Source organism: Chrysemys picta, chromosome 17 (genome assembly GCF_011386835.1).
Source record: "Chrysemys picta bellii isolate R12L10 chromosome 17, ASM1138683v2, whole genome shotgun sequence".
NCBI classification, from domain to species: Eukaryota; Metazoa; Chordata; order Testudines; family Emydidae; genus Chrysemys; species Chrysemys picta.
The window spans coordinates 5,415,290-5,468,103 of record NC_088807.1 but is presented as its reverse complement, the minus strand read 5'-3'; the positions used below and the strand labels follow the sequence as shown (position 1 = coordinate 5,468,103).

At 58.5% G+C, this 52,814-nt stretch overlaps 2 protein-coding genes across 2 annotated transcripts; one reads left to right on the top strand and one right to left on the bottom strand.

Annotated features, from left to right (window-relative positions):
* Positions 1-3,538: 3,538 nt before the first annotated feature.
* On the top strand, positions 3,539-15,283 carry CALM3 (calmodulin 3). Its single transcript, XM_005283733.4, has 6 exons — positions 3,539-3,787; positions 10,057-10,087; positions 11,298-11,441; positions 11,931-12,037; positions 12,187-12,322; positions 13,947-15,283. The coding sequence occupies exons 1-6, from the start codon at positions 3,785-3,787 to the stop codon at positions 13,973-13,975; spliced, it is 450 nt and encodes a 149-aa protein (XP_005283790.1). The 5' UTR covers positions 3,539-3,784; the 3' UTR covers positions 13,976-15,283.
* Positions 15,284-32,699: 17,416 nt separating this feature from the next.
* On the bottom strand, positions 32,700-47,920 carry PTGIR (prostaglandin I2 receptor). Its single transcript, XM_065571806.1, has 3 exons — positions 47,780-47,920; positions 45,957-46,831; positions 32,700-33,577 (listed from the first exon to the last, which is right to left on the bottom strand). The coding sequence occupies exons 2-3, from the start codon at positions 46,800-46,802 to the stop codon at positions 33,347-33,349; spliced, it is 1,077 nt and encodes a 358-aa protein (XP_065427878.1). The 5' UTR covers positions 46,803-46,831; positions 47,780-47,920; the 3' UTR covers positions 32,700-33,346.
* Between the last annotated feature and the right edge of the window lie 4,894 nt (positions 47,921-52,814).

Below are 52,814 nucleotides of genomic sequence, written 5' to 3'. Positions count from 1 at the left end.
TGGTACAGCAGGAGAGTCAGGGAACCCCGAGGGTAAAGGGTGAGAGGAGGGAGCAGAGATGAGGACAGGGGGAACAGAGGCACAGGGGAAAGGCAGGGCGGCAGCAGGAGGAGAGCGGAGCCTGTGTCGTGTCCCTGCTTGTCAGAGGGATGCGTTTGGGGCTAGCAAGGCAGCTGGGCCTTGCTCCTCTCCATGCCCTTCCCATTTAAACCCCACTGGAGCGTTAGTGGTAAGAGGGGGAAGGGAGAACTGCGGGCCTCCTCCTCTGAAACTACGTGGACTGATGGAGAATCTCCACTAGCTACCCGCAGTATGGGGGCTATGACACGCAGCTAGGTAGTACTGATTGCAGCCAGCAGAGGGCAGCGGCGGCCACACACATTCTGTGCTCTCCTTGCCCACATCCCCGACCCTGGGGAATTCAGGTTGGCGGTGCTGTGTTTCCTGCTGATTCACAGCGAAACTCCTGCAGGGTTTCATGGACGCGAGGCCGTAGGGCGGCGGCACCGCCCTTGGCAGCCGTTCCCTGTTCTAACGCCCCCGGCCCCACCCAGCTGCAGCTGGAGGAGCGGCTGGTGTCCAGCCAACTGAAGCACCGGCACCTGGACCAGATCCCTGGCTGCCGGCAGGATGAGACCTGCCCTGCCTGCAGCACCGGCACGAGGGGGAAGGTGCCAGGGGTCCTAGCGGAGGCAGGATCTATAGGGAAGCAACGGCTGGGGAATCGGAGATCAGTCACAAGTCACCGCTGTCTGGTTCCCCGCATGGCTAATAAGCCGGGGGAGGGGGGTTTGATCCCGATCCCACCTGGCCAGGTGTCTACATTCCAGAAACCAGCAGCCCAGCTGGCCCCTTCCCTGGGTTGGCAATTTCAACAGATGCCAGGACCTCAAGTCCCTGGTTCGATCCCCAGTATTGGCCAAGGCGGTGGCCGAGCTATTGCCCAGGGCTTGTTTTAGGGGCCGCGGCCCCGCCAGGCGAACGGGATGAAGGAAGTGACCACCGGTGCTGCTGAGAGGGACGAGCCCCCAGAGCTACCTGTGACATTCGGGATGTGGATGGGGCCGGTATGGTGGTGGGAGGGGGAAGTGCTGGAGAGAGAAAAGCTGGGTTAGAAAGATAGTAGAGGGATCAGGGAGTGGGTGGATGGATAGATATGGGGGAAGGAAGGATGGACGGAGAGAGAGAGATACTGGGGAGGGAGGGAGGGATGGGTGGATAGATAAATAGATATACTGGGGTAGGGTGACCAGACAGCAAATGTGAAAAATCGGGACGGGGTGGGGGGTAATAGGAGCCTATGTAAGAAAAAGACCCCAAAATCGGGACTATCCCTATAAAATTAGGACATCTGGTCACCCTATACTGGGGCAGGAAGGATGGATGGATACAGCAGAGAGAAGGAAGGATGGCAGATAGATATGGAGGGAAGGATGGATAGATTGGCTGCAGAGGACAGGAAGAACAAACAGATAGAGAGTAGACAAATAAAGGAGCAGATGAGATACATACTGCAAAGGGGCAGATAGATCCCGTGGATGGGGGGAAGGGAGAGAGAGAGGTAGACAGATCCTGTGGATGGAAAGGTGGAGGGGGAGGCAGGGGAGCTCTTACCCGGCACCCCCATATTAGGTTGCAGGTTTGGGAAGTCAATGCAGGCCCCACAGGCTTTGCCTGCCACCTAGCGGCCGAGAAGGGGATGCAGAGAAGCAGGGAGACTAAGCAGGGGTTTGGGAAGGGGTTTGGGGGTAGGGGGTGGGGTGGGGGATACTAGTGGCGCCGGGGATGGTGGAGTGGGGGCTGTCAGAAACGGGGGGTGAAGGGAGCACAAGTGGGGCGTTGGGTTGCAGTCAGCGGCTGGCTGCTGGGTGGAAGGGTGCCATGGGGAGGTGGCGGTGTTTGGGGGCGCTGGGGATGTTGAGGAGGGAGAGTCAGGGTGGGGGACGGAGTGGATCCTTAGATATTTCAGAGGGAGTCCCGATATTTGGGGCTTTTTTTTTATATGGGCTCCTATTCCTCCCCACCCCCATCCCGATTTTTCACACTTGCTGTCTGGTCACCCTACTGCGGGCGCAATGCTCTGGGTGTCCGGGCAGCGCAGCTGCAGACCCGTGGCCTGACCTGCTGCTCTGTGCTGCACGGTGGCGTGGCTGGCTCCAGCCGGGCGGCACGGTTGCCTATCCTGGTGCCCGCGCCGCCAGCCACCAGTGCTCCAGGCAGCACGGTAAGGGGGCAGGGAGCGGGGGGGTTGGATAGAGGTCAGGGGAGTTTGGGGTGGAGGTCAGGGGGCAGGGGTGTGGATAGGGGCGGGATGGTCAGAGGGCGGGGAACAGGGGGGCCGTCAGGAAGGAGAGGAGGGTTTGATGGGGTGGTGGGGGGCAGTCAGGGGCAGGGGTTCCGGGGGTGGTCAGGGGACAGGGAGAAGGGGTGGTTGGATGGGGCAGGGGTCCCAGGGGGGGCAGTCAGTAATGAGAGGAGGGGTTGGATGGGGCAGCGGGGTGACCGGGGACGGTCAGGGGACAGGGAACGGGGGAGTTGGATGGGGAAGGAGTCCCGGGGGGGCCGTCAGGGGGCGAGAAGCAGGGGGGTCGGAGAGTGGGTGGGGGCTGGGCCACACCAAGCTGTTTGGGGAGGCACAGCTTCCCCTATCCGGCCCTCCATACAATTTTGGAAACCCGATGTGGCCCTCAGGCCAAAAAGTTTGCCCGCCCCTGTGTAGACGCGCCACCCTGGTGCTGGGGCAGACCCAGGAACCCAGGCGACTGGGGACAAAGCCACGTCTTGTGACCTGAGCACAGGGGGTGGGGCCCACAAAATAGTTCAATGATAATACACACACGGTATTAGCATAGGGGCGTGGCCAGACACGATGGAGGCGTGACCCTGAGAATAGGAGATTTGGTCAATGACAATATGGGCGTGGCATTAGGAGTGGGGGCGTGGTCAGAATTGATGGGGCGTGGTCCTGGGAGCTGGGGGCGTGGCCGATGATGCTATAGACGTACTAAGAGGAGGCGTGGCCAGAGCTGATTGATTCGCGGCCCCAGCCATAAGGGGCGTGAGCTAATATAATAGAGATGAATGGGCGTGGCCAAAAGATGCAGGGGCGTGGCCAAATGGGAGGGCCTATTGCTTTGCTAATAAGGGCGTGGCTTTATGTTAGGGGCAGGGTCTAGTGTATCACGTGATCTACAGGGCTCCGCCCACTCCCCTGGGTTGGTCCATCTGTCTGCTGGGGTGGGCTGCTCCGGACCGTTCCATTCCGGGAAAGGGAGTGTCCATGCCCCTCTCCTCCCCCCCAGCTACCCTGGTCTGGCTGTGCCAGTCCCGTGATCCCCCTCCCGCGCTTGGTTGCATCCCCGTCCCCCCGCCCTCCCCCTAACATGGCCCGGTCCAATTTTTACGCATTGCAGGTGAGCAGCGTCCAATCAGCGCCGCGCTCTCATCCCGCCGCCGCCTCCGGGCCAATGGGAAGGCGCTACACATGGGTAACGCGACCATACCGTGTGTTCCTGCGCGGAGAGAGAAAATAGTCCCCGGGACGGGGCGTGACGGCTACGTCCGGCTTCCACTGGAGGCGCCTCCCGCTCCCCGTTCTGCTGCGGCGGGCCCGGGGGCGGGGCCAGAGCAGCGAGTGGCTGGCGGAGGGGTCTCGGAGGGGGGGTGACTGTGAAGCGGTTAGCGAGTCCCGGCTGGTGCTGGTGCTGCCTCCCTCCCCCACCCGCTGCTGCTGCCGCCGCCGCCGCCGCCTGGAGCCTCCTGCCGCCGCGAGCCGGACCCCGCCATGGTGAGGGGAGGGGGCAGGGAGCGGGGGTGGGGGGCGCCCGGAAGGGGGAGTGGGGGGGCAGGGCTCAGGGGGTGGGGGGTGCAGGGGGGTGCCAGGAAGGGGGGTGCAGGGATCAGGGGGTGGGGGCACCAGGAAGGGGGAGTGGGGGTACAGGGGGCGCCAGGAAGGGGGGTGCAGGGATCAGGGGGTGGGGGCACCAGGAAGGGGGAGTGGGGGTGCAGGGGGCGCCAGGAAGGGGGGTGCAGGGATCAGGGGGTGGGGGCACCAGGAAGGGGAAGTGGGGGAGCAGGGGGGTGCCAGGAAGGGGGGTGCAGGGATCAGGGGGTGGGGGCAGCAGGAAGGGGGAGTGGGGGTGCAGGGGGTGCCAGGAAGGGGGGTGCAGGGCTCAGGGGGTGGGGGCACCGGGGAGTGGGGGTGCAGGGGGGTGCCAGGAAGGGGGGTGCAGGGATCAGGGGGTGGGGGCACCAGGAAGGGGGAGTGGGGGTGCAGGGGGTGCCAGGAAGGGGGGTGCAGGGCTCAGGGGGTGGGGGCACCAGGAAGGGGGAGGGGGGTGCAGGGGGTGCTAGGAGGGGGGTGCAGGGCTCAGGGCATGGAGGGGTTTGGGGGCTCTGGGGGTGGGAGGGGTTTGGGCTCTGGGTTGAGTTGGGGGGTGTTAGGAAGGGGGTTGGGAGTGGGAGCTGTCTGCTGGGGGGAGTTCTGGATTTGGAGGGATCTGGGGGTGTCGGGCGAGGTGCGGGCTGTCTGCTGGGGGGTGGGAGGGGTTTGGGAGCTTGGTTGAGTGGGGGGTGTTAGGAAGGGGGCTAGTCCTAGGGTTGGAGGGGCTGCGGGGGTTGTAAGGAGGGGGGTGGGGGAGGGAGTGGGTGTCTGATGGGTGTGGGGGTGCAGGTGGGGGGGGTCTACGGTGGTGTGTATGGCTTGGGGGGCTGGGGGTGTCGGAGAGGTGGGCTGGCAGTTTCAGGCTGTGTCTGGAGGGGGGGGGGGGGCTGGAGGCAGGTGGGGGGGGAGGGTGTCTTGGGGGTGGGCCAGTTGAGCTAGGGGTTGGATGGTACAGTGAGAGGGGTTGGGGTGTGAGGAGGAGGGGCTGGGGTGGGTTAGGTGTTGGTGGGTGGGGTGGGAAGGGGGTGGGCAGGCTGGGCTGTGTGTTAGAGGGTACATGGAGAGAGATTGGGGATGTTAGGGGGTGTGGAGAGTCTGGCAGATGAGTTGGGGCGTGGGAGGGTTGGTGGGTTGGCGGGCAGCACTTAAGGGGTGTCACAAGGAGACTGAAGGAGTTGTAGTGTGGGTGGGGGTGTGGAGGGGGAAGATCTGGGGGTTTAGCAGGGTTTGTACAGGGTGGGTTGGTGGCTGGGCTGCTGATAGGCAAGTGTGGGTGACAAGCTTAGGGGTCTGGATCTGTGCAGCTTGGGGATATAGTGGGGGTGCAGTGACCTGGTGGAAGCTCTCTGGCTCAAGGGGGAAAGGTTTGGAGGTTTTGGGGAGATTAGCCGGAGAGTGTGAGGCTAGGATGGCTTGAGGTTATGGTCGGCGAGGGGGGAGTGAAGGGCCTGGAGTAATTGGAGCTCTGAGGGTTTGGAGGTAAGTGGGGGGTGGGAAGGAGCTCAGAGGGAATGGGGTTAGGGATCTAGGAACTAGAGGTTATGTGTGTTTACGGGGGAGATGGGACTTTAGGGTGTGTGGATTGGGACCATCTTGGTGTGGGTTAGATGCGCTAGGGGGTTGGTGGAGGAACTCCCAGAGCTGATGGGAGGAGGATCGTGGGGTTGGCAATGAAGTCTGAGTGGGAGACGACTTTGGGGAGTTCTGTGATGGCTAGGGAGAGGGATTGGCTGGGAGTGCGAGGGGGGTGGGGTGGCTGGTGTGGTTGGATGGAGATGGCCTGGAGGATGGCTGGTATGAGGGTGCAGGAGGACCTTGCTGGGGTTTTCAAGGTTGGGGGAGGGTGCCTCGTGAAGGGGAGGGGCGAGAATCACTGAGGTTGGGAGCTGGTGCGACAGTTACAGTGAGCAGCTGATCAGGATTTTGGTTGAAGCGCCCTGGAACTCTGTCCTGAGGGAATGTGACCTTGGCGTGTGCTGGAGAACGCGCTTAGGACCTTGGTAACCTAGGGCTCGCCAGGCTGGATCAGACCAGGGGCTCCAGTATCCTGTCCCTGATAGTGGCCAGAGCAGGGTAGAAGAAATGAAGTGGGTAGTCCCTAAAAGAGGGGTTGGCCGTGGGAGTGCTGAGTGGAGAACAGGAAGCTGCAATGGGTGATTCAGCATGAGTAAGGAGTGGAGCTAGGCTGCAGAGGAGAGAGTGTCCTACCTGAACAGGATCTTGGAAGGGAAACCCACTGAGCAAGCACCCAGATGGGCATGCCAGGAGGAAGTTAAACTTCATGTCCAAGGGATGGAGGCTCCTCTTTGGGGAGGAGTATGGATAGGATGCTGAGCTCCTGCTGGGTGGCAGATCCTTGTGCCACATTGAGCTTTGGTCTTTTGCCTTGTGAGGTTACAGGCCCTGCCAGGATCAGAACAGTGAAAAGAACGGCCATACTGGGTCAGAGGAATAGTCCATCTAGCCCAGTATCCTGTCTGACAGTGGCCGGTGCCAGGTGCTTCAGAGGGAATGAACAGAACCACTGAGTGATCCATCCCGTCATCCAGTCCCAGCGTCTGGCAGTCAGAGACTTAAGGCCCCCCCCGGAGATGTGGTGGTGTCCTGGAGCATCCTGGCTAACGGCCTTAATGGGACTATCTTCCATTAACTCATCTCATTCTTTTTTGAACTCAGTTATACTTTTGGCCTTCACAACGTCCCAAGACGACAAGTTCCACAGGTTGACTGTGCTTTGTGTGAAGTACTTCCTTTTGTTTGTTTTTAAACCTGATGCCTATTGATTTCATTGGGTGACGCCTAGTTCTTGTTATGTGAAAGGGTAAATAACACTTCCCTTGTCACTTTCTCCACGCCAGTTGTTTTATATATCTGTATCGTGTCCCCCCTTGGTTGTCTCTTTTCCAAGCTGAACGGTCCCAGTCGTATTAATCTCTCCTCATATGGAAGCTGTTCCATACACGTAATCATTTTTGTTGCCCATCTCTGTATCTTTTCCAATTGTATCTCTTTTTTGAGATGGGGCGACCAGAACTGCACATAGCGTTCAAGGTGTGGGCGTACCATGGCTTTATATTGTGATGTTTACTGTCTCATCCGTCCCGTTCCTAACATTGTTTGCTTTTGTGACTGCTGCTGCACACTGAGTGGATGTTTTTAGAGAACTAGCCACAATGACTCCAAGATCTTTCTCGAGTGATGATAGCTAATTTAGATCCCCATCATTTTGTACGCAATGTTGGAATTATGTGCATTTATATGCCCTACTTTGCATTAATCAGCATTGCATTTATCTGCCATTTTGTTACCCAGTTTGGTGAGATCCCTTTGTCTCGTTGTCGTCTGCTTTGGACTTAACTGTCTTGAGTAATTTTGTATCACCTGCAAACTTTGCCACCTCACTGTTCATCCCATTTTCCAGATCATTCATGACTATGTTGAACAGCACAGGTCCTAGTACAGACCCCTCTGGGGAACGCCACTAATTCCCTCTCTCCACTGTGAAAACAGACCATTTTTCCTACCCTTTGTTTCATGTCTTTTAACCAGTTACTGATCCACGAGAGGCCCTTCCCTCTTATCCCATGACGGCTTGCTTTGCTTAAGAGTCTTTGGTGAGGGACCTTGTCAAAGACTTTCTGAAAGTCCACATGGACTCTATCTACCGGATCACTCTTGTCTACCTGTTTGTTGACCCCCTCAAAGAATTCTAATAGATTGGGGAGGCGTGATTTCCCTTTACAGAAGTAGTGTTGACTGATCAGCCCTTTCTTATTTCTGATGGGGCGATGCAGGGTCTCTTCCTTTCCCCGAAGCCCTCCAAATTCTCCAATCTCTCCCTGCTGCAGCAGGACAGAATGCTGCTTCCAATACTGGGGAGCTGTGTAATGACCTTCCACCTCTGTGGATGGAGTCACCTCATTCACACCAAGCCATGCGGAGGGAGTTTTCTCCCCCACAAACTGCTATCAGGTGTGGCTGCCTTTCCCCTTTCTCCGTTGACTGGTAGATCTTCCTGCCTAACGAATTAATCTTTGCTCACTGCTCTATCCTTATCAACCTATGTTTCTGGAGCGCTTTTCAACTGAGCTGTGTCTTACAAGATGTGCCTGTCTCATCACTGTCTTAGCAATGCTTACGCAGTAGGTCAGGCTAGAAAGATGAGAACTCTCTCCTACTGAAACTGCAGGGGAGTTTAGGGAGGCTGAATGGATCTGCCTGGTTGGAATTGGGCCAGGATGTTGGGGCTAACGTGCAGATCTCTTGTGGAAAGTGCCTTGGGATTTTTAGTGACTGTATGGGCATTGGTTTCACCCCGCAGTTGAAGATACCTTTGCCACCTCGATGCCCGCCTGATGTCGGAAATCTCCATTGCTGCTCTGTATCTTCCCTGGGGGGTTCTCACGGCCTGATCCGGCTTTCGGCTCGAGCTTGGGTGGCTGCAGAATTCGATCTAGCTTTGGGGAGCGACAGTCCCCAAGCTAACGAGCAAAGATGAAAATGTCCAATGCCCCTTGCCATTCCCCTGGCGTGCGCTCATGCCAGTGCCGGAAGCAGATGGAATTGGATAGCGATTGGAGCAGCTTGGTCCTGTAGTTGATTGTCTCTGCCTCAAGCATGAATGCCCTCATTTGACCCACTGTGGGGAGCTGACCCCACCCCCGTCACCCCCTATAGCTGGGAAAACTACTGGTTCGCACCCTCCTGTCACTCAATTTTAGAATTGCTCTATTGTCTTGATTCCCGCCCTGGCTGGCTGCGAGCCCGCTGCATTTCTAGCGGGTGCTGCTCCCCAAACACTACCCTGAAGCTTTCTGCGGTGAGCCGTTCTCTGGAGCAGGGCATCGCTGTCCCAAAGGGCGCAAGGCAACTAGGGACCTCGCTCTGGCTGTTGATTTGACACGTAAGGCTATGGTGATAGGCTGCAGTATGAAACCTTCATTTCTGCTCTGCCCCAGCCTTGGTGCTGAAAGCCCCCAGGCACTGCACCGTTCTCCCTTCCTTGGTGCCAGGGATTAGATCGCATTTCACAATGGAGCCTCGTTAATTTCACCGTTTCTAGTCGGTTTCATGTGGTTGCCTCCGGGTGCTGCAGTTTCCAAAACTGCAGACAAAGGCCTGTGTGCTGAAATCCTATTCCCCCCAGCCTGATGTCAGGAGCTTTTTTTACAAACTCTACGTTTCGGGGCTCCAGCAACTTTGGAGTTCTCCTTAATCCGGATGCGGGCACACGTGGATCAGCAAAGGGCTGTGCCGCTGGCGTTACTGCCACGGTGTGGTTGTCTCTGGCGGAGAGCTCATGGGTGCTTGGGAGTGATGGCATCCTGCCAGGCTCGGGAAGCTTGGCTAGACTGTCTGTTAATACGCTGCCCTTCCCTGAGGTCTCGACTCAGTGCTCCGTATAAACTCCGGGGTAGGCAACCTATGGCACGCGTGCTGATTTTCAGTGGCACTTTCACTGCCTGGGTCCTGGCCACCGGTCCGGGGGGCTCTGCATTTGAATTTAATTTTAAATGAAGCTGCTTAAACATTTTAAAAACCTTATTTACTTTACATACAACAATAGTTTAGTTAACATATTATAGACTTTTAGAAAGAGACCTTCTAAAAACTTTAAAATGTATGACTGGCATGCGAAACCTTAAACCAGAGTGAATAAATGAAGACTCGGCACAGCACTTCTGAAAGGTTTGCCGACCCCTGGTATAAACCCTAGTGAACTAAGGCCCCTGTGAGGCAGATCTTGGCTCCATCTCACACATGGGGCCAGAGGCTCGTGTGGTCTGTAGTGGAACTGGAAATACACTGGCGGTATTGGCTGTGACAGTGGCTGGGGGTTCAGCTACCACCCTCGAGTGGCACCTGCCCCCTTGACTTCCATGCTGAGGGGTTGGGGCAGTGTATGTGGGCCCTGGGAGGCAGCAGCCTGTCAGGAACGGCCCTGGTGATCCGTTTCCGGTACGGAGATCAAGGAGTGGCTGGGCTGTGGGGAGCTAGTGCTATCCTTATCCTAGAGGTGGTGAGGGTGGTTTTGTTGCCACCGCCTGAATCCGAGCAGAGGGCACCGGTCAGGCCTGTCAATCCAGCCCCCTTTGCCAAGAGCTGCCTTCTCGATGTAGTAACAACCGACTGTTTCCATGCCCTGGTGACTAACTTCTCTCTGCTCCTTCTAGGCCGACCAACTGACTGAGGAGCAGATAGCAGGTGAGTCCTAAACCCCCCTTCCACCTAGCTGAGTGTCTGCTATAACCGTGTCGTGTTGTGGTGATCGCCCCCAGGGCTCAGAAGAACGCGGCGGGAACCCAGTGCCCACAACGTCCCCAGGTGCAGCTCTCGTCTGTCGTACCCACTGGGGACACGGGCGTGTAGGGCCGGAAGAACCGATCCAGGGTTTTAGCTGTTCAGTCTAAATACGGGGGAGCCCACGTAGAATGAAGTGGGGTGATCGTCTCCCAGATCACCACTTCAGTGCAAAATCAATGTCGCTGTAGTGACCCCTTTTCCCCTCTCCCTCCACCTGTGCCCTGGGTGAGCAGGGGAAAGGGAGGAGTCTCTGGTCTTGCTGCAGATGCTGCCCAGTGGGGCGTGAAGATGACTTTTAGGGGAGTGGGGTGGGCCCCGTGACTGGCCATGCTCCCCACAATGCAGGACGGAGCATGCTTCAGGGCAGAGGCTAGGTTCTCCGCTGTGTGTAGGACTTGCAGGTGTAGCGATGCTATGTAACTCTGCCAAGTCTTCACGCTCATGGCTGCAGTGTTTACAGCCCCACTCCTGGAGCTCACCTTGTGACAAGGAGCTAAGGAATCACTGATGGTAGGCACAAGGGGGTTCTGCTGCTGGAGCCGGGGCACGAATAGGCAAGACAGTAGATGAGATTTTCCACCAAGCGCTACCTGGAGGACTGTGTCCCCGGCTAGCTGGAAACCCATTAAACGCTTAGACAGTCAGCTTAAAAATCTGATTTAAAATACTGTCCCTGCTATGAGCAGCACAGAAGGTTGGTTCTAGTCTTTCGTTAATGACAGTCTGTTTCCCTGGGCTCGGTGCGTAGCCGGCTTTGCGGTTCCCCCTCTTTGTGGCGGTCACGGAGAGAAGCACGTCTTAGGGTTTTTGTCAGCCTGCAGACTGGGATCGGAGACCGCTCAGCTCTTGCAATGGGCCACGTTTCTGATTGCTGGCCTATGCCCGGGGCGACGCAGATTCACCCTAGGGTCAGACTTGGCGTGGAAAGCAGTGGTGAGGGGATGGGGGTGGGGAATTCAGGATTAAGGTGCGCTGGGGATGTTGCCTCTGAACAGCCGCTCTGCTGGGCCTGTCTCGTGAGCTGCTCGGCTTCTCCTCGCTAGCCACCTCTGCTGTGGAGAAGCCTTGTTAACCGAAGCACTGATGGGCGGCAGCTCTCTCCCTCCCGCAGAGTTCAAGGAGGCTTTCTCCCTGTTCGACAAGGATGGGGACGGCACCATCACCACCAAGGAGCTGGGGACGGTGATGAGGTCCCTGGGCCAGAACCCCACCGAAGCAGAGCTGCAGGACATGATTAACGAGGTGGATGCGGACGGTGAGCTGGAAGGGCGTTGAACGGCCGAGGGCGGTCTGCCTGGCGGGGAGCGGAACGGGAGGGGGCGGTGGCCAGGAGCAATCCCATCCCACCACCTGAGATGCTGGACGAGGCATCCTGGCTTGTCCCAGTGGGGCTCTGTGGGCAGCTGTTCTCGGGTGCCCGTTGCCCTGGCAGGCTTCCAGAGGTAGCTTGTCCCAAGGCCGGTGCCTGCTGCTCGCAGCCGTTCCTTGGCACCTCAGTCTGGTTCCACAGCGATTGGTGCCACCACGCTGGTCGCTTCAGCTGAGAGGCCCCGGCTTGAACAGCCCATGGGCCTAGAACTCCTGTCCCACCAGAGCATGTCGCCTGTGCTGCCCGCTCTGCAGACAAACAGGCCTTCAGGCTCCAAGCCGGGCCTGGCACTGCCTCTCCCTTATCCCCTGGCCCAGCTCAGCAAATTGGCCCCCGGCTAGTCCCCTTCACTCAACGGCAGCACTTCCTTTCCAGGGAACGGCACCATCGACTTCCCAGAATTCCTGACTATGATGGCGAGGAAGATGAAGGATACGGACAGCGAGGAAGAGATCAGGGAGGCATTCCGGGTCTTTGATAAGGTGAGCACCCGTCTGGGAGGTGAGGGGCAGGGTGTTGTGGGTGCCAGGCTCACTGGGCTGCCACGTCTGTGGTACGTGTATATGGGCGGGGAGGGAAGGGGAGCAGCTGTACTGAGCTAAATCCTTGCTCCGTTGCCCCCGCCTCGCAGGATGGGAATGGCTACATTAGTGCGGCAGAGCTGCGCCACGTGATGACGAACCTGGGAGAGAAGCTGACCGACGAGGAGGTAGACGAGATGATCCGAGAGGCTGACATCGACGGAGACGGGCAGGTCAATTATGAAGGTGAGTCGGTGAGGGATGCTGAGACACCCGACCCTTTACGCCTCACCTGTCCTGTGTAACCAGCCACCAGGCTATTGTCCTCAAGGGGCCGGCAACCCAACGGTCCCCTGCAGTTGAGCACCATTGACCTGACCTGGCCCTGGATGGTACGGTCCTGCTGCCCGAAAAATGCCCCAAGAGGTCTGCGATCCCAAACTTACCATGCAAATGCAGGTCCAGAATGGGAGGACTCTTGTAGCTCTCAGCTGCTGGCACTGCTGTACAACTGTTCCAGCTGCTGAGTTCCACCCCAGAGGTGGCTGCATTTCTGCATTGGGTGAAGGTGCCAGAGAACCTGAGCACTGAACTGGAACTTGGGAGAGCTGGGTGCTAGTCCCAGCTCAGCCACTGGCCTGCTGGGTGACCTTGGGCATGTCACTTCTCCTCCTTATGCCCCCACCCCCATGATGGGGCCGAGGTTGACCTTTTTGAAGTGCTGTGTAAGAGCTGTGAGATCTGACTGGCCGAGAGGGGTACCTCATTCCCCTCGTACCTGGGGGGGTGCTTAGCTGTCCGTCCCCCACTTTCAGACCACTCTGAGCACGGGGTCTCCCCGGGCCCTTTGGGGAACAAGGCTAATGGGCTGTTCCGGTAGCTGAGAGTCCACCCTTTCCTCCCCATTCATAGAGTCCAGGACTGGAAGGGACCTCGAGAGGTCATCAAGTCCAGTCCCCTGCCCGCATGGCAGGACCAAATACTGTCTAGACCAGGGGTAGGCAACCTATGGCACGCGTGCCAAAGGTGGCGCACAAGCTGATTTTCAGTGGCACTCACACTGCCCAGGTCCTGGCCACCGGTCCGGGGGGCTCTGCATTTTAATTTAATTTTAAATGAAGCTTCTTACACATTTTAAAAACCTTATTTACTTTACACACAATAATAGTTTAGTTCTATATTAAAGACTTATAGAAAGAGACCTTCTAAAAACGTTCACATGTATGACTGGCACGTGAAAATGAAGACTCGGCTCACCACTTCTGAAAGGTTGCCGACCCCTGGTCTAGACCATCCCTGATAGACATTTATCTAACCTACTCTTAAATCTCTCCAGAGATGGAGATTCCACAACCTCCCTAGGCAATTTGTTCCAGTGTTTAACCACCCTGACAGTTAGGAACCTTTTCCTAATGTCCAACCTAAACCTCCCTTGTTGCAGTTTAAGCCCATTGCTTCTTGTTCTATCCTTAGAGGCTAAGATGAACAAGTTTTCTCCCTCCTCCTTATGACACCCTTTTAGATACCTGAAAACTCCTATCATGTCCCCTCTCAGTCTTCTCTTTTCCAAACTAAACAAACCCAATTCTTTCAGCCTTCCTTCATAGGTCATGTTCTCTAGACCTTTAATCATTCTTGTTGCTCTTCTCTGGATCCTCTCCAATTTCTCCACATCTTTCGTGAAATGTGGTGCCTAGAACTGGACACAGTACTCCAGTTGAGGCCTAACCAGCGCAGAGTACAGCGGAAGAATGACTTCTCGTGTTTTGTTCACAACACACCCTGGAGAAGGGCGGAGTGGGGATGCGATCCTGGCTCGCTGATCCTGTACCCTTGCATCTCTCTCTCTCTCTCTCTCTCTCTCTCACAGAGTTCGTGCAGATGATGACCGCAAAGTGAAGGCTCCGGGACGGGCGGCTGGCGATGCCCATTCTCCTTCAATACTTTTCTCCAACACTCTCTCTCTACTTAAGTAACCTGGTTCTTTCAGCAAACTCCAATCGGCTGTGGAAGAAAACTGACTAAGCAACAAAAAATGTACTTGCCCCAAACTGCATGATTGTGCCCTGTCCCTCCTACCCCTTTCCTCTTCTTCCCTTTCTCTCCTCCCCCACCCAGCCCATCCCTCTGGCCCTAATCCAACCTCCCCTCCCAGCCCCCTCCCCCCCCCCCCCGCCGGAAATCTCAGCCTTGCAGATGTCTTTAGTTCCTTTGGGGGGGTTCTTTGTTCTGCGGACGGAGCTGGCCGGTGTCCCAGCACGCCGTGGAGAGAGCAAACTTAAACCGTGTTGCATGCGTCTGGCACTGTGGGTCTGTGCATTCACCCCGCGGCCTCAGAGCGTCTCGCCCCTGGAAACGACAGGGGGTCGGCAGGAAGGGAAGCCTCTTGTCTCGTTTTTTTTTTTTTTTTTTAGAAAGGGGGCGGCGAACGATCCCAGAGACTGGAGTGTGGGTTCCAGAGACCTTGTCACGCCATCCGGGGGAAAAGGGGGTGGGGGGGGTTGAACAGCCCAAAAAAAAAAAAACTTTAAAAGAAATTGGCTCTTGACACGTGATCCTAAAACCAGGACTAGTTTCTCCTTGCTCGTAGCCCTGTACAAACTGTAAATGTCCATGCGATGATTCTTAAGCACTGTCCACCTCTCAGAGCTGCTGTGTAAATACTGGTGCTAACCCATCCAGTCCCCGCCCTGCGCAAGGCATGGCTGCTTTTTGACGGGCAAGCGCTAGCGGGCGGGAGGGGATTGGCGAAGACCCGCGGCGAGCATCAGCTGCCATTGGCTGGGTGGGCATCACCGGCGCGGCCCCTGTTCTACCTAGTGACCTGCCTTTGCTTTCTTGATGTCTGTGCTCCTGTTGCTAAGCCCCCCCCTTGCCTGGCCAACCCGCCGCGGAGAGCATGAGCCGTCAACTTGCTTCTCTTTATTTTTAATTTTGTAAAAGTTGGGGGCGGGGGCTGGGCGCTCAGAAAAAAGATTTTTTTTTCCCGCCGCCCCAGAAAGCAGGCGCTTGAGCGTGCCCCGTGGCGGAACCGCCAGCGCCCCTGGGCTGTGAGCGGAACCGGGGAGAGGGGAAGCCTGTTTTGAGAGCCGGGGCGCGGGGCTGGTGGGAGCGAGGCTGTCTGAAAGCGGGCGATGTTGTGTTCAGTTCAAGCTGTGAAAATAAAACTAGATCAATGTTTTCCAATAAAATACAGTGACTACCTGATGCTGCTGAATCGTCTCTCCCCCAACCCTGTCTTCATCTTGCCTCAGCCAGACGGCCTGGGTTTAATTCAGCTTCTCTCCTGCCCGCAGAAATTCCCTTCCTAGCTGCCTGTGCTTCCCGGCAGACTCCCTGGCCGCCTGGAGAGCTAGGAAAGCAGATATCAAGCGTACAACCGCTGAGGCCTGACAGGAGCGACTCTTTGCTCCCTTTTTTTATGCCTATAACTCTCATGCTTTGAGCCTGGGGGGAGAGAAACTCTTGGTGAGAAGTTTCGGTGAAGCCGTGAGGGCTGTTGGACCACAGGTCCCTCTCTTCTCTAAGGCTGGGCATGTCAACTCTGACTTCGCCAGAGGTGATGTGGGGGGAGGGGGGTACAATCCCCGCATGTGCCCCCCCCAGATTTGTCTTCCATTTAGCAACGGCTTCTAGAGGTTTGCAAATGGTGGGAGGTACCCCTCCAGGAGGCCGTGGAGGAATGTTTGCAGAGGTGAGCTAAGCATGTCCCTTTGAGTTACAATTTTTGGTGGCACCTCACCAACCCAGCCACGCCACGTAGCCCCCTGAGGTGAGTCAGGGGGGTGGACTGGCTGCTCCCGGCCTGAGCCCACCTGGCATTGCTGCTTTCTCTCTCCCCCCCCAAAAAAAAATTATTAATCTATGCCCCCCATTTTGATAACTTGTGCAGTACATGAAATGTGTTGTCTGCCGCCTCAGGATTTTTCTTGCGTACCCCCCCTGCCGCGAGCTCGCCTCCCCCAGTTAGAAAACTGCTGCTCTGGTGTGTGTCACTGTGTAGGAAGTCCTCACGTGAGGCAGGCAGCGGGGGCCTCTGGACTGGGGCTCAAAGCCCAGCTCCCCCTGAGCTGCTAGGTGACCTGTGTCCGTTTCCCTCTAGCTCCCCTTTGCAGATGCGTGCGTGGGGCTGTTCTGTACCCTGTGTCTGCTGCACCTGCGCTCTGAGTGCTGGGGGGACTGGGAGCGCCTGGCCCTGGGACGGCCTCTGCTCGCTGCGGGGCCTCTCAGTGCTACTGTCACATCGAGGGTTTTTTCTAACCTCGATGCTGCAAGGTCTGTGCCACAGCCTACCAGCCCCCTGCATTCCTTGGTGGGATCCCCGCTTTCCCCTATCGATCACCTGTAACCGGACCCAAGCTCAGCGCCCACAGCTTCCTGCTTCATCTCCCCGGCATCCAACCCAGGGGCAGACCCAAAACAGCACCTGGGCAGGGCCTCGTTCTGTTGCCTTTGTCGTGTGCTAAGATCCCAGCTGCCTTGAAAAACCCACTGCACCTTCCAGCCATGCGGGAGAGGCCAACAAGGGGACTTGGACCAGGTCTGTCCCCTTTAGCTTGGCAAGCGAGTACTGGCTTTAAACCCTGAGGTGAGGACACCGGTAACTCAGCCAGAGCTTAGGGGAGTGGGTGGGTGAGGTTCTGTGGCCTGTGTGTGTGAGGTGAGACTAGATCATCACCCTGGTCCCTTCTGGCTTGGAAGTCTCCGAGTCCCGGTGCTGGGCAGGGAACTTGCCCAGGGCGAAGAGCCGGCTTTGTCCCCAGGTGCCGGCAAAAGTAAAAACGTGCCGCTAGGAGCTTGTTTGAAAGGGACAAATCTCTGCCAAGCTGCAGTTCGGGGCCTAGTCTCCCCAGGTGGCCCCAACGCTGCCTTGCTGCCGGATCTGGCCTCCAGGCTGTTCGGGCCTGCGGGGTTGGAATCGGCAGGTACTAGGGCTGGGCTTACGTTTAAAAAAACAAAACAAAACTGCATCCCAATTCCTAGGCCCCAAGCTGCGGGCAGGGCGATGCCCAGGAGTCAGTCTTGGCAAGCAGCCCCAGCTCTTAGGGGGTGCAGAGGGAGGTAAAGGCCCTAGAGCAGGGACGGGGGGGAACTGGCCTGTTAGTGGGCTCTGCTAGGCCCTGGGAGCTGGCCTGAGTTTGGGGACTTGGAAAATCTCCCCTGGGAATCTCCCTGCACTGGGGAAGGGCTGGATCTAGCAGCTAGTTGCTATGATGCTGGGAAAGAGGCCCCCGGGGCTGCAGTTGCAAGGGGAGGACGCTGGAGGGAGGCAGTCACCACAGAAAGGGACCCAGCTGGCTAAGGGAGACCAGCAAGGTGGGTGGGTCAGGGAAGGCAGGTGCCCTCTGCTGCTGGAGTGGGTATGGGGGAGTTGGAGGCCACCCCCTGAGCCAGCCGGTCCCCCTGCTCTGGGGCCGGATCAGAGTTAGTGCCCTTGGCAGAGGAAAGGCCCTGGGTTCCCCTCTCCCCTGACCTGCGCTGGGTTGTGTGATGCTGGGATCAGCCCCCCCCCCGGCTCCCGTTGCTCCTGATTTACCCCGTGGTAACTGCAGGCCGGTGCTGGCCCACGGTTTTTGTTCTGGCTGGTGGGTCACAGGGGGCGAGGCAGGTCCAAAGGCCAGTGTGCCAGGGGGAAGATGTGAATCTGTAGCCGTCCGCAAGCTGCCCCTGCCCCAAGTGCTGGCTCTGCAGCTCCCATTGGCCAGGAATCACGGCTAATGGGAGCTACGGGGGCGGTGCCTGTGGGCGGAGGCAGTGCGCAGAGCCACCTGGCCACGCCTCCACCTAGGAGCCGGTGGGACATGTCACCAATTGTGGGGAGCCGCCTGAGGTAAGCGCTGCCCAGAGCCTGCCCCCCAAAACCCCTCCCCAGCCCTGAGCCCCCTCCTGCTCCCAAACTCCCTCCTGGAGCACGCACCCCAAATCCCCTCTGACACCCCAGCCCCCTTCCCCAGCTCAGAACCCCCTCCCCAAACCCCTCATCCCCGGCCCCACCCCAGAGTTTGTACCCCCAGCTGAAGTCCTCACTCCCACTCCACCACACCCCAACCTCTTGCCCCAACCTGCCTCTCCCTCCCACACCCTGAACCCCTCATTTCTGGCCCCACCCTGGAGCCCACACCGCTAGCCCAGAGCCTGTATCCCCTCCTGCACCCCAACCGCCTGCTTCAGCCCAGAGCCCCCTCCCACACTCTGAACCCTTCAGCCCCAGCCCAGAGCCCCCTCCTGCACCCGAAACCCTCATCCCTGGCCCCAGGCCAGAGCCCTCACCCCCAACCGATGCCCTCACCCATCTGCCCCCCAATCCCCGTCCCAGCCCAGTGAAAATGAGCGAGTGAGTGAGGGGTGGGGGAGAGCGAGCGACAGAGGGAGAGGGGCTGGAGTGAGCGGGGGTGGAGCCTCAGAGAAGAGGTGGAGCAGGGGGCGGGGGCTCGGGGAGGTGGGCGGGGCAAGGGTGTTCGGTTTTGTGCCATTAGAAAGTTGGTAACTCTAGGTGACCCTGATTCTGTGGGGGAGTGGGGTTTTTTTTGTTCCCATCCATGCTGCACCGAGGGGCTCAAGCACAACTCAGACTCGAGCCCTGCCCCACCCCCCGTGTGGAGTCAGGCTCCCCTCAGCAGCAGAGCCCCATCAAACGTAGGCCCCCGGGAAAGTCTTCGAGGACGTTCCCAGCGTCCCCATTCCCGGGGCAGGCAGGGCTGCTGGGCTGGAATGGGGAGCCCATGAGGGGCAGACACCCTGATCAGTTTGGGAGCTGGGCCAGCTGATGGGGTGGAAGGAAAAGGGCCAGTGTCTCTTTAAGCCCCAGTGCCCGGCGGGTGCCAAGACACCTGGCGGAATGGAAAATGTGCCTGCGGCGACCTGGCTCTGCCTGCATAAACACAGTCAAGGGAGCGTTCTGCGCCTCGTCAAGCCGGGGCGACCCGTCGGTGCACCCGGGGATCAGACGCCACTTCCCTGCCTTTTCAGGCCAGCGGCCAGCCCCTTCCCACAAGGCAGCACGGCCCCCGGGGGGATCCCAGGACTGAGATCGCAGGGGGCTGTGGGTCGGGATTGAGGGGCACTGGCAGGGAGAGGGGGAGGGGGAAGCCCAGGGCTGGGATCGCAGGGGGCTGTGGGTCGGGATTGAGGGGCACTGGCAGGGGGCGGGGGGGTGGGGAGCCCAGGGCTGGGATCGCAGGGGGCAGCGGGTCGGGATTGAGGGGCACTGGCAGGGAGAGGGGGAGGGGGAAGCCCAGGGCTGGGATCGCAGGGGGCTGTGGGTCGGGATTGAGGGGCACTGGCAGGAGGAGGGGGAAGCCCAGGGCTGGGATCGCAGGGGGCTGTGGGTCGGGATTGAGGGGCACTGGCAGGAGGAGGGGGAAGCCCAGGGCTGGGATCGCAGGGGGCTGTGGGTCGGGATTGAGGGGCACTGGCAGGGAGAGGGGGAGGGGGAAGCCCAGGGCTGGGATCGCAGGGGGCTGCGGGTCGGGATTGAGGGGCACTGGCAGGAGGAGGGGGAGGGGGAAGCCCAGGACTGGGATCGCAGGGGGCTGCGGGTCGGGATTGAGGGGCACTGGCAGGAGGAGGGGGAGGGGGAAGCCCAGGGCTGGGATCGCAGGGGGCTGCGGGTCGGGATTGAGGGGCACTGGCAGGGAGAGGGGGAGGGGGAAGCCCAGGGCTGGGATCGCAGGGGGCTGTGGGTCGGGATTGAGGGGCACTGGCAGGGAGAGGGGGAGGGGGAAGCCCAGGGCTGGGATCGCAGGGGGCTGTGGGTCGGGATTGAGGGGCACTGGCAGGGGGCGGGGGGGTGGGGAGCCCAGGGCTGGGATCGCAGGGGGCAGCGGGTCGGGATTGAGGGGCACTGGCAGGGAGAGGGGGAGGGGGAAGCCCAGGGCTGGGATTGCAGGGGGCTGTGGGTCGGGATTGAGGGGCACTGGCAGGGAGAGGGGGAGGGGGAAGCCCAGGGCTGGGATCGCAGGGGGCAGCGGGTCGGGATTGAGGGGCACTGGCAGGGAGAGGGGGAGGGGGAAGCCCAGGGCTGGGATCGCAGGGGGCTGTGGGTCGGGATTGAGGGGCACTGGCAGGGAGAGGGGGAGGGGGAAGCCCAGGGCTGGGATCGCAGGGGGCTGTGGGTCGGGATTGAGGGGCACTGGCAGGGGGCGGGGGGGTGGGGAGCCCAGGGCTGGGATCGCAGGGGGCTGCGGGTCGGGATTGAGGGGCACTGGCAGGGGGCGGGGGGGGGGGAGCCCAGGGCTGGGATCGCAGGGGGCTGCGGGTCGGGATTGTGGGGCACTGGCAGGGGGCGGGGGGGGGGGGAGCCCAGGGCTGGGATCGCAGGGGGCAGCGGGTCCGGACTGAGGGGCATCAGCAGCGCCGCTACGTGAAGCTTCCAGTCACTACCTGCCCTGTGCCTGGCTCTCGTCTGCCGGCTCGTACATTTCTGCCATACCAGGCTCGACGGCTGTTTATGTTTTCTGGTACAGGACGGCTGAGCAACGTGCAGAACATGATATGGGGCAGGCGCTCCCCTCCCCCGCCCCAGGCAGGGTGACCCTGAGCCACCCTGTCCCTTAATAGAAAACACCCAGCCTTGTCACTGACAGTGTGGGACAAACCTCTACAATCACATGGGGAAACTGAGGCCCGGGGCGGCAAGGTGATTTGAGAGTGGGAACAGCCAGGCGTCCTGACACCCCCCACCCCCACACTCTAACCACTAGATCCCACTTCCCTCAGAGCCAGGGATAGAACCCAGGAGTCCTGGTGCCGCTTGCTCTAACAGCTGACCCCTAACCTCTTGCCCAGCCAAACATTTGGAGGAGACAAACCCAGCAGGTGGAGTAGTGGGGCGGGCTGGAGACAAGGCAACCTGCCTGGGGCTGGAGGGTGGACGGTCTATATACTTGGTGTCCTGCCAATTGCAGGGATGTTCCACCCCTGCCACAGCTGCTCTCGGCTGGGCCTACCAGGTGCGCAGGGAAGGGCCCGTAGCGCCAGCCCCACGGCGCAGCCCGGGGTTAGGGGAGGGGCTGCGAGTAGGGGGCGTGCGAGGGCTCGTTCTCTGCTGTGCATCGAAATGGGGACGGGGGCTGGAATCATGTGTCTTTGCTTGATGGATTCTGGGGGGGGGGGACAGGACTCCTGGGTTCTATCCCCAGCTCTGGGAGGGGAATTGGATCTAGTGGGTAGTGGGGGCTGGGAGCTAGGGCTCCTGGCTTCCATTCCCAGCTTTGCCACAGACTTGCTGTGGGACCCTGGGGCTCACTCAGTTCCCCAGTCCATGCCTCAGTTTCCCCATCTCTGTGCTGGGGTGTTCAGCTCCTCCCCTTCCCCCGCCGCACAGCGATGGGAATCATTTTGTTTGAAACATCAGTTTTCTCTTCCCCCCCTGCCAGCCCCGCGTTCGCTTTGCCGCCACTTCCTGCCCCGAAACGTGCCTGTATCTGTAGCCCACAAAGCAGGACGGGGCCACAGACTGGCTGGTCTCCGCCGGGCTGAGGGGGTGGGGCATGGGTCTGGCTCAGGGGGGTGGATTCTGCCCTGTGCATAGGCAGGCTCCTGTCCACCTGCAAAGGGGCCAGGGAGCTAATCAACGGACCCTCCCCCCTCGCCTCCCCGCCCCAGTGTGAACTGCTGCAAGGAGTCAGAAAAAGAACCCAGGAGTCCTGGCTCTCCATCCCTTTGGTCTCATTTCAGCTCATGTGCGGGCAGCCTGCGATCAACAGGAGATCAGACTGGATGCGCCGGGGGGGTTCTTCCGGCCTTAGACTTTGGAACCACCAGACCCCTTCCCACCCTCATTCCCGCTCCAGGTCTTGAACCCAGGAGTCCAGCCTCTCATTCCCCCCTTACTCCAAACCATTGGACCCCACTCCCCTCCCAGAGCTGGGGATAGAACCCAGGCGTCCTGACTCCCAGCCCCCTGCTCTAACCACTGGACCCCACTCCCCTCCCAGAGCTGGGGATAGAACCCAGGCGTCCTGACTCCCAGCCCCCTGCTCTAACCATTGGACCCCACTCCCCTCCCAGAGCTGGGGATAGAACCCAGGAGTCCTGGCTCCCCTGATCTAACCATTGGACCCCACTCCCCTCTCATAGTTGGAAATAGAACCCAGGAGTCCTGGCTCCCAGCCCCCTCCCCGGCTCTCACTACTAGACCTCACTCCCCAACCCAGAGCTGGGGAGAGAACCCAGGAGTCCTGAGTCCCAGCCCCACGTCCAGTTTTCAATGGCTGCAGTGACCCTCGATGGGGGCACCGTCCCCTAATCACGGCGGGCCTGACTGTAAAGGACCTTGCGTCCTTCTGGTGGCCCACCGTGGTGAGTAGCCCCCGCTGGCTGGGCAGCATTTAACTGCCCCCTCTGCCCCCTCCCCAGAACCCCCAGGCCTGTGCCCCCCCCTCAAACTCCCCTTCCTGCGTGTGGCTGCCAGGGCCCTGCCTATCTCCCTCAGCTGTCCCAACCCCTCCCCGGGACCCAGCCCCTATATCTCCCCCCAGGCGGTTCTTCTCCAAACTCCCCTGCTGCTGGGGACACCTGGAGCCGATTGGGGTCCACAGGCCTTCTGCCTCCCGCCTCCCCCGGCTGGAGGAGTCGAGCTGTGACCCACCACACGAGCTATTGGCCTTCCGTGGGGCATGCTGGCTGCTTCCCGGGAGCCGTGTGAGCTGGGTAGGGAGCCTGCCAGCCCCGCGCCAACCGGACTTTTAACGGCCCAGTCAAAAACCGGACACCTGGCAACCCTCACCCCATGCAGGGGCCTGCCCAGCCAGTGCGGAGCTGGCTTAAAGGTCCTGCCCCCAGCCCCAGGCATGGGGGCAGATCAGGGGCGTGGCCGGAGAACACCGTGCTGTGGCTTTTCTCTGCCCCCCCCCAGGGCCCATAGGGGGCAACATGTGTATTTGCCTGGGGGCCAGGCAGGGCCCAGAATACCTGGAGGACTAAGGGGGTTTAAATCCCTCGGCTGGGGGAGCTGGGCATTAGGCCCCAAGGTGTGTCTAGCATGAAATGTGAACTGGTTCCCTCCTTGCTGAGATCTCCCCCACAGCTACATGGCTGCTGGGGGCGGCGATCAGGTAGCTAGAAGATCTGGGGGCTCTGTCCCCCATGCTTCCTCCACACACACTTCCTATGGTCCCTCTCCCCTCGTCGCAGCCTGCCCCCCTTTTAGGGTGACCAGATGTCCCGATTTTATAGGGACAGTCCCGAATTTGGGGTCTTTTTCTTATATAGGCTCCTATTTCCCCCCACCCCCTCTCCTGATTTTTCACATTTGCTGTCTGGTCACCCTACCCCCTTTGCTGATGGCCCCCTAGCCAGCGCTGACGTCTCCCCTTTGCTGATGGCCCCCTAGCCAGCGCTGACGTCTCCCCTTTGATATCAGAGCCGGTGGCAATGGATTGGGGGAGTGAGATTCCCCACGACACTGTATTGAATGGTTCAAACGCAGCCCGCACCAGCATCAAGGCCCAGACAGCCACCAGTTTTCTGCTGAGATCTTACAAGCTACTTTTTGGATAAATATTATGACAGCAGCGTGTTAGGTGTGATGAGTGTGTCAGGCCTGACAGGGGTTAGAGGGCAGCGTGCCCTCTGGCTGTTGCCATGAGGGGCTCTTAGGGGCATGGTCCCGCTGGCTGTTTGGGGTGGACATGCTTTGGGGCAGGGGCTGTCTCTCCTGTGTCTGTGCAGCGCCCGGCACAATGGGGCCCCAGTCTTGGTTACTGTGTGTCCACATGGTGCCCAGCACAACAGGGCCCTGATCTCAGCCAGGGTCTGCGCAGCACCCGGCATGATGGGGCCCTGATCTCGGCCGGGGTCTGTGCAGCGCCCGGCACGACGGGGCCCTGATCTCGGCCGGGGTCTGTGCAGCGCCCGGCATGACGGGGCCCTGATCTCGGCCGGGGTCTGTGCAGCGCCCGGCACGACGGGGCCCTGATCTCGGCCGGGGTCTGTGCAGCGCCCGGCACGACGGGGTCCTGATCTCGGCCGGGGTCTGTGCAGTGCCCGGCACGACGGGGCCCTGATTTTGGCTGGGGTCTGTGCAGTGCCCAGCAAAATGTGAGGCCCGATCTCAGCTGGGACCGCTAGACTCTGCCGTTATAGTAACAAAGGAAACGTAAACAGGAAGGAGTTATGCAACCGGTTATGAAAGGAGCATTCAGCTCCACGCTGCTGTGGAAGCAACATCCGGGCCTCACACAGCCCAGTTACTGCATCATCATTTCCCCTGGGCTTCCCGGCCTGGGGATCACACACGTCTGGTTTGGGCTGCTGCTTCCTGCAGAAAATAACAAAGCCTGTGTGTGCACCCAAGGGTCCCGGCTGGTGTCAATGGGCGTCCCTCCACTGGAGTCAATGGGGCCAGATCTCAGCTGGGGTCAATGGGCGTCGCTCCACTGGAGTCAATGGGCCAGATCCCAGCTGGGGTCAATGGGCGTAGCTCCATTGGAGTCAATGGGCCAGATCCCAGCTGGGGTCAATGGGCATCGCTCCACTGGAGTCAATGGGGCAGATCCCAGCTGGGGTCAATGGGCGTCACTCCATTGGAGTCAATGGGGCAGATCCCAGTTGTGGTCAATGGGCATTGCCCCGCTGGAGCTGAGGGTGCCGCGCCGATTCCCCCAGCTGACAATCTTCCCCCCGCTGCTGGGGTTTTTGGCTCTTTCACAAACGTTTTGCCCTGGTTGGATTCGTGGCTCCTGGCTGCAAAAGACAAAGGAGCCCCCAGGAAGCATTTTCTGGTACCTGCTTGGGGCTTGGCTTGCAGCTCGGCTGGTCCCTGGGCCTCCAGCATCTGGTCCCTGCGGCCGGAGGGGGCAGGTGGAAACGGCAGCTGGGGGAGGGTGTCACTGGGAAGCACCTGGCACAGGGCTATGTTACTGCTGGGGGGGGGGGGGTGGCGGGTGTGTGTGTGTGTGCACCGATACCAGTCAGATCTGTGTTTATGGGGAACCAGGGCGCAGTGTCTGGCCTGTCTGACTCATGAGGGACACACCCCCACGCAGGTCTCTGCTTGAACCAAGCCGGATCAGAGAAAAGACTTGCAGAGAGCAGTGAAGGGCGTTGGGAGACACACCTAGACCCCTCCTGACAAGGGTGACAAGATGAAGACATCTCCATTTGCGTACAGAATGGAGACCAGAGACAACTCCCCTCGCCTCAGCTGCCTGAAAGATGGGACAGGGATTAGCACACAGAATGGAGAACAGAGAACCGCACTGAACTCTGGGACCAGAAAAGCAGGGACGCACTGCATCCTGGGAATCTCTGCTCCAGGTGCTAATGAACCTACACCTGCACACACCCAGCTCAGCAGTTATCAGACCAATTCTAGTAATGAATCCTTGATTGATATCCAAATACTGAAGCAGCCCAGTTGCATTGTGAGCTCCCTGGAAGAAAACCCCACCCATAGCCCAGAGTGATCAGCTCCTATTGTCTAGTCTAAAGAAAACCCTCGAGTCATCAGTTTACCTATAAACAAATCTAGTGTTCTCCCTTCAACCAGTGTAATTTCTCTACAAAAATCCCTACTCACCCTCCAGCCAGTGTTCTGATGCTTAGATCCAAACTATGCATCAGTTCCACTGGGACTCCATCTTCTCCTGACTGACCGTGCTGGGGGCTCTGCCTGTCTCCTGCCCTCACGACCCTCCGCTACCACCATCACCTGGGAACCCCGACCAGTTCAAGCCTCATGGAGTGAGTGAGATCCTCCTTCTTTCTCTCTCTCTGTTTTCCTTTCTACCTTAGGTATTAACCTTTAATCATGTCTGTTATGTTGGTTTAGCTCCTTGTGTAGTGATCACTAGTATTCAATAAATAACTTCTATGGTTAAGTTGGTTGCTTCTCTCTCTCGCTGAACTTTACTCGTTTGTGTTTTAACTTCCCCCATTCACTCTACAGCGACGCTTCTTGTACCTAAGCTAAAGATCCCTGCAGCGCCCAAAATACTGTGGGGTTTGCTCATCGAGTAGGTTACTGCCAGTACAATTGTGATGTGACAGTGGGGATAGAGACGTGCTGAATCTGGGACACATAAGGTGGGGGCAGCTTGAAAGTGCTGATTGACCCGGTCTGCTCAGACTTGCTGTGTGTGTGGGGGGGGGGGGTGTTCATCCAGTTTTGGGGTTGGAGAAACCCAGCCCTAGAGAACCTAGGTCCTGCAGGATAGCTCCACTGGGAGGGGACTTGCAGAAGGGAGAAGTGGAGCTCCATACGAAAACACACGTGACACAATCAGTACATTGATAGAATTACAGAACCCCTCCTCCTCCCCCCGCCAGAAGAGTAACTCGAATAAATGCGCATACCCCAAAGTAACGGGCAGATCTGGTAACAGCACGTGTGTGTGTGGACATAGGGGTGTGTGCGGACATAGGGGTGTGTGCACACGTGTGTGTGCATGTATGTGCGCACGTACGTGTGTGTGCGAGTGTGAGTAGTGTGTGTGCATGTGCGTGTGTGTGCATGCGCACGTATGTGTGTGCACGTGTGTGTGCACACAATGCAGAATGCATGGTGCCTTTTCTCTCTCCCTCTCCGTGCCCTCTGGGATCTGTACCAGTCCATCCCTTCCCACTCACTCCCCGCTCTTGAAGGGGGAGGGACAGCAGCCCCTCCCCACCTCCCTGTCATTCCCACCTGGCCTTTCCCTGAAGCAGGCATCGCCGGGGGCACGGCCGGGATCGCAGAGCCCCTGCACTTTGGGGAACCCATCTGCCTTCTAGGGGTGAGGCAGGAACACTCCAGCACAAAGCCCCTTTGAGCCAGGGCTTGACACCCCCTTGGGCCCAGCTGAGAGACGGAAGGTGCCAGGCGCAGGGGGCTGGGTTTTTCCCCTCCTCCCCGCCAGACCTGATGTCGTGCACAGTGCAGGTGTGCTGGGGGGTGGGGGTGGAGGGTTATTCTCCAGAGCAAACCTTTCCTGTCCCTCCTGCCTGCCCCAGCCCCCAGACACCGCCGATACCCACAGTCTGTTCCCCCCATGCTGCCCCTTCTAGATGCCTCCCGGGGTGGCATTTGCTCCCCGACACGAGAGCCCAGCTGGGTTTAGTGACACAGGACCCTCCCTGGGCAGACTCCAGTGGCCCTGAGAGGCTACGCACGTCGCCCGGTTTAGAGTAACTCGGGGGCAGCAGGGAGCCTTGTGCTACACTCGCTGAGCCGGGAGAGGAGCTCTGATCAGCTGCCTTTGTCAATGGGTAGAGGCAGAGCTCAGACCCCCTCCCCCTGCTCCAAAAATCCACCAGCACCTGAGCTAAAGGAAAATCCCCACCCGCTATTAGCATTATAGGGCATATGACACACAGTTCTGAGTCCCTCTAGTAGAGGGCAATGGTATATATATAAAGAGAGAGAGATATTCTCTGCTCCCCTGGGACACTGCATCCGCTCCTGGGTCACCATGTCTGATGCCTCCTCTCCCTCCCTGGAAGTCTGGCTCATCCCTCTCGGGAGTGAGGATTGAACAGCCCGGGGCTATTGGAATGAGCGGGGCTGGGAAGCAGCATGACCCCCGTCTCAACCCAGCGGCGTGGAAAGGATTAAACCCTTCCCGGGGAGAAGCCCCGGGTTAGGATGCCAGGGAACAGTTCCCAAACCCCAGTCAGGCCCGGTCGGTCCCGTTCCAGGGGCTGCGATCGGTGTTAAAGCTACGTGGCCGACGTCTTTATCTGCCTTCCTAATAATAGCTCCTTCGATTATTAACTCGGAAAGAATGTCAGGTCCCGTGTACAATCTCACCCTGCATCCCCTTGGACTGGATTTGTGTCTGCGCTCGGCTCCAGCCGCTTAGCAGCCCTGGTCAATTTCACTGTCTCCCTCCGATCAGCTTGCCTTTAAGGGAGCGGAATTCGGGCACCCCCAATCACTAGCCATTTGTGAAAACAGTGGCCCAGGGCCTGCTGCACGCTCGGATGGTGCTGGTGCAAGGCAGGCTGGCTCGCCGCACCTGTTCCCTGCCTGATCGGGGGGCTGGGGCACATGACTTACGAGGAGAGGCTGAGGGAACTGGGGTTATTTAGTCTGCAGAAGAGAAGAGTGAGGGGGGATTTGATAGTTGCTTTCAACTACCTGAAGGGGGGCTCCAAAGAGGATGGAGCTCGGCTGTTCTCAGTGGTGGCAGATGACAGAACAAGGAGTAATGGTCTCAAGTTGCAGTGGGGGAGGTCTAGGTTGGATATTAGGAAACACAATTTCACTAGGAGGGTGGTGAAGCACTGGAATGGGTTCCCTAGGGCGGTGGTGGAATCTCCATCCTTAGAGGTTTTTAAGGCCCAGCTTGGCAAAGCCCTGGCTGGGATGATTTAGTTGGGGTTGGTCCTGCTTTGAGCAGAGGGTTGGACTAGAACCTCCTGAGGTCTCTTCTAACCCTCATCTTCTATGATTCTACGCCACACAGCCAACCGGGACTGAAAAACTGTCCGTGCTGGAGAATCTATCATGACCCTTGGTCAATTGTTCCAACAGTTAAGACTCTCGCCACTAAATATTTCCGGTCTGAGTTTGTCCAGCTTCCACTTCCAGCCATCGGATCGTATTCGACCTTCCTCTGGTAGGCTGAAGAGCCCGTTATTCAATACTTGTTCCCTGTGGCGGTACTGACAGATGAGGATCCAGTCACCCCTGACTTGACTCTTTGTGGCACTTCTCTGACCCCTCTTCAATTGATCAACGCCCTTCCTGAATGGTGGGCACCAGAACTGGACACAGGATTCCAGCAACGGTCACACCAGTGACAAGCACAAGGGGGAAATAACCTCTCTGCTCCTACTTGAGAGTCCCCTCTTTATACATCCCAGGAGCACATAGGCTCATTTGGCCCCACCATTGCACTGGGAGCTTACGTTCAGCTGATTATCCACCACGACCCCCCAAACGTTTTTCAGCCTCACTGCTTCTCAGGAGACAGTCCCCCGTCCACTAAGTACAGCCTGTGTTCTTTGTTCCTAGATGTCTACATTTAGCGACATTAAACACACATTGTTGGCTTGCGCCCGGCTTCGCCAGCGATCCGGATCCCTCTGTATCCGTGACCTGTCCTCTTCATTGTTTGCCACGTCCACGATTTGTGTGTCATCCTCAAACTTTATCGGTGGTCGGCTTTGGGCTCAAACGATTTTGGATTTTGAGCGTTTTTTTTACAAAAATAGTTTTCGTTACAGTTTCTAACTAAAACGAACGGCCATTCGGAACCAAAATGTCATTTAAAAGCAACATTTTTAAAAAAAAAGGCAACCGCCAAACAGTTTGATTTTTTTCCGCTGTGCTCATTTGGGCTAAAGAGTTTTTTTCGCCCGGAACAATTCAGCCAAACAACACAACTTGGCACGAAAGAAAGAAAGAACTGACTCTTTCAGCCAACCTACATCTGCAGGTGTTTTGCTGGGGGGGGAAACAATGAGCCAGACTGTCTACTGAATAATGTAACAGGCACATCCACACCCACACGGCCGCTCTAGCTAGCCTCTGGCGGCTTCGGCAGCATGCAAGCCGGTGAGCGCCACCGGAAGGCTCACACACTATTTAAAAAGGATCCCACCTAATTTCTATGTGCCCACTCCTATACATGGCCCTTGGCAACCAGATCTAACTCCGTTAAACTGGAAACCTTTTAACCAGCCTTCACCTGTTCACAGAGCCCAGCGTCCACCTCGGCCTCTGTCTGTGGCCTGGATCCGCGGAGGTATTCAGAGGCGGCGGCTTTCTATGGCTCTGAGGACTGAAACGTTTTGCTCTAACGAAAGTGGTTGGGTTTGATATTTGGGTGGCATTTCATGCCCTTGTACGCACCCAACAATCAGTGGTCACTCCTGGCCTTCAACACTATGACCCTCAACTCCATCATGATCGGACCACCCCTGTTCTGGTTTCATAGAACCAGGATTAGAAGGGACCTCAGAACTCACAACCCTGGGTTTAGCAGGCCAATGCTCAAACCACTGAGCTATCCCTCCCAGGAGCTTCTACCACCAAGAGTGAGGGTTTTTAAGCTACCAGTGTGGGGGGGCAAGTCGATTGGGTGGAGCCACTTCAATGTCAGGGATACAATGAGCCCTTCCAGCCTTGGGAAATGTACTCCGGCTGTCACAGGCTTTAGAGACATTTTTATTCTTATTATTTATAGTTTTAATTCATTTTTCCAAATACAACACAAGCCAAAAACCAGAGTCCTCGTAAATTTATAGACTTGATATTTGAAGCATCTGATACCATGCCTTTAATTCATTTTATTTATTTATTTATTTATTACAGTCAGAAAAAAAGGCGCTGATTTGTGCCGGGCACTGCAGAGACACAAATGGACTGAGATTAGGGCTCCGTTGCACCGGGCGCTGCCCAGACACACAGAGACTGAGATCGGGGTCCCGTCACGCCGGGCACCGTCCAGACACACAACGACCGAGATCGAGGTCCCGTCGCGCCAGGTGCTGCCCAGATACACAGCAACCGAGATCAGGGCCCTGTCGCGCCGGGTGCCGCCCAGACACACAGCAACCGAGATCAGGGTCTCGTCGGGCCGGGCGCTGCCCAGACACACAGTGACCGAGATCAGGGCCCCGTCGGGCCGGGCGCCGCCCAGACACACAGAGACTGAGATCGGGGTCCCGTCGGGCCGGGTGCTGCCCAGACACACAGCGACTGAGATCGGGGCCCCGTGGCACCGGGCGCTGCCCAGACACACAGCAACTGAGATTGGGGTCCCGTCGCGCCGGGCGCCACCCAGACACACAACGACCGAGATCGGGGTCCTGTCGCGCCAGGTGCTGCGTGGTAACTGAGGCAGAGCAAGTGGGAGGTGGGGAGGGAAGGTGTTAATTGGCCATGTGTTATTATTTCCTTTATTGATTACTGCAGTGTATTGGGGGTGGTTGCATGTGTGCCTCTGCCCTCTCCAGGACACAGTCAGAACTGCTCCTGTGTGTCACAGACCCCTCTACTGCTTTCTGTTAACAGAGATTCCCCTTTGCCTCCAGGGGGGCGGAAGCGGGGCAGAGGCTGGGTTCTGGCCATGCTGAGTGATGCAGTGACCCAGCCGAATTCCTAGGCAGTGATTTGCTCCATCCGGTGACCTCACATTTGCACGGCTCTTGTTCAAACACGGATAAAAGCACGGCCCCCTCCATCCCACTCCTGAACAAGTGACTTGAGCTCTCAGTGAGACAAGCCAAGCCGCAGGCCAGGGGCGGGTTGGGGGGGAAGGAAGCCGCTGGCGCAGGGGATGAGCAGCCCAGAAGAGGCGAGGTGGGCAGTGTCTGGGCGTGGCAGATCTTTGCACCAGCCTGAGCCCACCGCCCAGGGGAAAGGGGGAGGCTGATGGGTTCTGCGTTCTCCGGGGGGGGGGGCCCCCAAAAGGCACAGGTGCCACAGGGCAGTTCCCTGTGACCACACTCAGTAAGTCAGCCCCCCAGCCCAAGGATCAGCCCCCCCACCAGCCCTGGGGACAGCCTCCGCCACAGGGAGTGGGAGGGGGCCATGGGCTAGTAGGTTTTGGGACTCTGCCCGCCGTAGGACAGCGCTGCAAATATTTAGACAGGGGGGATTAGCCGGCGGCTGCGTGGGGGAGGTTAGAGGGGGGTTAATTTGGCAAAGGAAATATTTACATTGGGCTCGGTGCTGGCTGCGGCATCAGCTCCGGCACCGGGATCCCAGCGGCGGGCAGAGCCGCTCAGAACAGGGACATGCCGGGGCATCGCGGCACCAGCTGGAGGGCAGAGTGGGCACTGGAGGCAGAGGAAGGGAAGGATCTGGGCAGGGAGACTGAGGCAATTGGGGGCACAAACAACCCCCAGGCCACCTCATGGCATCCAGGTACCAGCTCTGCCGACGCCCCTCACTCCTGACCTGCAACCCCCCCCCCATGTTATCCCAGCCCTGTGTCCCCCCTACAGCTCTGCCGATGCCCCTCACTCCCGACCCGCAGCCCCCCCATGTTATCCCAGCCCTGGGTCCCCCCTACAGCTCTGCCGATGCCCCTCGCTCCAGACCCACAGCCCCCCCATGTTATCCCAGCCCTGGGCTCCCCCCCCCCACAGCTCTGCCAACGCCCCTCACTCCCGACCCACAGCCCCCCCATGTTATCCCAGCCCTGGGCTCCCCCCCCCACAGCTCTGCCAACGCCCCTCACTCCTGACCTGCAACCCCCCCCATGTTATCCCAGCCCTGGGTCCCCCCTACAGCTCTGCCGATGCCCCTCGCTCCAGACCCGCAGCCCCCCCATGTTATCCCAGCCCTGGGCTCCCCACTACAGCTCTGCCGATGCCCCTCACTCCTGACCCGCAGCCCCCCCCATGTTATCCCAGCCCTGGGCTCCCCCCCGCCACAGCTCTGCCAATGCCCCTCACTCCCGACCCGCAGCCCCCCCATGTTATCCCAGCCCTGGGCTCCCCCCCCCAGCTCTGCCAACGCCCCTCACTCCCGACCCACAGCCCCCCCATGTTATCCCAGCCCTGGGCTCCCCCTCCCGCCACAGCTCTGCCAACGCCCCTCACTCCCGACCCGCAGCCCCCCCATGTTATCCCAGCCCTGGGCTTCCCCCCCCCCAGCTCTGCCAACGCCCCTCACTCCCAACCCGCAGCCCTCTGCTCTCCCCCCACACACACACTCTAATACAAATCGATGACTGGGAAGTGACTCTGTTAAATTATCTTTAATAAGGAGGACGGAGGCATTTAATTGCAAGTTCCATTAACGAGCCAGAGGCCGGACTGTGCCATGTGCACAAGTCGGGGGGTGCATATAGCCCAGTCACGTAATCCCTATGCCCCTCTCCACCCCCCAGGGTATGGGGGCAAATCAGTGTTGGGACCAAAGTTGCCCCTTTTCCCCTTGACCTGGTGTCCCCCTGCCTTTCCCCCCTCCCCCAGGGTGCTCGGCCTCCGGCACCAGCTTCCACCTTCTAGCCGCTGGGGAGTGGGGGGGTATGAAACGTCCCTTATACCCCACCTGGGGGGCATCCACGCCCCTCCCCCCCAGGTCCCTCTGGCCCACACGGGGAGGGGCGTCTCCCCTGCTTGGCCCCCTTAGCTCATGCTCTGTCCAGGCTCGCACTGTCACCCCCACCCAGCCATGAGCCCTGGGTCTCTTCTTCAGCCTCTGTAGCCGGTGGGTGGGGTTGGGAGCGGAGAGTCCCAGGTGCCCAATTGGGCCCCGTGCCCGGAGATGTCGTAGTGCCCATGGCAGGGCTCCTGGAGATGTCCGTGGTGCCCACGGCGGGGCCCGTGGCTGGTGCTCAGTGCCCGTGGTTCCTGCAGCAGGGCCTGGCGGTGCCCGGGCCCCCCGTCTCAGCAGGAGAAGTTGGCCTGGAAGGGGACACTGTCCAGCCTGCAGGGCTCCGGGCTCCGGCGCCCGGCCCAGGGCCAGCAGAGCAGCGTGCGCAGGCTGCGGAAGACGGCTTTCCGGAACAGGATGAAGATCCAGGGGTCTAGGATGGGGTTGAAGGCGCTGAAGCGAAAGGCTACCATGTCATACTTCTCAGAATTGTCCGGGGCCAGGCCGCCGATGTAGGCACGGATCTGGGGGGAGAGGGGAGTTTACAGCCACTGCCCGGGGCGGGGGGTGATGTTAGAAGAGGCTACAAGGAGGGATGGAGCTGGGGAGGGGATGCAGAGCGGGAGGGGTCAGGTGGGGGTGTTCAGCTCTGGGACCTTTTAAACCACCCCCCCCGAAGGTTCTACTTATTGATCCCACCCCACAAGCTCTTACACACAGCGGCTGCCCCCAGTGCTGGGAAAAACCCATAGAGTGTTGGGAACCCACCTACCTGGGATGCCCCCGTATGAGCCAAACTCTGGAGCTGGGGACAGAACCCAGGAATCCTGGCTCCCAGCTCCCCAGCTCTAACCACTAGACCCCACTCCCCTCCCTGAGCCAGGGACAGAACCCAGGAGTCCTGGCTCCCAGCTCCCCAGCTCTAACCACTAGACCCCACTCCCCTCCCTGAGCCAGGGACAGAACCCAGGAGTCCTGGCTCCCAGCTCCCCAGCTCTAACCACTAGACCCCACTCCCCTCCCTGAGCCAGGGACAGAACCCAGGAGTCCTGGCTCCCAGCTCCCCAGCTCTAACCACTAGACCCCACTCCCCTCCCTGAGCCAGGGACAGAACCCAGGAGTCCTGGCTCCCAGCCCCCCAGCTCTAACCAGTAGCCCCCACTCTTCCCAGAGCCATCAGGGGCCAGTGTCAGGAGGGTGCCCAGCTGCTGCCCCCCCCCATGGGTGCCTATGTGCTTAGGGTCTCTGTTCTCTAGCTGTGTGTGACGGGGGGTTACAACCGCTCTCCCAAAAAACTGGGGCCATGTCACCCTCCAATGACTGGTCTGCCTGAGGAAAAGAGTCTGCTACTGCTGCTTGCTGGGGGAGCTGCTCCTTTATCTCAAGTAGCAGAGCATCTGTTGAAAGCCCCAGGCTCCAACAAGACTGGTTTTACCCCCAGCCCAAGGCTCCGCCTTCTGGCTCCTCCTGGCAGAGGCAGGGGGGCTCCCCACCCCTCCCAGTGCTCACCCCAGCAGCTGGGGTGTCTCTGCTTGCAGGGAGAGGGGGCTGGGCCCAGTGCGCGCCTCTCCTCCTGCCCCACACAGAGCAGTGGGGCTGGGAATTAGCACCCGGGCTGCACAGGGCAGCTACCCCTCGGAGCAATCGGCTCAGGCTCTCTGCAAACCCCGGCAGCGTCGCGGCACCGGTTACACCCGCGTCGCGTTGCAGAGCTTTTCTCGCCAACCCCCACGGGCTGGAAACACCTGTTTAAATATTTGTATTGGCGCTGGGATCAGGAGCATCGAGGAGCTGGGGCCCCGGGCATAGCCTTATCTGGCCCTGGCTTCAAACCCCCCAGAGACCCAAGCCAGGCTCACTGGCCAATCTCAAGGAGGGATTCATAGATTCCAAGGCCAGAAGGGACCATTGTGATTATCTAGCACAACCCCCTGTATGACACAGGCCAGGGAACGGCCAAACTATAATCCCTAGAGCAGATCTCGTCGACATCCAGCCCACCTTGATTTAAATCTTGCCAGCATTGGAGAATCCACCACAACCCTCAGCAACCTGTTCCCAGGGTTAATGACGCTCACCATTGAAAACTGACCCCGTATTTCCCGTCTGAATTTGTCCCACTTCAACTTCCAACCATCGGATCGTGTTTGACCTTCCTCTGCTAGACTGAAGAGCTCGTTATGCAATGTTATTCCCTATGTTGGTACTGTTAGATGGGGACCAAGTCCCCCCTCTTCGCCTTCTCATTGTTAAACTAAATACATCGAGCTCCTTGAGTCTCTCGCTACCAGGCAGGTTTTCTCACCCTCTGATCATTCTCGTGGCTCTTCTCTGACCCCTCTCCAATTTATCAACATCCTTCTTGAATTGTGGCCACCAGAACTGGACACAGGATCCCAGCAGTGGTCACACCAGGGCCAAACACAGAGGGAAAATAACCTCTCTGCTCCTACCCACGACATCCCAGGATCGCATTAGCTCTTTTGGCTCCAACATCGCACTGGGGGTTCCTGTTCCGCTGATTATCCACCACGACCCCCAAATGTTGTTCAGAGTCGCTGCTTCCCAGGAGAGAGGCTCCCTCCCCGCCCCCCGTAAGTGCCGCCGACAATCTCCGTTTTCAGATCGATACATTCACATTTAGCCGGGTTAAAACACGTATTGGCCTGCGCTCAGTTTACCCAGCGACCCAGATCGCTCTGTGCCAGTGATCCCCATCTGGGTGTCCCTCTGCAAACTTTATCAGGGAGGATTTCATGGTTTCGTTCAGGCCATCGATAACAAAGTTAAGCAGCGAGGGGCCAGGAACTGATCCCTGTGGGACCTCACTGGAAACGGCCCATCTGGACACCCGTCTGCCGGCTTTGAATCCGTTGAACGTGGGCCTGTGTGTCGTGTGGCACCAAGTCACAGACGGGGGTCTGCTGTTTTGGGTCTGTCCATGATCAGAGCCAGGGTCCAATGAGCCCACTATCCTGCCCCCCACCCTTGTGCCCGGGGCTTGGCTGCTGTTAACCGGGCCTTGCTGGGCTGTGATACCCCACCCCTACGCTGGAGGCTATTTCTGGCCCTTCCCAGCCTCCCGGTGCTGGAGTACACGCAGGCTCCTCACCCACGGGGCCCCCCAGAGCAGGGTCCAGCCTCAGGGGGCCCATTCAGCCCTCAGCCCAGCTCCCTACATTATCTTCCTTCCAGCAGATGCGAAGGGGGGACGACCTGTCGGGCTCTGCCCTTGGAGGGGGGCCAGGAGACCTGGGCTCTGTCTGGATAACCCCATGTGGGGGAGGTCTAGGTTGGATATTAGGAAACACTATTTCACTAGGAGGGTGGTGGAGCACTGGAATGGGTTCCCTAGGGAGGTGGGGGAATCTCCATCCTTAGAAGTTTTTAAGGCCTGGCTTGACAAAGCCCTGGCTGGGATGATTTAGTTGGGGTTGGTCCTGCTTGGAGCAGGGGGTTGCACTAGATGACCTCCTGAGGTCCCTTCCAACCCTGATATTCTGTGATTCTATGATAAACACCCCCCCCGCACACACACACACACACACACACACACTGGGCGACAGCTGCCCTCGATGGTGGTGGATAGATCCTCACGTGTGACCCGGTCAGGGGGGCCTTGGGCGGCTGTTAGCAGATAACAGTGATGAACATTCTGGGTTAGCCAGGATTAATGGCAACAGGGTGAGCTGAGGGGGGGGGGGGCTGGGGCCCGGGGGCCCCCAAGAGCGGAAGCAGATAAGGTCAGTGAGGGGGACAGATGTGGGCAGCATCTGTGTCCACAAAGCACCAGCGAGACCATCCAGGCTCAACAGAGCTCAGTCTAAATTAGACAAGGCAGGCAGGGAAACTGAGGCACGGGGAGCTGTAACACACACACGCACCCCCCGCCCAGGCCAGTGGTGAGGCTGCCTCCCGAGGCTACACACTTTTGTGCTCCCCCCGCTAGCTGGATCAGGCCAGGGGCTCACGGAACTCAGTATCCCATCCCCGACACGAGCTACTTTGGGGGGGAAGACGGGGTGCAGACAGCCCCCTAGCAGGCAACAATGGGATAACCTAAGCCCAGGGGAAGTTACCCCTCGTCCCCTTGCACCTTCCCCTCTCCCCTCTTTATTCATGGCCTCTCCCAGGTGCGTATTAATTCAGCTGGACTGCTGGTGGTGGGGTGCAGGGGACAGAAGGATGGAAAGCAGCATCCCCCCACCTCCTCCCCAGAGCCAGGCGCATCTCCCAGGTGTGCTGGCAGCCATGCCCCCGGCGCTGGGCGAGAGCCCCCATGAGAGTGCCCAGGGCTGCTCCCCCACTGGGGCAGCCAGCACCCAGCAAGAAGGGGAGGCACACGCTGGGGACCCTCTGCGCCCCTGTGCTGTCAGTGCCCCCCCCAGCCTTGGCAGGATCACCCCCTGCTGGGCCCCTCCACTCCACCATGAGGACTTGTTCCCAGGCCCAGCCCCCTGGGTGCCGGCCCAGATCTCCCACACAAACTGGGGCTGTGCCATGCCGTGGTTCCCCAGCGCCTGCCCGGCTGCGCCACGCTCCCCCCAGACCCATCCAGGGAGTGCCCCAAAGACTCTACCGTCTCCTCCTATCGATCGGGGCCCTCCCCAGTGACAAGGACCCGGCCACTGGAGGCGAGGGGGTAGCCGGGGTCGCTATGGGGCTGGTGGCTATCACCAGGGGAAATCTAGAACCTACAGCTGACGCAAGTGGAAACAATCCCCGGCACTTGTTAACGACACTTTGTGAATCAAAGGGCGCCTTTGAAAATCATCCCTTTTACAGGCCCTGGTTATTGTCAGACTGCCCGGGAAGGCCGACCCAGCTGCAGAGAGACCCTCTCGCCCACCCTGGTGTGAATCCGGAGTCACTCCATGGAGCGGCATCGGGGTGGACGCAGGATACATTCGATCCCGGGCAGCCCGGGCGTGTTCCCCGGAGAGGTAACTGACTAGTCTTCAAAAAATGCTGCCCGACTCAAAGGGGGGGGGAGGGGGTTGAGTGGGTGGCGGGGGGGCAGTCCCAGATCCCGGCCCGCTGGGAACAGCCCTGAGCACCAAACAGCTAGCAGACGCAAGCCCTGAGTGATACGGATGCAACATCCTAGGAGAGGAAACAGCCTCATCAAAGGGGCGAGAGGGGCCGGGGCATGGGAGGAAGGAGATTACTGCCCTTTAATCATAAACCTTAATGGAGAGCTCAGCCCTTATCTACAGGCCCTTTCACACACACTCCCAGAATGGCAGCAGCTTCCCCCGCTCGCGGGGAAGAGAGACAGAAAGGCTTCCGGGGGGGGTTCACCACCAGGGTGCCTTGCTTTACCCCAGTTGGGGATCTGGCCCATTGATTCCAGATTTACACCATAATCTACAAATAATGCTGGAGACACCAGGCGGAGCCAGACAGAGGAGGGAGCAGAAGGACACAACGGATACATAAGAGGAGCTCAGTCTATTTAGCTCGGCAAAGAGAAGGTTGAGAGAGGAACAGGAGTACTTGTGGCACCTTAGAGACTAACAAATTTATTAGAGCATAAGCTTTCATGGACTACAGCCCACTTCTGATTACAGGCTATAAATGCCTCCACGGGGAGGAGATTTCTTTAGTCGAACACCCTGAACAAAGTGAGGTGGCTGGAGCCGAAGCGAGACAAATTCAGACTGGAGATAAGATGTGCCTCCACAACAAGGGAGGGGAATCATCTCCAAGGGACAGGGCAGCGTCTCCATCACTTGGAGTCGTGCCCTCGAGATCAGCGGACTCCGGCTAAAAGCTCCGCTCTAGCTCAACCACCAGATATGGGCTGCCTGGAAGAAAGGACTGAGCAGGACTCGCAGGCGATGGGAGTCTGAATGGGATTTTCATAGCATTCAAGTCCAGAAGAGACCCTAGATCTTCTAGTCACAGTCCCTTCTGGCCTTGAACTCTAGGACTCCACTGCCCCAACATATACCCCCTCGCCTGCTGCCTCCTCCCTAATAACGCAGCCTTGTTAAATTTAATGCCAGACGCCTCGTTAAATTCAATGCCGCACGGCCACTAGCTGGGCGGACAGCTCCCATCAGTCCCCAGCCAAGTTCCCTTCTTAAGCAGGAGCCGATTGTAAATAAACATTCCCTTCTTTGAAAGGAGAGCAGAGGGCCCAGCGGGTGTGAAATGAAACTGGCCAGAAATGGGACTCGAGAGACCCGAAACTGACCGATTCTCATGGCACTGGCTGAGGAAAAACGAGAAGAAAATCCATCAAGGAAAGAGCAGAAGTGGTGAGAACAGGGCGGTTGGTCAGGGAGGCGGAGGGGGGTTAAGGTTCTAACTGGACCGTCTGTGAAAGTTTCATGACTTTTAATCGTGTGGTTTTTGTTCGTTTCTTTTTTTTTTTTTTTTAGGGACGGGCCACAACTCGGATCGCACAACAGGGTATGAATGAGCAGTAACTCCATGGGAATCAGCAGGCCCCATGTAAATCCAGAACGGCTCCACCGAAGACAGAGGACATAGACCAGTGTAAATCAGAAATAAAGGCACGGAAACCCGGGGGCCTAATTCTCACCTCCCGGCGGCGCAGGCCAGGATCAGCAGAGTTGCAGGTTCACGTCTCTCGATGCCTGCTCTGTGACGAACTCGTTTAAGGAAGAGAGTGATTCATACCCCAGGGAGAGCCCAGACGCACACCACACGTGATCGATGGGGAAAGAGAAACAGAGCAGAACGTGGCTGCAAAGGAATTGGTATCTCAGCTCCCTCCGTCAGCTGCTGACCTCAGTCGCCCCGGGGGGAAAACACGCAGAACCCCCAAGGAAATCAGTGACGCTCGAGTGATAAGGAAGAAGGGGGCGTAAGATCAGAATCAAACCCAGAGGCTGCGGAACGGGAGAGGAAGCCAGTGCATGTGGCCAAGAAGTGTCACTTGCACCAACATGAGTGTGCAAGGGGAGGGCAATGTGCACACTAGGGGGCGGAAGCGAAACCAGGACAACCACCAGAAAGGAAGGAATCAAATTAAGTCACACGCACACAGATGCACGCATGTGCACTCTACACCCCCACCCGTCCAGATGCGCGCGCACACGGGGGTGCACGAACACACACGTGCACGCACGCACACACGTACACCCCCGCCCGTCCAGATGCGCGCGCGCACGGGGGTGCACGAACACACACAGGCATGCTCCCACACACTCACACGGGGGGCGTATTTCTTCTCTGCCCTGCACCTTACACACCAGTGCAAAACAAGTGTGAAATGCTGGCCAGCCAATCTGGCGTTCGCTCTTTATGGTGTGGATGGCAGGGGAGAGTCACCCCTAACAAATTCAGGTCCAGTTAAAAACACCTGAAAGGGGGGTTTAAAAAAAAATACGTAGTCGGCTGCCAACTCTGTTCAGCTGATTCTCCGCCCTGAGAAAACAGAGGGGCTGATTTTAGATGGGCATCACTGCACGGGTGTCAGCGGGCTGACCCCCTGATTTGCACCCAGCGTGAGCAAAAGGAGAATCGGGACGCAGCTCCCCCGTTGCTCACCCCACGGGCGTGGAAGTGGGGCCCAGGTGGCGTAGAGGAGACCGGCCTCAGGCCCTGTGATCCTCGCCCTCTCTATTTAAAGGCTCAGCCTGGAAAGGCAAGAAAACGAACGGTGAAAGCCGAGGCCTGGCTGTAATTTACAGACCGAGGAGGAAAACTGAACCCAACGAGGAAAGGATGAATCACATTGGGAGAGACGGCAGAGACAGGCAGATCTGTGCACGTTGGGGATTCTGGACATGCCCAGGCAATGGGGGAGCAGAGGCCCCAATCCCATTAGTTCTTGGGCCAGATCGGAGTAAATCTGCATCGCTCAGAGGACTCCAGAGGCGCTCAGGCTGGGAATCGGGCCTGCCGTGGAGTTGTTGCGTGTTGCCGGAGTGCTGGAAGCTAGCCGGGGGAAGCGATAGGACAGAAAGGCAATATTGAAACAGGTGAAGAAAACATGGGGTGGGGCCGGCCAATGCACGCTATCAGCGCCGGGCGGCTGATAAGCACGGTAGAGCAGGGAGGGTTTGGAAGGACGAGGAATGTGTTAGGAGCCGCGTTCAGCGAGATGCCCCATGGCAGCATTTGCTCAAAGTGCCTCAGGGAAGGCCACGGAGTCCCATGAGCCACCGGGACCACAGCAAACACTGCAACAAGCCCACAGCCCTTCCTGGCTACAGAGCCGCTGCAGTCGATCAGACCAGCTTCTAAAGCCCAAATGTCCAGTGCCTGAGCTACAGGGAAATCACCATCAGCTGGGAGCAGTACAGGGGCTACGACACATGGATGAATAGTTCTGATTTCATCCACTAGGAAGCAACAGTGATATCACAAACACACGCGGATGGGGTTGGACAATACTCTGTACTAACGTGCCATCTCTCAGCCCAGAGCCCTCGCTCACTTTGTAAACGTCAGGGGCCCCCACGCCTTTGCCATCTCTGTTTCATAAATGGGGTGGGGAGGCATGGGGAAGTGACCTGCCGAAAGCCACCCAGCAGAGCCGGGAACAGAACCCAGGAGTCCTGGCTCTCAGTCTCCCCCGCTCTAACCACTAGACCGCCACTCTTTCCTTGAGCTGGGGATAGAACCCAGGAGTCCTGGCTCCTGGCCCTCCCTGCTCTAACCCTTGACCCCACTCCCCTCCCAGAGCTAGGGACAGAACCCAACCTGTGGGTCGCAACCCAGAACACATCAAAGAGTCGCAAGGGAGGGGTGTCAAGTCAGGAGGCCCTGTGGGACTATTTGCAGAGCTCACCCCACCCGCAGGCTGGCTAGGTTCGGCTCCTTGCTCCAGCCTGGTGCACAGGGCCACTGAAGTATGGCCCAGCCACCCACTCCATCATGATGGCAGGGGGCAGCCAGTGGTACTGTGGCCCCATATGCCAGCTCACGATGCCACTCACACAAACTTTACCCACCTGGCCCCATGGGAGGGGGGGGCCGCTGGGCCAAACCTGAGCAGCGCAGCCGCCCCAGAGATTGCCACGCCAGCCCGCCCCACGGGCCGGGAGCCGCAGGAGATGCTGCTGCGGTCTGCACAGTGCACTGCGTGTATACGCAAGAAATATTTTGCCAGGTGATTTTTGCACTAAAGCGATTTACTGGGTCGCGACAGGTCAGCGAGGTTGGGAACCGCCGTTCTAACCTGCACGCTGCTCCCCCGCAGCCCGGAGCTCTCTGCAAACCAGTCCCGGCGCCTTCCTGCCCCGCTGTTGGTTTAACAATCAGGGAACAATAAGCGGCTTGTTTGCCTGGCAATCACCCCCAGGGTTTGCTTTTCTGATTGTTGGACCAGGAGCACAGCAGGATTCGAAGCCCTGGATCCGGTGGGCAATGAGGGCCTATGCCAGGGCATTGGCACCAGCACTCGCTCCTGGATCCGATGTGCATTGGGGCCTCCCCCATGAGCATGACCCTGATATCAGCCCCCTCAGCACCCCACAGGAGCCGCCACTGAAGTCGGTGGAGTTATAGAGGGGATCAAGCCCGTATGCTCCCCGCAAGAGCTGGGAGGGGGACAGCACCCCCAACCCCCGCCCGCTTTCAGATTCCCGACCCTGACTCTCGTCCCCCAAATCAGCACAGAGGCCTTCTCACCAGGGGCTGCACTGGTGCATTCTGGGATCCCAGCTGCACCTAGGCCCAAGGGATTTGGGGGTAGTAGCCCCGGAGAGACTCATTGCATTGTGGGAGAGCCCAGCCACACTAGGGAAACCCCGGCAGGTGGCGTGAACTCAGCTGGACCCGACCTAAGACCTGGTCCCCAGCGCCTGGGACACCTGGTGCCACAGGATCCCAGCGCCCCTGGAAACTTCCTGTTGCAACCGCTTGGTTCTTAGTGGAGATGGGACTTGCCGCCCCCAACCCACAGCTGTTTGCTGAAAGATTTCAACAGAACAGATCAGGAAAATACTCCAGGCCTCCCCTTCCCTCTGCTGGATTTTAAACAAGCCCCATCCCCATTTTGAACCTGAAATCTCTGATCCTTTCCCCTGCGGATCACAGAATCGCCCCCACCTCCCCAGAAAAGGCTCATGCCAAGATGTAAATCCTGATTTCCGGTCATTTGCGGATACGTAGCAGTGAGTCTCAGCTGCCCGGAATCTGCCCCCCCCGGCCGCCCCCGCCCCTGTATTCCCAGGAAAGAGAAGGAGCAGAAGCAAAGCTGTCAATGCAGTCGGCTGCGTCTTAAGGGCCTCACATGGCAGAGAACCACAGCATCTGCCCCATGCCGCTTAGAAGGATCATAGCCCAGCCACCCCTCGCCTGCAGGGTGACAAAGAAAACTTCCCATGCGTGACTTGAGGCTGCGAGGCCTGCCTGAGTCTGCAGGCAGCCTGAGCCGCTGGCTCCACAAGGGGTGAACGTCTCTAGTATCAATTTGCTCATTGAGTGTTAACCCTGGAGTCTAATGAGGACACTCCAATGGGTTTGACGCTCCCTGCCTCAAGCAACCTGGGCTGTCTCCATTTATGGGTCTGCCTTCTCACACAGCTCCTCAACTGCAGACACATGTGAAAAATCTTAATTCGAGGCATCCATCCATCTGCAGTATTATCAATCACCCATCCATCATATCCCCTCTGTTTGTACCTTGGTGGACAAATACACTTAGCAAGAGACAGACAGAGAGGTGTGTATGGGGGTGGATATACCTAGACAGCTAGATAAATGAATGAGGGATGGATGGGTGTGCAGGGGGATAGATGACAGTGTTAATTGGCTACCATGGCCCGCCCCAGAAGTGGCTGCATTGCAGTGCTGGGGTGGTGGATTCCTGGGTTTATGAAGAGCCCATGAGGGCCCTTCCCCAGTCTCCTGCTGTCCACAGTACCTGCTGCTCCTTCTCTAGGCCCCTCCCCAGCATCTATAACTTCCCTGACAACCCCTCCCCGACAGACCTACCCCTCCTGGCGCCTATCGAATTCCTGACAAACCCCCTCCTGACAGACCCCCTTCCCCCCCAGGAGCCTACAGCGTCCCTGTCACACACACACGCGCACACCCTGACAACCCCCACACAATGGATTCACCCCACCAAGAGTCTACAGCTTTCATAGAATATCAGGGTTAGAAGAGACCTCAGGAGGTATCTAGTCCAACCCCCTGCTCAAAGCAGGACCAACCCCAACTAAATCATCCCAGCCAGGGCTTTGTCAAGCCTGACCCTAAAAACCTCCAAGGATGGAGATTCCACCACCTCCCTAGGGAACCCATTCCAGTGCTTCACCACCCTCCTAGTGAAATAGTGTTTCCTAATATCCAACCAAGACCTCCCCCACTGCAACTTGAGACCATTACTCCTGGTTCTGTCATCTGCCACCACTGAGAACAGCCGAGCTCCATCCTCTTTGGAACCCCCCTTCAGGTAGTTGAAGGCTGCTATCAAATCCCCCCTCACTCTTCTCTTCTGCAGACTAAACATCCCAGTTCCTTCAGCCTCTCCTCATAAGTCATGTGCTCCAGCCCCCTAATCATTGTTGTTGCCCTCCGTTGGACTCTTTCCAATTCTTCCACATCCTTCTTGTAGTGTGGGGCTCAAAACTGGACACAGTACTCCAGATGAGGCCTCACCAATGTTGAATAGAGGAGAATGATCACGTCCCTCGATCTGCTGGCAATGCCCCTACTTATACAGCCAAAAATGCCATTAGCCTTCTTGGCAACAAGGGCACACTGCTGACTCATATCCAGCTTCTTGTCCACTGTGACCCCTAGGTCCTTTTCTGCAGAACTGCTGCCTAGCCACTCGGTTCCTAGTCTGTAGCACTGCATGGGATTCTTCCGTCCTTTTCTGACAACCCTCCTCCTGATAGAATCCCACTGTCCCCTCCAGGAATTTACATCATTCCTGACACACACAGACACAGACATGAGGGACCCACCCTCCCAGGAGTCTATAGTATCCCTGACAACCCCCACAACGGATCCACACTCAGCCTAGAGGCCTATAGATTGCCTCACACCCCCCGCCCACCTCCCCGATGGATACACCCACAGGAGCCTACAGCATCCCTGACAACCCCACCTCCCAGTGGATCCACCCCCCCCCCCCCAGGAGCCTACAGAACACCTCACAAGAGTCACAACCCCCTTCCCCGATGGATCCACCCCCTCAGGAACCTACCCTGACCACCCCCACCCCCACCACAGGAGCCTATAACATCCCTGAGAAGCTCCCCCCAGGTAAGCCTGGGGGTGCCAGCAGGGCAGTGTCCCTATCTAGGGAGTGTGATGTCGGAAAGCCAGGGGAGAGAGGGGGCAAGCAGCACCTTGGGCCTGTGGGCAAACAGAGCCTGGGAACTGAGCCCAGCTGTGTCTGTCTTGGCCCCGTGTCCCATCCCTGGGGACGGGAGCCCAGGGATGCCCAGAGCAGCTCGGAGCCTGGCCCAGGCAGCCCGACCGGAAGCGATCGAGCGTTCGACAGATCTGGGGGCTGGTGGGACGAGGGGCCTCCGCCGCTTTGATCCCAGCGAGTGCCACTGCAAATACTGGGGCAGCCGGCCAGGAGTCACTGGCCAGCCACTCATGGCCTCCCCAAGCCCATGCCCCGGAGCTCTCCCCAACGGGCTGACAATCTCCCCACACGCCCAACCTTCCCTAGGATCAGCCTAATGACCCACAGCCTCCCCAACCCAGGGGGTCGGACTCCCCAGTGCCCTCCAGGGTCCCAAGGATTCAGTCCCCTTCCACCCTGCTCTAACCACTAGACCGCAGTCCCTTCCCAGAGCAGGGGATAGAACCCAGGAGTCCTGGCTCCCAGCCCCCCACCCTACTCAACCCACTAGACCCTGCTCTCCTCCCAGAGCAGGGGATAGAACCCAGGAGTCTTGGCTCCCAGCCCCTGCTCTAACCACTAGAACCCGCTCTCCTCCCCGAGCCGGCACTTACCGTGAGGGGCAGGGAGCAGATGACGAAGATGATAGTCATGAGGGCCAGCAGGACCAGGTGATCCACCTCTTCCTCGCCTTGGCTGAACCAGCTTTTCCGGCGGCGCTGGGCCGGCCCCAGGGATCCGCGCCGGGCCCGCTGCTTGCGGTACATCTGGCAGAGGCTGACGATGACGGAGCCGTTGCAGAGGAAGATGGCGAGGATGAGGAAGGCCATGAGGGTGGCGTAGGTGAGCGAGAAGGCGGCGGTGGTGCCCAGATGGCTGGTCGCCATCGCCACGAAGCACCAGGTGCCGGGGCAGTATTGCTTGTGCTGTCCCACGCCCAGGAAGGGCAAGCAGCAGAAGAGGGCGCTGAAGGCGTAGATGGCCGGCAGCGCCAGCTTGGCCCAGCCGCGCCCATTATGCTGGGAGTAGAAGTAGGGGTGGCTGATGGCCAGGCACCGCTCCACCGCCATGGCGCAGAGGATGAGCATGGAGGCGAGGCCGAAGAAGGTCATGGCAAAGGCGAAGAGCTGGCACAGGCCCCGCCCGCCCTCCACCAGGCCCAGCAGGGAGGCATTGCGGGCGTAGCTGACGAAGACCACGGGGCTGAGGAAGCAGGTGCCCAGCAGGTCGGTGGCGGCCAGGCCGGTCACCAGGATGCAGAAGGCCGAGGACTTGGTACGCAGCTCCTTGCGGTGCACGCCCAGGATGGCCAGCGCCACCACGTTGCCGGCCACGCCGGCGGAGAACATCAAGGAGCTCATCACCGGGCTGCCGTCCTCCTGCAGCTGGGTGGTGTTGGCGCACAGGTCGGCCAGGGGTTCCAGGGAGGACAGCTCCGAGCGCTTCTGCAGGAGGAGCATCGGCGGGGCAGGACTCCCGGGTTCAGTTTCTAGCACAGGGAGAGGAGTGGGGTCTAATGGGTTTAGAGCGGGGGGGTGTCTGGGAGTCAGGACTCCTGGGTTCTATCCCAAGTGTGGGAGGGGAGCGGGATGGAGCAGTTAGAGCAGGGGGCAATGGGAGCCAGGACTCCTGGGTTCTGTCCCTGGCTCTGGGAAGGGAGCAGGGTCTAGTGGTTAGAGCAGGGTGGGGGTCTGGGAGCCAGGACTCCTGGGTTCTGTCCCTGGCTCTGGGAAGGGAGCAGGGTCTAGTGGTTAGAGCAGGGTGGGGGTCTGGGAGCCAGGACTCCTGGGTTCTGTCCCTGGCTCTGGGAAGGGAGCAGGGTCTAGTGGTTAGAGCAGGGTGGGGGTCTGGGAGCCAGGACTCCTGGGTTCTGTCCCTGGCTCTGGGAAGGGAGCAGGGTCTAGTGGTTAGAGCAGGGTGGGGGTCTGGGAGCCAGGACTCCTGGGTTCTGTCCCTGGCTCTGGGAAGGGAGCAGGGTCTAGTGGTTAGAGCAGGGTGGGGGGCCGGGAGACAGGACTCCTGGGTTCTGTCCCTGGCTCTGGGAAGGGAGCAGGGTCTAGTGGTTAGAGCAGGGTGGGGGGCCGGGAGCCAGGACGCCTGGGTTCTGTCCCTGGCTCTGGGAAGGGAGCAGGGTCTAGTGGTTAGATCAGGGTGGGGGGATGGGAGCCAGGACTCCTGGGTTCTGTCCCTGGCTCTGGGAAGGGAGCAGGGTCTAGTGGTTAGAGCAGGGTGGGGGGCCGGGAGACAGGACTCCTGGGTTCTGTCCCTGGCTCTGGGAAGGGAGCAGGGTCTAGTGGTCAGAGCAGGGTGGGGGTCTGGGAGCCAGGACTCCTGGGTTCTGTCCCTGGCTCTGGGAAGGGAGCAGGGTCTAGTGGTTAGAGCAGGGTGGGGGGATGGGAGCCAGGACGCCTGGGTTCTGTCCCAGGCTGTAGGGCACCTGTGGATGAGACGCGTCCGCGTGGGATCCCCAGAGATCCGCGTCCTGCAGACGCCGCCGTCTCGGCTCAGCCCAGGACTCTCCTGCGGCGGCTGGGAAGCAGCTTCTGCTCCTGTCCCGGCTGCGGGGCGGGGAGGAGCCGGCCCGGGGCGGGGCAGCCACCGCCCACTTGTTTCCTTTTCTTGAAGCTGGGGGGGGGCGGGGACCAGCTGCCAACATCAGCCTCGGGGCAGCGGCCCTTGGCCCCCAGCGCACCCTGGGCCGGGCGCGGGGGCTCGAACTGCCGCGCAGCCAGGGAGGGGGCACCCAGAGCGGGGTGGAGGGGGTGCATGGGGGGAGAGAGGGATCGAGAGGGGTGTGTGCGGGGTTGGAGGGGGTGCATGGGGGAGGGATCGAGAGGGGTGTGTGCAGGGGTGGAGGGGGGGAGAGAGGGATCGAGAGGGGTGTGTGCGGGGTTGGAGGGGGTGCATGGGGGAGGGATCGAGAGGGGTGTGTGCAGGGGTGGAGGGGGGGAGAGAGGGATCGAGAGGGGTGTGTGCGGGGTTGGAGGGGGTGCATGGGGGAGGGATCGAGAGGGGTGTGTGCAGGGGTGGAGGGGGGAGAGAGGGATCGAGAGGGGTGTGTGCGGGGTTGGAGGGGGTGCATGGGGGAGGGATCGAGAGGGGTGTGTGCAGGGGTGGAGGGGGGGAGAGAGGGATCGAGAGGGGTGCGTGCGGGGGTAGAGGGGGTGTATGGAGGAGAGCTCGATGGATGGGTGTATATGGGGAGGGAGAGACGGGGGTATGTGGATGGAGGGATAGCTAATAACAATCCCTGGCTCTTTTCACCACTGGGTCTCAAAGCACTTTACAAAGGAGGTCTCATCTGTAAAATGGGGAAACTGAGGCACGGAGCAGGGACGGGACCTGCCCAAGGTCACCCCGCAGGCCAGTGGCCAAGATATAAAGAAAGCCAAGGTCTCCGGCGTCCCAGCCACGTTCCCGCCGCAGGATCGCAGGGCCGTAACCAGCCGCCCGGAGGGAACGCGGCGTGGGCGACTTGGAAGGGACCGTGTGCCCAGAGCCGCGGCTCAGAGTGGAGGATAGGTGGATAACGCCGGAGAGGGAGGATGGATGGAGAGCGGAGACTGTGGAAAGGGAGAGGCAGCATCCTCGTCAGTTTCTTGCATTCACCATCAGATCCCTTCTGACGCCAGACAACTGCGCACGGGGGGAGGTCGCGGCTTTCTGGACTCCACATTTTCTATTTTGATGTTGCAAGCATAGACTTTAAGGTCAGAAGGGACCATTACGATCATCTAGTCCGACCTCCTGCACAACGCAGGCCACAGAATCTCACCCACCCACTCCTGTAACAAACCCCTAACCTATGTCTGAGCCATAGAAGTCCTCAAATCGTGGTTTAAAGACTTCAAGGTGCAGAGAATCGTCCAGCAAGTGACCCCACCTATAAAAGAGGAAGGCTTTTATAGATCCAAGAGATATACCCATCTCATTGTAATATCTCTGTTTGCATCCACAGGCTGACCATTTAAAGTTTAAAAATGGGGTGGTTAAGACCAGTCAAATCCTTCCCCCATCCACATTTATTCAAAAGAAACTGAAAAGTTGGTTATTAATATCAAAAACATGCTCATGGGGTTATTTATAGATATCGTCTACTACCAAAAACCATACTTGTAAACATACATAGTGGGAATTTGTGCTTCCTGTGGAGGTGAAGTCTTCCAGATATATTTTGTGTTTAAGGGAACAATTTTTCACCTTCGTTATCAAAGCTGTATATCAAGTTTGATGTATGGTAAATAAGACATGGCACGTAGCAAAATACTGAATGCTACCTTAACCCTGATGCACGTGTTAATGCCGTTCAATACTTAATTTACGGTATGTTTTCAAAATGAGAAATGCCATCCGTTCAAGATTCATCCAAGGGAAACCCTGAGCATTTTTCAAGCATTTGGTATTTTTGATGTCTCTTCGGAGCCAGGCTTCATTTGACCCTGGAGTACGTCCCCGCACCCCAATAAACCTGAGCCCCAACTGATGTAGATCAATCTGGCTCCTCTGGAATCTGCGGGGCCAGATCTCCAGCTAGTGCAAAGGGGTGTCACCCCGTTGCAGTCAACGACCCAAATCCCCAGCCCCTCTGCAGTCCCTTGAATAGATTAACACCGATTGACATCAGCTGAGGTTTTGGCCCCGGACCCCCTTCTGCGCCCGTGCCCTGCCAATATTCCAGAGCCTGGTTTTTATCAGCAGATTCCATGGAAACATCAAATGCGCCAGATTCAATTCTCCACCCTTCCCCCACAGCCAACAGAGCCAGCCAGTTCTCCCTCCCCGCAGCCCTCGTCCAACCACCCAGGGGCTGGATCAGAGCCAGCACCCTCTAGAGGGCCCGTTCCCCAGAGCCCGCCCATGGCATCTTTCCAATGAAGTCACAGAGGAGGCTCCCAGCACCCCGCTCTTTGATGGTGGCGGGAGGAAGGTCCCTGGGAATCCAGACTAAGCACTCTTTGTGCCAGGCTCAGCTGTGCCTAATCATGGGAGGGGCGGGGTTCCTGTGGTACCCAGGGACCCAGAAAGCATCTCCCCACTCAGCCATGGGGGAAGAGGGTGAGTCAGCAAATACCTGCCCTGGTCTGGAGACAGATTCCCAGCAGCCATGGTGTGGTGCTTCCATGGGCTCCAGACAATTTTTATAGTCAGATTTAATGGATTCATTGGACCATCTGACATATACGGTAAAATAGAGAGATCCAGAAATATGAGTCTTATTTATTAAGTGGATTACGGTAACACCGAAAGCCCCCAGCTGAGATCGGGGTCCCATCCTGGTGGGTCCTGCCCAGACACACAGTGATCGAGATCGGGGCCGCGTTGTGCCAAATGCTGCCCGGACACACAGTGACTGAGATCAGGGACCCGTCGTGCTGGGCTCTGCACACGCGGGTGCGTACACACACGTACACACTCTCAGATCTGGGGCCCTGCTGCTCCGGGGGCTGCACACACATAGACAGCTCCAAAGATCTCACAGTCAACATCGACAAAGGGTGGGAGTGGAAACAGGCCCAGAGTTAGGGGAGACCTGCCAAGGTCAGTGTCAGAGCTGACCAACTGGGGAAAACCGAGGCACCAACTTTGGTTGGACGAATGAAAAATTCCAAAATGAGTTTCCTCTTAGTAAACTAGAGTCAAAGGGAAAATAGTCTTAGACGCAGCCTGCTCTGTGGGAGGGGACATCCCCCAGGAGCCCTGGCCCAGAAAAAGCCCCCGTGGGGGGAGTGGGCGGCTGTTTGGATGTGATCCAGTGACAGAAAATGTTTGGGGGCTACCAAGAGCCCTCCCATGCTGGAGCAGCATCCCTCCTGCCCCATCTGGCTTTGAGTAGACCCTCCCACTCGGGTCTGGTGCCCAGCTCTGAGCCCCTCACTCTGCAGTGCTGTCACACTTTGTGACCAGAATCATACAATGTCAGGGTTAGAAGGGACCTCAGGAGGTCATCTAGTCCAACCCCTTGCTCAAAGCAGGACCAATCCCCAGACAGATTTTTGCCCCAGATCCTTAAATAGCCCCCTCAAGGATTGAACTTACAACCCTGGGTTTAGTAAGCCAATGCTCAAACCACTGAGCTATCCCTCCAGTCAAGGCGTGCCAAGAGCTGGATTGATTGATGGAGAGACATGAAAAGAATTTGGCGCTCAATTCTCATTCAGGCTCTGGCCTCCTGGGCTGCATGAAGAGGCCTTAAATTGAGCATAATTTACAACCCCTTTACAGGGCCAGAGCCTGGTCTCCGCACTGCTTTTGTCCAGGGCGTGATCAGGTCCTGGATCCATCCCTTTGCTATCCAGGGTGTGCCCACACCTGGGATACTGCGTGCCGTTCTGGTCACCCCCATGTCATCAAAGAGATGATAGAACTGGGAAAAGTACAGAGACGGGCAACAAAAATGATTAAATGATCCATGTGAGGAGAGATTTAAAAAACGGGGACTGTTTAGCTTGGAAAAGAGACAATCGAGGGGGGGATATGAACAAAGTCTATAAAGCTATGACTGGTGTGGAGAAAATGAAGTGGGAAGAGTTATTTACCTCTTCATATTACACACAAACGAGGGGTCACCCCCAAAAAATAATAGGCAGCAGGTTTAAGACAAACAAAAGGAAGTGCTTCTTCACCCAACGCACTGTCAACCTGTGGAACTCCTTGCCAGGGGATGTTGTGAAGGAAGTATAACTGGGCTCAAAACAAGAATGAGCTAGGCTCCTGGAGGACGGGTCCAGCAGTGGCTATTAGCCAAGATGGTCAGGGACGCAACCCCATGCTCTGGGTGTCCCTAAACTTCTGACTGCCAGAAGTTGGGACTGTACAACTGGGGATGGATCACTCCATAATTGCCACTATTCTGGTCATTCCCTCTGAAGCATCTGGCACCAGCCACTGCCAGAGACAGGCTACTGGGATAGATAGACCCTTGGTCTGAGCCAGTCTGGCCGTTCTTATGTTCTTATCCCACAGCTCCACACCCCAGCCAAGGAAGCCCAAGAAAGTTCTGGCTGAGTAGCAGAAAACACATCCTGATGGGGAGATGGGGAATCAGGGTGGAAACTCCCGGCTCAGCAGAGCCAAACCTAGTAACGCAGCAGAACCGCGCTGACCCAGCTCCGCAGAAAGGAAGCCCCACGTACATGTTGTCCAGGTGATTTATGTGTCCGGCGTGTGCCCGCGCGCAGTGCTGGAATATAGCACCCCAGAAGCCAGCACTGATGGGCCAGACCCTCAGCCAGTGTGAACCCTCCACCAGCCGAAGATCTGCTCCCCACGAGTATGCTGAAGATCATCCATACACCTGGGGACACTGGGGCAGAGTCAGGAAAAGAACCCAGGAGTCCTGACTCCCAGTCGGTGGGTTCTAACCGCTGCACCCCACTCTCCTCCCAGGGCTGGTGATAGATCCCAGGAGTCCTGATTCCCAGTCCCCCCACCCACTCGAACCACTAGACCTCACACCCCTCCCAGAGGTGGGG

Coding starts and splice junctions, on each gene's coding strand:
- CALM3 (XM_005283733.4), top strand. Junction 11,442..11,930: donor TAACGAGGTGGATGCGGACG/GTGAGCTGGAAG, acceptor CTTCCTTTCCAG/GGAACGGCACCATCGACTTC. Junction 12,323..13,946: donor CGGGCAGGTCAATTATGAAG/GTGAGTCGGTGA, acceptor TCTCTCTCACAG/AGTTCGTGCAGATGATGACC.
- PTGIR (XM_065571806.1), bottom strand. CDS start 46,802: ATGCTCCTCCTGCAGAAGCGCTCGGAGCTGTCCTCCCTGGAACCCCTG. Junction 33,578..45,956: donor TCTGCTCCCTGCCCCTCACG/GTAAGTGCCGGC, acceptor CTCTCCCCCCAG/ATCCGTGCCTACATCGGCGG.